General features: G+C 33.3%; 5 protein-coding genes across 5 annotated transcripts in view; 3 read left to right on the top strand and 2 right to left on the bottom strand.

The window, feature by feature from the left end:
• Positions 1–2828, top strand: part of LOC133205357 (signal recognition particle receptor subunit beta-like) — a 9474-nt gene extending 6646 nt beyond the window's left edge. Inside the window, exons 5-7 of the mRNA XM_061341156.1 lie at positions 207–266; positions 1438–1569; positions 2295–2828. Of these exons, the coding sequence (XP_061197140.1) occupies positions 207–266; positions 1438–1569; positions 2295–2511 (409 nt within the window). The 3' untranslated portion in view covers positions 2512–2828. The remainder of the gene's footprint in view (positions 1–206; positions 267–1437; positions 1570–2294) is intronic.
• A 14590-nt stretch (positions 2829–17418) lies between these two features.
• On the top strand, positions 17419–19655 carry LOC133204851 (QRFP-like peptide receptor). The gene is made up of 2 exons (XM_061340597.1): positions 17419–17429; positions 18665–19655. Exons 1-2 carry the CDS (start codon positions 17419–17421, stop codon positions 19653–19655), a joined length of 1002 nt encoding a protein of 333 aa, XP_061196581.1.
• Positions 19656–35781: 16126 nt separating this feature from the next.
• On the bottom strand, positions 35782–46636 carry LOC133172507 (SUZ domain-containing protein 1-like). Its single transcript, XM_061307403.1, has 5 exons — positions 46452–46636; positions 45563–45609; positions 44285–44398; positions 38723–38848; positions 35782–38115 (listed from the first exon to the last, which is right to left on the bottom strand). The coding sequence occupies exons 1-5, from the start codon at positions 46509–46511 to the stop codon at positions 37995–37997; spliced, it is 468 nt and encodes a 155-aa protein (XP_061163387.1). The 5' UTR covers positions 46512–46636; the 3' UTR covers positions 35782–37994.
• Positions 46637–46907: 271 nt separating this feature from the next.
• Positions 46908–58921, top strand: LOC133205279 (tetratricopeptide repeat protein 36-like). Its single transcript, XM_061341052.1, has 4 exons — positions 46908–47037; positions 48637–48819; positions 53007–53108; positions 55188–58921. The coding sequence occupies exons 1-4, from the start codon at positions 46917–46919 to the stop codon at positions 55340–55342; spliced, it is 561 nt and encodes a 186-aa protein (XP_061197036.1). The 5' UTR covers positions 46908–46916; the 3' UTR covers positions 55343–58921.
• Positions 58922–67252: 8331 nt separating this feature from the next.
• The window catches only part of LOC133172427 (beta-1,3-galactosyltransferase 5-like), a 6733-nt gene continuing 1896 nt past the window's right edge, over positions 67253–72089 (bottom strand). The window contains exons 2-3 of the mRNA XM_061307309.1: positions 70237–70302; positions 67253–69676 (exon numbers count right to left, since the gene is read on the bottom strand). Of these exons, the coding sequence (XP_061163293.1) occupies positions 68654–69676; positions 70237–70239 (1026 nt within the window). The 5' untranslated portion in view covers positions 70240–70302 and the 3' untranslated portion in view covers positions 67253–68653. The remainder of the gene's footprint in view (positions 69677–70236; positions 70303–72089) is intronic.

Below are 72089 nucleotides of genomic sequence, written 5' to 3'. Positions count from 1 at the left end.
ATTAATTTCTTGATCAAGGCATATGAGAACCCCCCCACCCCCATTATGCTTCCAATTTCAGAGCTTAAAAACTGAATAAATTGCCATAAAACCTTTGATTTTCAAAAAATAATTATTAATACTGCTAATGTTTTTGTCATGTGACTTTGCATAATTTATCAATGTTGTCTACAGACAGTACTTTCAACCTTTGACTTTTTCTCCAGGGGTGTTGTGTATGTGATTGACAGTACTTCTGTACAGAAAGATATCAAAGAAGTGGCAGAGTAAGTGCAAGCACTGTATATTTCTAATACAGAAAATTTGTATCAAAATAAGGGACATTTATGGATTAAAAGATATACATATTCGAATATTATTGAAAAGTTGTTAAATAATCTTTATGGATTAGGAAGTATTCTACTATTATTGAAAATTGTATGATTTTTTTCATTGGAAAACTCTTTTATTTTAAATGTATTTATTGTATTTACTGGTAATGTGTTCTCCAAGCAAATGGAATATTTTGCCTAAAAAAATTAATACAGTTTTACTAGGTTATAGCAAAGTCCTGGGAACTTGATTTGTTATATCTGTATAACAAATTTGTTGAAGTATATATAGTAAATTTGCAATATTGATGTTTCCTTCAAGTATGACTAACAGATATATTTTGGGAAGTATTATATATAAAACTTACTTTGTAGTACTAAAGTTTTTGGATGAATTGAGTTTCAATTATAAATAAAGTAAATTCAATCATAAATAAGTAAAATTTTACAAGGAATTGTTAAGAATTAAGGATTTAAAAAGAACGCTGTATCCGTAAATTTTTTATATCCAAGTTCGTACTAAACAAGTTTTACTGTAGTTAATGTTATACTGTAAACATTTTTTTTTCCGTGGGTTCATAATTCTGTGGAATCAAAATTGCTGTTCAATTCACGTACATTTCTTAGAATAGATTGCCACTATATGCCTTAAATGTACTTTACGTAAGCTGCGACAAATTTCTGTGGAAAATTTGTGAAAGTGTACATAGTGTAAATAAATACCACGCAGAAATAAGTACTTCTACAGTTTACTCAAAGCATAACTTGGATTAGTGAAAAAATTTTTAGTGATTAATTTAATGTGTGTATACATGTAAATACTCCTGATGCGTAAGCAAAAATAAATCTTAAAGAATGCAATCTTGACTTGATTACATTCAAAAAATTTTAACATTCATAAGATATGCGTGCAAAATAACTTGTAGGTACATGCATGTACATGTGTTTCTTGCATGCAAATAAATTTTGGATTCTTCTAGGTCATATAAATGTACTGTCAGTTAATATTTAATGTGTTTCTGAAAGTATGTTTAACTAAATACATGCAAAAATGCCCAAGAAGAAGAAGAAATTTTTTCTCGGGAAATTTTTTGTTCAATTACTGACTATAACTTTGATATTACAGATTTTTGTACACAGTGCTGAGTGACCCTGTGGTTCTGGGTCATGCTCCTCCCATTCTGATTGCATGTAACAAGCAGGATCAACATCTAGTCAAAGGAGCTGGTTTTATAGAGAAACAATTGCAGAAAGAAATGTAAGTCCTTTATTTTACACAATTGTCAAAATCATTATCGCTGAGTTAAAATTTTGTGTGTGTATTAATGTTTTAATTGGTTTACTAATCATTAATAATTATAATTACACCTTTCCTCCTCCTTCTAAATAGAAAGGGGGGATATCACCAGCAGAAAAATATTTTGCGGTATTTAGTCTAGTGACCAGGCCATTATTTACTTTGTATCATAGAAACATCGAGAGCTTAATTCTCGAACATGTTGAAGTAAATACTGCTTTTGACCCAGGGTTTTTTTTATGTTCAACTTGATTGAAGATCAGTCATGGAAATTCAAGATCATTGGTGGGAATGTTGTCAAATATCTAACAAAGACTTATCTTTGAAATAGCTGAGTCAGACACAAAGTTGATTATATAATCTTAGAATATTCTATGAAAATCAACCAAACTTTTTTAAACATATCAAGGTCAGTTTGGAAGATAAAAAAAATTAAGCATGAAAATAGCAGGGTATCATTTTGTGAGCTTGTTCATTGTTTCTAGTTTTCTTTCTACTATAGAAATAATAACACAACATTATGAATCTACTCTCTTTATTAAAGCAAATATATGAAATGAGAAAATCACACTATATTTTCCCTCATTTCATTTTACTTAATTTACATATATAATTCAACAAACTATATGAAGAGAGGACAATTTTCTGTACATAAGAAAAGGTTTCTTAAGAGAGTATTATTTCAGGAACACTTTGAGAGTAACACGCTCAGCTGCTCTCCAGCAACTAGAGGGGACCACAGGAAACAACAACACCTACCTCGGCAAACGTAACAAGGATTTCGAATTCTCAGATCTGAAACCAATGAAAGTTCAGTTTGTGGAATGTAGTGCAGTAGACACTTCTGACAAAGACTTGCCTGGACTCATGGAGGTGGAGAAATGGCTCTCAACACTAGTATGAAGTCATGATTTGTAAAACTAGATTTGATATTGTGAGTTACATCAAGATAACTGTATGTGTCATCAAAAACACATTTGTAGATTGTACGGAAACTGAATTTGATGTGTAAATGCTGTATGATGTTTATGTCTGAGAACAGTTGAATACAAAGGTGATAGAGGAAGTTCTTTTCTTTTTCATGCTCATTTCCAGTATCTTTCTAATTTTGGTTGTCTTATTTTGTCAATTTCATTTTCCTGTCATGCCATTAATGTACTGGTAAATCTGTAGTATTTTTTCCATGTGAGATTTAAAATAAACAAGGATGAATGTTCTGATTGTATGTTACTTGTGTGTTATATGTGTATTTGACCACATTTAGAGAAATAAAGAGAAAACAGAAAATTAATATTGCAAAAGATGTCGAATAATTGTCAATGATGTGTACATGTACTGGGTATTTATTAGGGCTGGGACGATACAACTTTTTCTATATCGATATGTATCACGATATTTGAACCACGATACGATATGTATCATGATATGTTGAATTTGTTATAAAATGTCTTTTTTGTATTGAAATGAACAAAAAATTTCTTCACAAATAAGAATAATTTATTCAAAGAAGATGTATACCTGTTGTGAAAGAAAATAATTTTACACAAGTAGTGTTAATTATTATGTATTTCATATTTATATTAATATTTAGCATATTTATATTACATATTTAACACAAAATGTTAAGTAAACAAAGAAAAACATAAGTCAGAATTTTTTGGGCGATATTTCGATATTTCTTCATACGTATCGATATGTGTATCATCCTCACATTGAATCGATATTATTGATATCTCGATATACCGTCCCAGCCCTAGTTTTTATAGGGTTGGCCAATATAATGAAGCTTTTAACTACAGATAAAATTATAGCCTACATGTGTTGATATTCAAATCCATATTTTCTTTACAAGAGAGTAGGTCAGGAGAGATTTATTTAAAACTGAGATTTTAAAAATAAAACAACAAATTTCAAATTAAAATTGATAAATTAAAGTTAACAAATTCAAACTTGAATACTTACATCTCTTTAATGGTTAAAATAAAACATTCAATGTGAAGTTGTTTGCAATAATAGAATCAGACAGAAGTTCTTCTAACTAAGGAAATCCTTTTCTTTGTGACAATTGCACAAAATAATGTTCAAAAATTTAAGTAGAAGAAATTAACAAGCAAATTCAAAGAATTGTGGTCCCCCATTTTGGTGTCTTAGTGGATGGGATGCCATTAGTTATGGCATATTGTAACTGTCTTGTTTGTGTGTCTGTCTTGTCTGTGAGACATAAATTATTGAATAACAGTTATGGAAAAGATTATAGCTTCTCAAAACTGCATCAAACTTCATGATCAAGGTCATGAGGTCAAATATCATAATAAAATCCAAAAGGTCTTGTCACAAGTGAAAAACATCAAAAACCAAAGTATTCAAGAGGAAAGGCCTTGAAACAGGTAATGCACATGTCAAATGTAAATGCCATATCTTCTCTCAATCAAAAGTTATTAGCAGTGTTAAAATTTTTGAAAAGTAGGCCAAAGTCAAGGTCATGGGATAAAAAATCAAAGTACATTTGAAAATGCTTGACACAGGTAATGCACGTGTCAAATATGAATGCCTATCTTTGCTCCTTCAAAAGTTAGCAACATGGATAAAATGTTTGAAAAATTGGTCAAACTTGAAGGTCAAGGTCCCTGTGTCAAATATCAAAGCACATACGGAAACATTTTGACACAGGTAATGCACTTGTCAAATATGAAAACCCCATCTTATGTTTTTCAAAAGAAATCACCAAAGTTAAAATTTTTGAAAATTAGGTCAAACCTGAAGGTCAAGGGGTAAAAAATTATAGCATGCTCAGAAACACCTTCTTACTGGCAATGCACATGTCAAATATGAAAACCCTATCTGTTGTCAATCAAAAGTTAAAAGTAAAGATATAAATTTCGAAAAGCAGGTCAAACTTCAAGGTCACAGGTCAAAGGGGGGGGGGTGTCAAAAACCATAGTATGTTTGGAAAGGTCTTGTCACAGATAATGCACATGTCAAATAACAAAGCCCTATCTCTTCTCAATCAAAGTTATAAGTAATTAAGTAATTATAAAATTTTTGACAAATAGGTCAAAGGGCAAGGTCAGGGGGGGGGGGTCAAAAATCATAGTATATTTGGGAAATTCTTGTCACAGGTAATATACATATATAATATGAAAGCCCCATCTTTTCAAATTCAAAAATTATGACCAATTTAATATAATGTTAAAATTTTTGAAAAGTAGGTCAAAGGTCAGGGTCACGGGGTCAAAATTCATAGTATATTTGGAAAGATCCTGTCACGGGTAATGTACATGTGAAATATGAAAGCCCTATCTCTTCTCATTCTAAAGTTATGACCAAGGTTAAAGTTTTTGTGACAAACAGACTGATAGACGGACAGAAAGACTGACGAACAGCTAGACAGACAGACAGACGAATGAGATTTAATGTCGCCTCGCTTTCGCAAAATCGGGGGGACAAAAAGACGATCTGCTTACTTAAAGCAGGTAACATTGTATCAGTAAATATGCATGTACAAAAAATATGATTTGATGTAGTATGTATAAATAAATTGAGCGACCAGATCTCTTTATGAACTATTGCACAATAGAATATACAGTAAACTCAATTTTGGTAATACTGATTGCATCATCTCCCTTAACAATATGGGGGTGTTATTTATTCCATAAAAAAAAAAATAAATAGATAATTTTAAAATTCACACGATAAAAAGTTTTATAGCTTTATTTTTCCACTAGAGCGCAACAAAGCAGGCCCGTAGAACGCGGGGGGGGGGGGGGCTTTTTTTTCTGTGTAGTATTTTGCTATAGAAAATTATCCTTTAGATGCTGGTCCTCCCCCCACCCCCACACTTTTTGTTGCTATAAGTCGAGCACTGGCAAACAAGTAATTTTCTTCTTCTTCTTCTTCTTCTTTTTTTTTTTTGCTTGGCGGATTTTTTTTTGGGAGGGGGGGGGGGTTGTCAGATTTTTCTGAGAGGTTGCCCCCTCCACTTTTGAAACCGTTGCTACGGGCCTGCAAATGACTGTCAATTAAGTTACATCTTCAGAACAAAGATATGAATTTCATTCCAGTATACATTTGTTTTCCTAGCAGTGATTACATGTATTTGTCAGTAATTTTTAAAATATTGTTGAAAAACATAGTGATGGGTTTGAAAATTTCTTGCTTGGTAAATGCAATAAAAGGATGGATATTCTAGCACTTTGTAGTGCCTTTGTAACATTTGCATCATTATTTTCCACAGTATTTACAATTTGAAACTACTATGATTTGAACACGCGCAAGTGCAAGTCATAAATCAAAGTACTGAAAGTACTACTAAGAGTTGATGGTATTGATTATATAATGTTTAAATGAGTTGAGGTCTCTAGTCCATATATGGATTATGTTATATTAATCCATATGCAATGATGAAAGCTATCACTTTAAAATTCGTTCTTTTTGTTTTCTTTGAGAAATAAAATTATATCATTTTATTTACACCTTTCCCATCCTGTATTTTTAACATGTATATTTACTTTTTTAATATTTACTGGAATGTATAATAATTCCAGTAATCATTAAAACTACAGAGAACAAATTTTTGGGCACTCGATATCATTTGACAGAAATATTATATATCAAGAGACTAGTTTCAAATAGAGAAAAATGGCACAACTGTTCTAAAGTCATATTACAGTATTAAAACAACTCCTAAATAGACCAAAAACAAACAAACAAACAAACAAAACAAAACAACAACAACAACAAAAAACAAAACAAAAAAAAAAAAAAAAAAAAAAAACAACAAAAAACAAAAAAAACAAACAAACAAACAAAAAAAAAACAACAAAAAAACAAGAAAAAGCTTTAAACATACATATCTCAAACCAATTGGCCAAACCTATAATAGTATTACAAGTAAGGAATTATTATTTACAAATAGCGCAAATTCCATTAACATGCTCATTGAATATTTTCACTGCTTTCTTAAATCGACAAACAATTTGACATTTTCAATGCACATCAATATGTTCCCATTCTCCTGATTAAGCCAGTCTTAAAATTCATATCTTTTACTTTCATTCAAATGTATATTTCATAATTCAATTTTCTTGATTTAGTTACTATTGAAATCCAACTCCTTGTCTTTCAAAATTTACATGCACAAATGATGTCAAATCAAATAATTTAGCCACTCTTGAAATTCAACCCCCTGTCTTTTATGATCATTGATATGCGCAATAACATTTTAATTCTCTTGATTACGCTACTCTTGAAATTCAACTTGTTGATATTTAACTGAAATAAGCAAATTTTATATATCATTTCTCTCAGTTTAGCCTTTCTTGAAATTCAACTACTTGACTTTCATTGATACATGTATGCACGTTTAAAAATTTCAATTCTTTCGGCTTTTCGACTGAAGACTTTAAATTCATCACAATGGCATGATATTGACTTTTTACATGATCTCTCTACCCTTGAATTAATTTACTTTCTTGATCATTTCACATTTATAAATATGCATTTCACATTTAATTTATCAATACACCCCACTTAATTTTTTTTTTTTTTTTTTTTTTTTTGTTTTTTGTTTTTATTTATTGCCTTCAGTACTATTAATTCATCTTATAACATGGCCAGCATCTGATAGCAAAACACAGATGGACATATTAAAGGAAACCACTTTCCAGTGTAGTGCCGACAATCAATGAGATAAGAATCACAGGCCATTGCTGTATTTAAAGCTTGCTTTAAAACAGATCTAGATTGTGGAAGGCAGGAATTCTCAACAGTGTTTTTAACAGGGAAAAAGAAATTGGAGCACAAAGTTGTCCGCTGCTGAAAAAATCTAACCCTTGAAGAAATCGAAATCTTTTATTGCTTGCACAAGAAATAAGAACTTTAACTTCAAAATTGTTTTTTCAACCAGTATAGCTCATTTCTTTCATTTGAGATTAGTAGTTGATTTACTTCTACCTTCTTTACTGCAAACTTCTCGCTTTGTTTACAAACATAAGAAGTGTGTTCTCTTTGTTCAATGATTCATCACTAACGCGGGAAAAGTGCTCTGTTCATTAGCATAACAGCGCAAGAATTAATTTATTCATATACCACCAGCACGTCAATCTTAAAAATAACCTGGTTTGTACAATGTTCAATTTTGTGAATTTTCTTTAAAAATCTGTTTTCAAAATACTTCTTATTATATAAAACATTTATTGCTTTATAAATCAAAACTTTGTTTGCACGACATGTCACTTTTATTGACCGCATGTCCCTAACACTAATTTCTTTCGCGGATAGACACAAATTCCAATAAAATTAATAATAAACATTTATGTTTATAAACACTTCAAAGTATATCAAGAAACATATTCTTGTTCTGTAGATTATAAAACTATAAATAAACCAATATTGTACAAGAACCTGTAAGCAAAATACTCAAACGAAAATGTGATTAGTTTCGATACATTGGGGAATCCCTTACAAGTCACATAACATGAGTTGATACCATCAACTCGTAAAAAAGAAATTGTATAAACAAATGCGTAAATTAATCAACATTCTCAGGTTGTTGTCGATCCAGATTGAGTATTTTATCAATATTTTGGATAAATATAACAAGTTAAATAGTTAAATTAAACAATAATTAACTTTTAAATGAAAATATAACACACAAACTAACCACGTTCTGTTTTCTAGTTTCGGTTCATAAATTTTTAAAGTTCGAAAAAATATCGTTCTACGAGATGCAAAAAATTGGAAGAATTGACAAACAAAGATATTCCATGAAAATTGTGTATCAGAGATGGTTGATTTAATTTCAATAAAGAATATCATGAAAAGTTCATCATAAAATGGACAATTTTTCATACTGTTCAGTTTTAGAAAAGAAAAAAAAATCGACAAATAATGTTTACATGCTTTGTGTAGAATTTTCCTAAAGGCAAATTAATTTCAACAATAATTTCGATCTGCCAATTTCATTTATTGGGTCAGCAACAGTAAAGGGGGATAAAATGAGTTCGAAATTATAGGAAAATATGGGGGTGTTGTAATTTCACATCTCTGTGTCTGTATCGTTCATATTTTCGAAAGTTTGGTACCACTAATTTAAAGAGCATAGAAATATAAATTAAACAACAATCAAGAACATTTGGAAATTTCATCGATTCGTCATTTATTATTTTGTAATCTTTTGCTAAATCGGGTTCCAGTGATATTAAAAATTGAAGCATTTCCCCAATATTGTGTTTTAATTTGTTACAATATGCTTTGAAATATGGCTAGATTAGTTACTTTTGGTACAAAATTTTTTTTTAAAGATATAATTTGCTATCCACGATTTTAAAACCTTAACGCAAAGAAACGAGCAAGCTAGCATTTGCAAAATATAAAGAGAAAAACCAGAGACCTTAAAAATAAACTATTTCCAACAAAATCACATTGTGTAAATAGACTAAATACACTGCTTAATTCATTGTCGTTTTTAAAATTCAGATTTCATTTGTTGCGACGAATCAGAATAGTGGTTATATCCTGATGCATTATTTAAGGATGCGACAGCGTAATTAATCGGAAACACGATTCCTTGGCCCTGGACACGCCTTTCTCTTAAATCATTAAACTACATATATTGTATTATATTTGTGATATTCTTTGGACAGTCAGAACAAGGCAGAACCTTCCAACTAAACAGGGAGTAAGATGGGCGTGTTGAAAGTGACATTACTGCTATAATAATACGTGAACTGCGTGTATGTAACGACTATATGCATTGGAACAGAAAGGTGTTGATAAACATCAACACAGATATACTTACAGAAAATCCATTTTTTTCTCTCTTATAGATGGAAACCATGCAGAGAATTATACCTTAATCTTGTAGTGAGACGGAAACAGGCAAGTATAAAAAAGTCTGACAAAAATTATGTTGAAATATTATTTCTCTTTGGTTTCTTAAAATTAATTTTAGTATTTGAAAGAAAAAGAAGTATTTTAAAAAGTGGTTTTAGAAACTAGATTGTTAAATCTGTGGTTTCAACTACTGGATTCCAATCTCAAAGCTTAAAATACGCCGTCGATTTTGGAAATGCGAAATTAGGGAAATGCAGGCCAAAAAAAAAAAAAAAAAAATCAGATACGTGAACTACACATTTCAATTCAGATTCGACTAAAAGTGATATGTTTAAATGTCAAAATATTAACTGATGTTTTTGTATTTAAAATTCATAACTTATATAAATGAAGTAATCCATGAGTTTGGAAATGATCGGTGACTTATATAAATTGATGATATTGATTAATAGGAAGATGATGAAATACATGATTTATTGTTATATCTATATATTTGAAAATACATCAATTACTGAATGCTCGTGAAGTCTCTCTATCTCTCTCTTTGCATAGGCGATCGGATCCCCACCTAATTCAACAGGCCTACTGTTGTAAGAAAAAAATTGTATACCACTATAAAATCAAGCTGAATTTATAGTATAGGGATACCTTTTTTAGAGTATTAAAGGGGGGGGGGGGGAGGTGCTATGCAAATTTGCAGTAAAGGTATTTTGTTTCATCTTCTTGTGTGAAATTTTATTTGATATTGTTAAGCCTTTTTTATCCACCCAGCTGAAATTGTTTCTTACGGGGAAACAAAACGTTTAATGGAAATTAAATCAAGTTTATGAAAATATTAATCCGTCAATAACTCTCATCATTTTTTTCGAAACAGTGTGCTTTCAAGCATATTCTCTCCATAATTCTGATTACGTATGACTTAAACTTCCAAGCTCATTCTATCAGGTCTCAATTTAAGTTTCTTTATTTTGATCATTTTACATCATCTGCGATGTACTGTCCTTAGACTGTGAGTCTTAGTACAGTCCTTTTAATTAATGTTCTTTAACCTTTTTTTTTTGGTATTATTTTTTTTTTAGTATAAGCGTCAAAGGATGAAGTTGGCGTTTTATATTCATTTAATTAGTATTGTATATTAATTAAATCGTTTTTTTTTTTCTCTGTCGATCAGGACACTCATCTAGGTTTACCATTTCTGTGCTGTTAATGTGCTTGTATCGTCATAACCGCCAAGCTGCCAGTATTCAGTTCTAATAGACATTGAAAATTATTATCGTGTCGTGATAGATAATGAATACATAAAACATGTTCATTTGAACTGAATACAGATCAACACATAAATGTATTCATAAAAAGATATAATAAAAAGCAGTGTCAAATATATAATATATATACTCAATGATTATTATCAGACCATTAATACTTTATTAGATGTTATATTTGTGACGAATTGTGCGTTCGTCAATTACATATACTTGCTCATTATACCTGCACTTTCTAAAGAAAGTTCGGGTATATTGTTGTTACTCATGTCTGTCTGTCCGTCCGTCTGTCACACTCTTCTTTCTCAAACTCCTCTTACATTTTACACAGCAGCCTAATCATCTTTTGGGAGGTGTTTGATGGTGTCATGTAGATGTGCAGTAAAGTTTCGGAATTTTTATTTTCACCTTAGGAGTCAAATGGGGGTCGAAAAATGACGTTTTTTATGCAAAAAGCCCCCGGTTCCCTGAACTCCTCTTACATTTTACACAGCAGCCTAATCATCTTTTGGGAGATGTTTGGTGGTGTCATGTAGATGTGCAGTAAGGTTTCGGAATTTTCATTTTCACCCTGGGGGTCAAATGGGGGTTGAAAAATGACGTTTTTTATGCAAAAAGCCCCTGGTTCCCTGAACTCCTCTTACATTTTACACAGTAGCCTAATCATCTTTTGGGAGATGTTTGGTGGTGTCATGTAGATGTGCAGTAAGGTTTCGGAATTTTCATTTTCACCCTGGGGGTCAAATGGGGGTTGAAAAATGACGTTTTTTATGCAAAAAGCCCCTGGTTCCCTGAACTCCTCTTACATTTTACACAGTAGCCTAATCATCTTTTGGGAGATGTTTGGTGGTGTCATGTAGATGTGCAGTAAGGTTTCGGAATTTTTATTTTCACCCTGGGAGTCAAATGGGGGTCGAAAAATGACATTTTTTATGCAAAAAGCCCCTGGTTCCCTGAACTCCTCTTACATTTTACACAGTATCCTAATCATCTTTTGGGAGATGGTTGGTGGTGTCATGTAGATGTGCAGTAAGGTTTCCGAATTTTCATTTTCACCCTGGGGGTCAAATTGGGTTCAATTCTTTTTCTAAATATTTAACATGTTTAAACACCCTGGTTCCCAGAACTTCCCTTATATTTTATGCATTAGCCTTAAATCATGATCATTAGGAAGATGATTGGTTTTGTCCTGTGGATGTGTAAAATGGTTTCAAAATTTGCATTTCCATGTGGATGGCAAATAGGGGCAGGAAAAAAATGGCCCCTCCCTAACCCATAGGGTCATGATGTGTACAAACTTGAATCTACACTTCTTGAGAATGTTTCCATATTAATCATGCTCTTGTTGTTCTTGAAAAGAAGAATTTTGAAGATTTTTTCCCCTTTTATTCCTATATAAAACTTCTTGTGGCCTGACCCTACCCTTGGAGGTCATGAATTGAAAACTAGAAATATGTCCATAAGACATGAATGCCCAGCCGAATGTATATTACTAATGCAACATGAAAATTTGTATGAGTGTATGAAGTTTGATGAGAATAAAATCTAAAAACAATTGGATATAGATGATAAATTCTCACCAAATTATGTACATGTATAAGTGCATGCTTACATAAAAATATCTTAAATTGTTTCTTTAATACTAATAAAAACACAAATTAAAGAGAAGGGAGGTCAAGGTCACAGGAAAGTCCAAGGTGAAAAGTTTTTGATGCAGTTGAATAGCCCTCACTAATACATATCAGCATATTAGGTTTGATAAAAATATCTTGAATGATTTATTTAAAACTGAGCTTAACACTTATTTAAGAAAAGAGAGGTCAAGGTCAAAGGAAAGGTTGAGGTCAAAATGTTGAAGCAGTTGAAAAGCTAACATCAGTATGTATTTACTATTAGCATATGAAGTTTGATAAAAATATCATAAATGGTTTATTTAAAACGTAGATAAACACTAATTTAAAAAAGTGAAGTCAAGGTCAAAGGAAAAGTCAAGGTCAAAAAAGTAGATGATAATCATAGCTCTCAGCAGTATGTATCAGCATATGAAGTTTGATAAATATATCTTGAATTGTTTATTCAAAACTGATCTAGACACTAATTTAAGAAAAGTGAGGTCAAGGTCAAAGGAAAGGTCAAGGTCAAAAAGGTTGATGCAGTTGAAAAGCTTACATCAGTATATATCAGCTTATGAAGTTTTATTACAGTAATTTGAATGATTTCATTAAAAATAAGCTAAACACTAATTTAAAGAAAAGTGAAGTCAAGGTCAAAGGAAAAGTCAAGGTCAAAAATGTTGATGCAGTTGAATAGCTTACATCAGTATGCATCAACATATGAAGTTTGATTACACTATCTTTAATGTTATCTTTAAAACACTAGTTTAAGAAAAGTGAAGTCAAGGTCAAAGGATAGGTCAAGGTTAAAAAATGTTGATGTAGTTGCATAGCTCTTATCAATATCTATCAGCATATGAAGTTTGCTAAAAATAACTTGGATGGTGTCTTTGAAACTGAGCTTTGAACTGAGCTAAAAGCAAAGCATGACAGAAGGACAGACGGAAGGACAGACAGAAGGATGGAAGGATGTAAGATGGATATGACAAACACTATATGCCTCGGCCATTATAATTCATGGAGGGGCATAAAAAAACTTTAATCTACACTATATGAGGATGTTTCCCTATCAAAATGACTAACAAGCAAATTCAAAGAATTGGGTCCCCTACTTTCCGTGTCTTAGTGGATGGGATGCCATTATTTATGGCATATTGTTTCAAATATGCACGCCCTATCATTTGTCATTCAAAAGTAATCTGCAAAGTTAAAATTTTTGAAAATTAGGTAAAACATCAAGGTCAAGGGGTAAAAAATCATAGCATGCTCAGAAACATCTTGTTACAGGTAATGTACATGTCAAATATGAAAGTCCTATCTCTTCTCAATCAAAAGTTATAAGGAAATATAACATTTTTGAAAAGTAGGTTAAACTTCAAGGTCAATGTCACAGGGTCAAAAGTCATGATATATTTAGAAAGGTCTTGTCACAGGTAATATACATGTATAATATGAATGCCCTATCTTTTCTCTTTTAAAATGATCAATTTAAAATAATGTTAATTTTTTTGAAAAGTAGGTCAAACTTCAAGGTCATGGTCATGGGTTCAAAGATCATTGTATATTTAAAAAGTTCTTGTAGGTTATGTACATTTGAAATATGAAAGCCCTATCTCTTATTATTCAAAAATTATGACCAAGGTTAAATCTATTGTGACAGACGGACAGACTGACAAACAGAAAGACTGACAGACAAATGAGATTTAATGTCCCCTAGGTCCCTTTCACGAAAATGGGGGACAATAGTGCCCTTGCTGTTCTTGAGAAGATTTATGATGGAAAAAATCCCCTGCATTTTTCTATGTAAATCTTTGGATCCCCATATGTGGCCCCACCCTACCCCAGTGGGTTATAATTTGAACAAATTTGAATCTACACTAAGTCTATGTAAAAGAAAGTTTCAACTTTTTGGGCCCAGTCAGTGGTTCTTGATAAGACTTTTTTAAATGATACCATCAAATTTTCACTAATTCTTGATTATCTCCCCTTGAAAGAGGGTGTGCCCCTTCATTTGAACAATCTTGAATCCTCTTTACCTGAAGATGCTTTGTGGCAAGGTTGGTTAATATTGGTGGTTCTAGTGAAGAAGACAGAAATGTGAAAAGTTTACAGACGGACAGATGGATGACAGACAAAATGTGATCAGAAAACCAGAAAAACTCAAGTGAGCTAAAAACTTATGATCACAAGGACTTGGAAAGAGTTACGGTATTTGAAAAGCAGCTTTTTTTCATGCATTGTTTTAAGAAGCTGAAAATGTATGACTTGTATCCATGTTGAAAAAAAACTGCACATTTTAGGAAACAGTATGATTAAAAATAATTAATCTTTAAGCATGTTAAGGTGCTTTGAGTAGCAAAATAAGCTTAAGTGGTATAGCTAATTTAACCACAGAGCTTAGGTTAAGTCAATTTTAATATGCACAACCTTTTCAACTCTTAATCATTCTTTAAATATTTATATCATCATTTCTGATTCAAGGGAGAACTAGAGATATGACCAGAAGTATATCTGTTGACTAATAAACATGTACATGTATATTGTGTTTTTTAAGCCATTTTGTTTGTTTGTTGTTAAATGCCCCTCTCGGGAATTTTTCACTCATATGGAGACACCACCACTTAAAAATAATGAAGACGTACAAGTCGGATTAGAGGTTAACATTCATTTTAGGAGTTTTCAACAATTAAGACGTAAAGAGATAACTGACCTTCCCCTCACCCCTTCCCCTTAAATCCCAGACCCCTGTTTGTTCATGTATGCAAACTAATACTTTGTTTTGACATAAAAAATGTGAATATATACAAATAGTTTAATGGTCCATCTCTTTGAATGATTTTCATTCCTAATTCTAGGAGGGTACATGGGTTGACCCAAATTCAAGAATGAAATGTCAAGCAATCTTATCATTGATGCACTTTTATTTAATTTGATGTAGACATATTGTGAACATTTCCAGTTCATTAAGAGAGTGGGGATGACCTCCAGGGGTTCATAACCTTAAACCATTAGATATACATAACATATTAATAACACAAGAAACAAAATTATGCATAGTCAAATGGAAAAGTTTTCTACTTTTTTGGAGTCACATGACCATGTATTCTGGTCTAAAATAAGAAATACCGAGAATGCGCTTAATACATTACCAAACCAGCTCAAAGTTACTCAAAGTGCTAATGCACTTATTACCTACTGTTAGAGACCACCATTTGTCATTTCAGGGACAGGGAGCGGCTAGAGAGATTGCCCCTCCCCCCCTCTGGAATTTGCATAGTTGTTTAAATAGGACTATGATTATACTGATTTACAGAAGCAAATTAAAAAATGACTGGACGCCCTTCCCCTATAAAAAACGGACCCCACCATCATTGTTTTTATTTGTTTGTTGGTTTTTGTTTTTTGTTTGTTTGTTTGTTTGTTTTTTGCTTTACAGGAAATTCTGGGCTGGGCTGGAAATTTTTCTGACTGAGGTGTGCCCCCCCCCCCCCCCCCGAAAAAATTCCTGGATCTGTGCATGTAATTGAATGTAATGTCGACAACGGGAGATAACTCTTCATAATGTGAAATTCGTCTACTGTGGCATCCGATGATCTTTGATCCTTTTTAAACTTTAACCTAACCATTTGCATTTCGGTTTATTTTACCCCAATCTATACTTAAATTTGTACCTACCGACTGTCATAGGTCCTTTTAACTTCATGAAATATAATCCAATTAAAACACAAAATGAATTAATAATTCCTACTGATATACACGTAATGATGTTTTCACCACACTGCACCATGTGCAATCACTCGGCACACCTCGGCCGATTCGTACCTTATCTTACGTTCTTACGTTTGATGAAGGTGACGGAATCAGCCAAGGTTTGTCGAATGCATGTGCAATCTAAAAATGATAATGGTAAAACTAGTACTAGTAGGGTGACGCAAGCCCAATGTGATGAAGAAATTTTTCAAAAAGGTGTTCACATACATGTACAGTACAAGAACAAATTTTAAATTATCATAGCGATGTTTTTAACATAACTTTGCCATCTAGACCTATTTCCAAAAACAGGCAAATTGTGTGTGAGGGGGGTGTGTGACAAAATTGATTGGGTAACATGGCTTTTCAAGAGGGTTTTTACCTAATTAAATATTAAAAAAAGTTTGCACACTTTGATAAATTCATTAAAAACGCTTTGTACTAAAATAACATTATTTTTTGTTGAGAAAATGAATTTAAAAAGTTCAATTATGGGCCAAAACTTTATATCCCCCCTTTTATCAAAACCTAATTTACATCATTAATTAAATTCTGTTATTTCAGACTGGTAATGAATTAAGTAAAGGAAATACCTATAAGAGGCTCATAAGTCACATGGTCACCTGAGCATTTTATGCTCGATTTGACGAATACATGTACTGTTTAAATTATAGAATTATTTTGGTTTTTTCCTTGGTAGGCCCAATATGAAGGAGTGTGCATTTAGAGGCAAACACCTTAGTGCGGGTATTACTGTCTCATGACAGCATCTAGTTTAATTTGTACATATACATGTACTTCCTCATTTAATAAGACAAGATATTACTCTGGAAGAAATCCTTTAGGTCGGTAGGACTCAATGAATACTATGCAATCACTGATGTTTTTCTTTTTAGGTCAATACGATGATTTATCCACCTGAGGAGTACAATATTCAGCGAGACCAAAGGGTGAGGTGAATATTGTACTTTAAGACTGGCGAAATCTTTGTACATGTATTGGGAAAAAATATAATTGTTTTATTACATTATTCAATGAATAAATGATACAAACTCATTAAGCAAACCCTTGCCATCTTTTTCGATTGTTTACATTTATTGAAGTCCTAGCCAAACGCTATAAGAGAGAAACATTATACATTTATTGCATGATAGTGAGGGAGATATGAAGATTTCTTCGCCCGTGAAAATCATATTCCCCGAGGGCAACGCCCTCGGGGAATATGATTTTTCATCGGCGAAGAAATCTTCATGTCTCCCGAACATTCATGCAATAAATTGTTTATTATACCGAATCAAGCAGGAAATATAAAGAAACTCCAATGAATAAAGTAAACATCTGATAAGAACAATATGAAGCAACTGTAAGTTACACCACTAGTCGCGCTTCATAAAAATACTCTGAATTTCCTTCGTGACAAGTCAGTGTGATTTACACACTATAACATTCACACCCAAGCAATGAAACCACTTTTCTAAATGTTTATCTTTTACAAAATTTGAATCGACACTATCAATCAAAGACATAAACATTATAACTCAGTAGTAACCATCTCAGTCGCCGCATTGTGACGTCACAATCGTGAAACACGAAGTTTTGTTGCAGGGCAAACACGATGGTCACGTGACTGTCTCGGCCAATCAGATTCTATTAAACAAGTGATTATTTTTATGAGGTATAATAAAACCTGTTGTACTAATTTGGAATTTCTTCATCTAGCTATTTTTGGACGATGCAGAAAAAAATGTCATGTTCACCTGGATGTCGGGTGCAGGTGATGTAACTTTTCATACATGTAACCAATTGTATCAATTTAGAAGTTCTTGATTAATTTTGATCCAATGTAGAAAAAACATACATGCATTATTGTTATGTTCACCTGGAGGGTCGGTTGTAGGTGAACATAACTTATAATAATTTCTACAATGTTGGATCGATCTTAACCAATCCAAAACTAAGAATTATAAACTCACATACGTGTTATAATGTTAATTATTTAATATAGAGACGCATAATTGGATCTACAAGAGGGCAAGAGTTATAATTTCGGGTTGGATTTTACAATTCTACTTGATAAAATTCATATTCTGAAATCGTCGTTTTGATTAAATGACCGAATCGATTTTATTATCCCTAAACCCCCGGACATGTTTCAGATCAAAGCTACAAGTCTCTTGTGACAAGATCGTTTCCGAGTCAAAAGCTGTATTTCTCTTAATGAACTATTTTCATATAAATTCCTCTAACAAGGCCATAAATATGTCTTTAATATTACACGCTTCTTTTTAATTACAGGATGTGCTAATGTGGACCCAGCATTTCCGCATTAAGAATACCATGTGAAGACAATTAATAGTCGTTAAAAGGTCTGCATTGGGGATATGAAAAGCGTACATTAAAAAAAGTCAAACAACGAATGAAAATTAACACAAGCGACTTCAACATTCTGGAAAACTGTGCAATTAACCTCACATAAACTTTTCCATATTTTGCTTTAGCAAGATAAAGTATGCACGTAAATTGAACTCTCTGTGCTTTGGAAATTGTTAGCTATAATTGACATTTATCACTATTGAAGTCCAAGTTACATCCTTAAAGAGTGAAAATGAACCCCATATCAGCAAGTCTAATAGCAGTGGATTTCCTTCTTATTTTTACCATTACTTTCACTAACACCTTTGCAATCGTCCTTATCTTGAAGAAATCAAAAAGAAATTCTAAAAATTTACTTCTAGTCTCTCTGTCACTTTCAGATATTGCCGTTGCAGTTTTTGTTATCCCTAACGTTATTTTCTTGAAATTGCACAACTCTTCTATAAGCCCAGTCATATGTCAAATTTGCTTGTATGCAGAATACATGGCAAGTGCTGCAAATGTCTTTTCTATTTCCGTTCTGGCTATGGACAGATTCAGAGCGTTGGTGTATCCTCTAAAAAACAGGGGCACCAGGCGCGAAGCGGTATACGGAAGTATTGTACTGATCTGGATTGCATGTCTTTTCTATGCTATACGGGCACCTGTTGTTTTCAGGGGTAAGATGTTCAAAGTTGGAAGTGGGAACTCGACGGATGTGAAGTATGGCTGTGCTATACCAGACCCTATCCTAAGTCTGCACGCTGGATTTATTGTACTCGATTTCATCATCCTCTTTGTCATCCCAGCGTTAATTTTGATTAGCTGTAATGTTAAGGTTTCTTTAGAACTGTGTAATAAAACGCCTGTTACCTCCACCATGCCAGAGACAGTAGGAAAGAGACGCAGAAGGGCGGTGCGAATTTTGCTAATCTTGATTTTATTATTCATTGTCCTTAATTTTCCGTTACATTGTTTCCGAATGGCCAGACATGTCTTTAAGCAGACTGTTTCGGAAGCGTCAACAATCGGACATGTACTTCTGATTCTCACCTTCACCAATAATTCATTGAATGTTTTCTTCTACGCATTGCTAAACGAAGACATAAAGACTGTCTTCTTGACCTGTTGCAAAGGGAGACGAAATCAGGTTGCACCTTCAACCAGTTCAACAAATAGGGCAATCCAACAATCAACTAGGAATACCAATGTGTCTAAGTGTATTAATCAGTCATGAATTACAATTTTGTTATCAATTTATTCAAGAGGAGTCATTTAAGAAATTCGATGTTGTTTTATTTTGTTACATAAATGAACATTTTTTCTTGCCAATGTATTGTTTGAACTGCCAGAATAATCTATATCTCTCCTTTGACCTAAGTCTTGTTGTTCTGATTTTTTTAAATGAATTAATAAACTGATTTCTTTTTATTTTGAGTAACAATATAACGTAACCTTACATGTACTCCTGTATGTAGCATTGCAAGAACACTTGATTGAATCGTTCCATCGACCGAGGTCCCATTGTTTTAGACTCGAAATAAAGTGCCATATTTCGGAATAGTTATCTCAAATATTTTCAAAATACAAAATCAAAATAATGTAGATGACACAGGTACTTGTTTCGTATACGGGACACTCCCTACTTATTTTTACCACAAGGTACCTAATTCAATTTCAAGCACCCCCGCTTCAAGCTCATATTTTGTTAATATATCAATCATTAACCTACTTTAAAATGACATCGTTCGCTTCGAAAGACTTTTTTCTTGTCAAATTAATCATTTCAGATTTCTCTGGTCGAGCTTCTTTATTGTAAACCACTCATTTATTCCTCGAAAATTACCTCGATTCATAATGGGATACAAAAGCTTCCGCTTGGGGTTATAAATGTAGGATAAAACCAAAGACTTCCCAGTATTCCATTCCGAGGTCTCTGGTTTTATCCTTCATTTATAACCCCAACCGGAATCTTTGTATCCCATCTAAAGTCTTATTTTGTATCGAGGTAGTTTTCGAGGAATTATTAATGAGTAATAAATGAGAAACGTCTGAAACGAGCAGTAGGACACAGAATTATGAACAAGGGAGTTTTTAAAAAGCAGTTCTTTCCACAGGTGCTTGGGGACGGGCCCCCCTCTCGTATTCCATACCCCAAGGGTTCTTGGATTTTTTAAAAAATATTTGTTCATTTCAATGTTTCCACTATCTGCTTCCTTAACTATTTGCAATTTCCCTCTAGTTACCCATACAATGCGTCGAAATATATTTTTTAGTCACTACGGTATTACCTTCAGGCATCCCCCTTAACTATAACTCTTCAGTGTTCTCTCGACGCCATATTGGACATGCGGTTTTCCTCATACAGTGCAAACAAAAGTTTAAATTGGCGTCTTTGGAAGTGTTTATCGCGTTGTAAAAATGGAGAATGAGTTGAACATACCAGACAATCACGTTTTGTCACAAGCATCGTCTCTGCAACGAGGCCTTTCCATGTGACACATGTAAAACATTGTCAAAGGAACGGCGGGATAAAGTAACTAAAATAACTGAGAAAAGCGTATAGAAGACTATAAAAATGTACAGTAAGGTGTCTCAATCCGTCTATGGAGACGGTTTGACAGGACGCAAGTCCGTCTGTGGAGGCGGCAGTCCATGAGTCGAACAACAATGGCGACCGTATTAACAAATGTTGATCAGGGGTCGGTGGATTAGAGGTCGTTGATTTATCAGCAATTATTCAAGACCAAGTAAGACAGCAGGTTGAATTACTACTTAAGCAAAAGGATGTTGATATAAATTTTAATGATCAACATAACGTATCAGTAGGCGAGGTAAGGTTGACCAGAGGAAATGAGAGCGTCAATTCCAAAACGGCAACCATAGGCAGACCTCAAATGCATCTATTGCAGGTTTGTATACTAATTCAGATGCGCCAGCAGAGGTACCTTTTGGTTTACCAGATTCCTCTGATCCTCTGCAGTGTAACTGTTTTCAATATTGTTCTCAATATTGATCTTGAAGCTGAGGATCCATTGGAAAATGAGAGAAAATCATTTATTTCTTCTCGATTGAAAGGAGACAAGAGTGACAAGAAAAAGTTTCTCCTCAAAATGCCTATTGGAGGAACACTCATTGATATGATCAAAACAGTTGAAGTTACCTCGGGGCATTTGAAAAATATGTCAGTACGTGGCAGAGATGATAAAGCATTTATGGTGAAAAAAGATGACTTTGACGCCTTTTGTAATCCTCCAAAATTAGAGGACAATATTGAGGAGGGGATAGTAGTAGGCCAGAAACTTAAGGTAGTTGTGGAAAATCAAAAGTTAATCTCTCTCCTTTTCATAAGGAGTTAGACAATGACTTTAGGCGAATTGACAATTCAGCCAGGGCCATTTCTTATGGTACTATTATAGCAGCATTTTTAGATGAGGCTGAATGTGAGGATGATATAGTGGAAGGACATAAAGCTCTCATCAACTGTTTCAGAAGTTTTGATTTGACAGCAATTAAGAGGAATGGCAAATTCAGTCTTGAGTAGAAGAAAAGTTTTTCTTAAAAATGTAGACTTTATTAGTAAGGCAACGGAGAAAAAATTGCTGAAACTCCCTATTTTTGGCATCCAGTTGTTTAATGGAGAGTACTTTGAATCTCTCTATACTTCTGCAGAGAATCTACGAGATGAAAGAGAAACCCAAAATGTTTACAACACATCAAAGGGGTATAATAAGAACTACAAGAGTAGAGATAGTAGGAACTCCACCGAGTTGAGTAGGAAGAGGAAAGCAGATGTAGCTGAGACCTCTGTTCTTTCTGCTAAAGTGGCTAAATCAAATGAGTCAAGTAATACCTTGAGTTCTGATCAGGGCAAGGACAATTTTCGTGCAGGACAGGGAACAGGAAGAATTATTTTCCAGGAGAACCTCTGGCGGGCCAAAAATGGTTTCCAACTCAAAGGAAGTGAATTTTGTAAACAGTCGGTCTTGTAAATATGCTTCCCCAGTAGGGGCACGTTTGTTAACATTCCACAAAAAGTGAACTTCAATTACTCAGGATCAATGAGTATTAGAAACCCTAAGGGAAGGGTTAAAATTGGAGTTTATGATTCAACCCTATGTAAAGATCAAGGAAACGTGTGTACCAAGATATGGTATTCACGAGTCAGTTATTTTAACAGAAATAGGCATGTTGTTAGAAAAAGATGTTATAGAACCTGTCAAAACGAAGGGTTTTACAGCACCAATTTTGTGGTGCCAAAGAAACAAGAAGGGCTTCGGACAATTCTAAATCTGAAACCTCTAAATCAGTTAATAGTGCCTCGACATTTCAAAATGGAGACGCTATTTTCTATAATGAAAGCAATGAAAAAGGGGACTTTGCAGTCTCATTCGGTTTGACCTATGCCTATTTTCACATTCCAATTCACACAGAATTCTAGAAATTTCTACGATATTTCTAGACCAGAGTTACCAGTTTCGAGCGATGCCTTTTGGACTTCGTTCAGCTCCAAGGGTCTTCACAAAAGTAATGGCAGTTCTTGCAACACACTTAAGAAAAATGGTAATGCAAATATTCATGTACCTAGACGATTGGTTGATGATCAATTCAGACAAGACAACTCTTCTTCAGCGGAGAGATCTAAATATGTCTTACATCTAGTTCAGGAACTGGGATTGTTAGTGAATTGGGAAAAGTCGTCTCTAGTGCCATCCCAACATAGAGAGTATCTGGGAGCAAATTTCAATCTGGTAGAGGACATTGCAACACCTACAGAATCCAGGCCCCAAGACCATGAACTGAGAACAGACTTAAGTCAAAATTTCAAATCCACATAACTTTTGAAATAATTTTGACAACAGAACAAAATTTTCATCATATGTTTAAACTGGAATATTATACAAACCTGCAAAAATTTAAGTATTTATGTTAATAAAGCTCAATATATTCAAAATCAAAATTTTGACTTAAGTCTGTTCTTAGTTTATGGTCTGGAGGCCAGGTTTCAGAGTATTCTAGACATTGTGCAGACTTTATCAATAAGTCAGCACACTCAAGCTGTAGTGATTCTCAAATTGTTAGGACTGATGGCTTCATGCATTCATCTTGTTCCTATGGCAAGGTTACACTGCGTCCTATACAGTTATACCTGTTAGCAATGTGGAGACCAAAGATTCACCCTCTTACTCATGTGATAGTGATTCGTCCAGTCTTAATTCAGCACCTTCAATGGTGGATGAATCGGGAAAACTTTTTCAAAGGATTGCCTTTGCAAGATCCGCCAAGTCAACTGACATTGATAACAGATGCGTCAGAACAGGGTTGGGGAGCACATCTGGAGAACTTGGGACGTCAGGGATCTGGCCCAAGCAATATCAACAGAAACAAGAAGCTCTATTTTTAATAAAAGGAAAAGTGATCTTTATACGGTCAGACAACACAACAGTGATAAGTTATATCAATAAGCAAGGGGGACAAATTCACCAGAACTGTGTTATCTAACTTGTGAGTTGTTCCAGTGGCGCATTCAGTACAGAATTACAATACGAGCTGTTCACATTCCAGGGAAGAAGAATTTTCTTGCAGATGCACTTTCCCGGGGAAAAATAGTACGAATGACGGAATGGTCGCTCAACAACACTGTCGTAAATTTGTTGTTTCAACAAATGGGAACCCCATGTATAGATTTGTTTGCAACTGCGCAAAACAAGAAGTTGACAGCCTTATTGCCCTCCGTTTCCAGACATCAATGCTCTTCAAGTAGATGCACTATCAACCAGTTGGAAAGGGATGTATGCTTATGCATTTCCAACACCAATTCTTGTACCCAAAGTCTTACAGAAGATATGGGAAAAGACAAGTGTTGTACTACTCATTGCTCCAATGTGGAACAGGCAGTCTTGGTACCCTCAGATAATAGATCTTTTGATCGATGTACCAGTCAAGTTACCACTGTGGCCAGATCTTCTGTCTCAAAATCACAATCAGATTTTTCATCAAAACCTAGAAACTCTCAATCTGTTAGCATGGAAACTTCATATTGCAACACAAGTCAAGAGGATTTTCTGAAGAAATTGCAGAGATTATGGCGAATGCCAGAAAGACATCTACACAAACAGTTTATGATGCAAGACTCAGAATACATGTATATAACAGTTGGTATAAAGAACATGGTGTCAATCCTGTTACAACATCTGTACCAGAGTTAGCAGATTTTTTATGTACCTTTTCAAGGTGAGAAGAGGTAAACCACGGACTATAGCTGGATATAAGTCAGCAATAGCAATAGTTCATCAGAATGGAAGCAGTATTGGAACAAGTTCAGAACTTTCATCATTGTTGAAAGGCTTATTAAATAAACACCCATTTGTATGTCAGTTAACACCAAACTGGAACTAGCGGTTTTGTTAACTCTCACAAAACAACTATTCGAACCACTAGAGTCAGCAGATTTAAAGTTCTTGGCTCTTAAGACTGTTTTTCTGGTAGCCATTGCTTCAGCGTCTAGAGTGAGTGAGATTCATAGCCTCACGTTAGATGATTGTCACTTTAGAATAGAGAGGAAAGGGATAAAAATGTTACCAAATATGGAATTCCTGGCAAAGACACAAACGATAAATAGACCTTGGGACCCTATTTATATTCCTGCATTTGATTCATATGCCACAGATTCAGAAGATTTAAAACTATGTCCTTGTCGTGCATTGAAGATTTATATCAAGAGAACTAAATTGATTCGGAAATCAAATAGATTGTTTGTGACCTACCAACAGAATAATCACAAAGAAGCATCAAAAGACTCGATTGCGAGATGGATAGTTAGCATGGTTCGTTTTGCATATGATAATGCAGAATCGTCAGCGTTAAATCTAGTAAGAGCACATGACACTAGGCGATTGTCAACTTCCTGGGCATTGTTTTGTGGTGTATCTTCAGAGGAGATTTTACGTACAGCACATTGGACATCTGAATCTACATTTACGTCATTATATCTGAAGGATGTTCTAGATCATCAGTCCATTTTTGCCAAAGCAGCAATCTTGGACTCATCAAGGAGAGGGAAGCAAAAGTAGGCAATTATGTACTTTTTCATGTACTTTTATCATTTACTCTTTCCTCTCCCATCTCCAGATTGGGCTGCAAATTTCTTTGCAAATATAGTTAAGGCAGATAAGTGGAAATATTGAAATGAACTTGGATTTTTGGGGGTAAAATCCGTGTTTATGAGATATTTACACTTACCTACCTCACCCGCCCACCTCCCCTCTCGAGGAAGTTGTGAGGTTAGGATATTTCAAGTTCGTCGAGAGAAACTGAAGAGTTATAAGTTAAGGGGGATAACTTGAAGTTATACCGTAGTGACTCTAAAAAATATATCGACGTATTGTATGGGCAACTAGAGGGAAATTGCAAATAGTTAAGGAGGCAGGTGTAAATATCTCATGAACAAGGATTTTACCCCCAAAATCCAATACTATGACACTAGCCTTTTGTAAAAATTCACACTCTCTGATACTAAATGAGAACAAGGTTGGCAACTTCGACAGACGACTTTCGACACCTCGATGGGAAATCCTCTAAAACTGAAGATGAAAGCTACTATTTCAGGTTTCCATATCTTCAGAGATTATCAATTAATTGATACATTGCTAATTTGTGACCCACTGTGGGTCCAGTCCTGGGCATTTTTATGTTTAACACCCGCAACTCGACATTTCAATCGTCAACGAACGGAAGTAATTTTTACTGTCATGGTACAGTACCAACCAGACCCAACCTGACACAAAGCAGTCCCAGAGCAGTCCCGGGGACTGCTTTCTGGGACTGCTCTGGGACTGCTAAAGCAGTCCCAGAACAGTCCCAGAGCGGTCCCACAGCAGTCCCAGCGGTCCCAGAAAGCAGTCCCAGCAGTCCCAGTGGGCGGGGTTAATTAATTTAATGGGTGGCGCTTACTCAGAAATGAGATTACCAATAAACAATGTAACTATAAAAGGCAGTTGAAATTGATGATCCATTTCTTTCTGAGCAGTATCAATTCTCATGCGACAGTCATTTTTGAACTGTTAAGAAAATCACACTACGCGTATAGAAACAAATAATAAATATTGAACAAAAAAGACATTCACACCTACTAATAACATGAATATTTAAACACAGTTTTGTGGTATATTAATTTTTCACCAAAATAAATCAATTTCTAAATTACTGTGATTGATATTGGTTTCCATATTTATTTTATTAGGCCATCATTAAAAATATCTTTGTTTCCCCCAACCCGACCCAAAAATCTCAAGTTGGGTAGGTAGGTAGGTAAATTATTTTTTTTTTCTGACAGCAGTTTTGAAAATACATTCTGAAAAATTGAATAATATCTTTATAAATAAGAAAGAACAGAAACCGATTTTTAAACCGAATATCATACAAATGAAGCAACAATTCACAAATAATTTTCATTTCAACTTGTGAAATATTTCAGGCCAGCGTAATTTTATAGAAATCGAATATTTACAAAAAACACAAGATTCGCAAATATTCAACCCTCGGACATCCGAGTGTATTTTTCAAACCTACTATCATCGTCGAGTACTTACACAGACAAAATGTCAAGGGTCTCGCATGGTGCAGTGATTCCAGTGTTTCGTTTTGGAGTGATGACGTAATTCAGGAGCTTATTCTAAGTCATCTCGAAGAGGGACGCGTAAAAAACGCAGGTTCAGTGTCGCAGTATACATGTAGATTTTGGCGCGAAAAAGATCCCTTACTGATGCTTAATGATCAATGGCCATAAGTGCCGAGTAATAGTCTAAAATAGTAGCCTTCCACCGGCCCACCAATTTTAAAGGTATTTTGAAGCAAAGAAACAACCTAGCTGTTTTCAAGGGCCAGGCTAAAGAAAAATGCACTGGACCTATCAGGTAGCCGGAACATAAGCAAATTTTAAAGATTTCAACACTAATTGGAAAGAGTGTATAAACAATATTTAAATCAACTAAACCATATCTAAAATGAATAAAGTTTCATATATCTAATGTTAAAGTCACGAAGTTAATACCCATAGATGAAAGGAATGAAGAAACGACATCAGAATTATATTTATCAAGATGAAATAATCGTACAAAGACATATGAACTATGAACTGTTTATTAGATCGAAACGAATGAATTGCAGTGAAATTTATTGATATGCATACACAAGGTGGGTCTCTCATCTGCTCATGAGGCAGAACTAACCCTATGTGGCCACATGTTGTGGGCGCCAAATGAGAGTAAAACAAAAGCAACCGTTCTGATAAAAACGAATTTTGATGAAATATTATTTCACAAAGTTGATAAACAATAAAAAAAAAATATTTGAACAATCTTATTAAAAAAACTTTTCAGTCGGCACGATTTAAGTGGGTCGGTCGCGTTAGGGAAAACAAAGGTATATTTTATTTTGGCCTTATTATTATTTTTTTTTTTTAATAGAAAATTAAGTAGCTGTCATCTTCATTTTTTGAGGATTTCCCATCGAGGTGTCGAAAGTCGTCTGTCGAAGTTGCCAACCTTGTTCTCTTTTAGAGTTTAAATTTTTATAAAAGGCTAGTTTTAGGTTATATTTTGGATTTTTCAGTTGTAATACTTTGTGAATGTGTCATAGAAAAGTATTTTATTTTTAAAAAGTCAAAGAACCCATGGGGTACGGAACACGGGGGGGGGGGTCTTACTTTTTTATGATTATACAGTCAACTATTAAAATAATAGCCTACAATACCAATTCGATATATTTAAGAAACAATGCCCACGTCGGAGGAATTGTTGGAGAATATACCCCGATAGTCGAGAGATTTTGATGGCAAATAAAAACCGAACCTGAAGACTGAGGGGAATATTTTCCAGCAATTCCGACGACGAAGGAATTATTTTTATTCTGCTACGGCGAATATTTAAAGTTCTCTATGATAAATGCCTAAGCTAGATTTGCTTTAGAAAAAGCACGATGTATTCCGAACCCAGAATAATTTTTCCAACCAACATTTGCATCACAATGAAAAGATACCTCTACCCTTTTCCTGGTAACACAGTCAAAATTAGAAGAACCGTTTTAAATTTATTGATAATTTGTTGATGACGTCTGTGATTTATTGGAGAATATTATAGCGAGCGCAGCGAGCTCAATTGACTATAATGTGTAAGAACAGAGAAAATTCGGAAGGACATATACGTCTAGCAAATTTTTGTGTCGAAACCTTCCCAGAATTCCTTTGCTACCAGGATTCCATGCGATAATGACGAATAAATAAATCATAAAATATAAAAGCCTTGCAGTTTGTTTTGTTTGTTTGTTTGTTGTTTAACGTCCCTCTCGAGAATTTTTCACTCATATGGAGACGCCACCACTTGCCGGTGGAGGGCTACAAATTTTGACCTATACTCGGCACTTATAGGGCCATTGAGCAGTGAGGGATCTTTTTCGTGCCAGCACCTACTGCGACACGGGACCTCGGTTTATACGGTCTCATCCGAAGGACCGGTCTCCACGTCCCGCAGTGGGATTCGAACCTGCGACGTAAGGATCAACTCCTTGCTCCGCGACTCTAGAGCAGACGCTCTAACCACTGCGCCACGCGAGCGACCTTGCAGTTTGTAGAAAGCTTAAAAGAAACAAAAAAAAAATTATTCTACAATGTCTTTCGTTAAATTTGCACTAGGCCTATAGCCTCGTTCAACCAGACTCTCGACTGTCTCCGTAAACTCTGACGAGCTCCCTTACGTTGTGTGACGTCACAGTCAACTTGAAGTTTGAAGTGGCGGATCAACGGTACGTTACAGGTGTATTTTTGATGGTACAACTGCGCTCGACCCAACGGTCACACCGTAAAAGATATTGTAAGAAGATTATTTTCGTAGTTTTCATTGGCTGAAAGGACGTCACGTGATATTCATCCTTTTGTGATACTGACGCGAAAGCTCCTCCGCGGAATATGATATAACACTACTCACCATACGTAGAACGCGACGTCATAATATAAGGAGCATGTTTTTACCATTGTGACGTAATGACAGCGAAGATTTTTCAGGACTGTGTCAGATTATTCACTTTGATATACCTATTATATATATGGACTTCAGTGAACGGTCAATTGTGGTAATAAGGACCCATGACAAGTGATATTGATCTCAGACACAGAAAATGATGGCGACCTTTACAAGCTCGGTCGCTAGATCACTTTCTATGTCTTCTGTCAATATCAATTAACATGCATTGGTCCTTATAACCATAATTTATACATCTGTAGCGACCTACACTGAAGTCCATAATTGTATAACGATGTCCCCGATATCTCTTTGATCTTTGCGATAACCGTAGTAGAATTACTGTTGCGTTTAAAAATTTCTCAATGTCTCTATATTAATATTGGTGGAAATAAATTATTGACAAGAGAGAGTGCAGCATATTCCCTGAAAGACCCGCACGCTTACAAGATTACATTCACACCAACAATCAGTGGTACAGTAAATAAAAAGTCGTCATAATTCAATTGTATCTTTTCCAGCAGATAAATTGTATGCCAAATTTGTGTGTCCATGGTTACCACTTTTTGACATACACTTCCAAGAATTTTTGTAGGCGAAAACATAATTTAAAGGGCAACAAATTGTTATATTTTATGTAAGTGATCAATTTGGGGGGGGGGGGGGGGGTAGTCTTTTTAAAGCTGCAAATGAAAATGACTGATTCATCACATATTACATTCTTTTTTGTTTGGATTATTATTTAGTCAAGACTTCGATTCAATCTCATTGAACGAAACATCTACTATGGACAAAATCACTTATTAGTTGACAATGGGATATTTTAGGACAAGCCGAGGAAATAAATTGTAACGCTTCGGATGTCAAACACTCCCGCAAATGCTAGGAATAAAAACCAAGTCGCTAAATAAAGTTTATAATTTATTGAGGTAGTTCAACAGCAAAAATGAGTAACAGTGTGTAAAATTGACAAGTCTCAACCCTTGGGACAACAGACAAAAATCAGTACAACTACTGATACTGACGGATATAAACTGGCACTATTTCCAGTATAACATTTATGTATAAATTCCCCCGACCAAACTAAAACTTAAAGGCTCTCTATAAATGACTAAATTTACAATTAAATATTCCCACTACTAGTTCAACTACTAGCACGCAGCAGAAATATTTCCTAACTCTTACAGAAAATAGAAATAACTAGTTCTTAACTAGTAATAATAAATAAAACTAGCACAATGACTAGTAATATTAATTTAGCCTAGCACTACATATGTACTTCAGTCACATATATATACTGAAATAGTACACACCTTAATCTGGATAAAAACTGGCGACCTTTCTTTAGGACACAAAGGAAACGAGAGAGCACCCGATACTCAGCGTCTGTGTATTTATAGAACTTCCAAAACCCGCAATAATTAATAACCAATCATAATTAATAATTCCATCCCGTAATAAATAATTAACCAATCATACATAATTATCATCCCGTAATGAAATCTCACTCTCGTACATCGTATGTAAAATTATTACAATACGTAAATAAATTAATAAAATATAATTTACACTTTAAAAGCACATTTAACATTTAATTAAACAGAATCTACAATCAAATCTTCCGCCAAAATAACTACGGTAAAAATAGATCAATACACCGTGAAGCATCATGGGAAAATACACAAGTAAACAAAGTATGGCGGCGGCAGAAGTTACGGAAAACACGTGTGCTGAAAGATGCTAAAATACATCGTTCACACGACAATTAAGGTAATCACGAGGTAATCATAAATTACTGTACAACTTTACAACTATGTATGTACAAGTAAACGATCAACAAACGTGTAATTAAATAGCATAACGATGCTTGACATTCAACACACATTATAACACATGAAAAAGGGGGGAGCGATCGTTACAAAATGTTTACATACATAAGAGGTTGCTCTTTCTTCCTCGGAAAGACTCGAGAAGTTGCAATACTGAGAGGCAAAATGTGTTTACTTAATACGTACTGTACTTAATAATCTAAATGGATGTTTGGATTATTTTAAATTCTTTATATATTAATTCTAATTTAAGATGGTATCAATGGCAACGTCTTTAGATTAATTACTATCGTGGGCATTATCCGTAATTCATTAGATGATCACAATGTTCTCTTCAATATTAATATTTTTTACATCTTGCAATAAACTAATCAGATATTTGGGGAATAGAAAATGATGATATACTACTTAGAATAAAGCGTTTAAAAGTTTTATAAGAATTTTGAAAATTATTTCATATTATTCATCGTTTATATATCAAAAAGCTTTTTTTTTAATTTTATAGTTGGGGGGGGGGGGGGCTAATTGTTTCAAATGTTCAAATGGGATACGATGTCAAAATTCGACGTCAGGGAGAGACCGCTGTGGAAGCAAAAGCCAACTGGAATTTAATATCAAAAATTGATCTGACGTATATGGAAAAGATGGGGGAGGGGGGTAACATACTATGAGAATTTACATTGTAAGACTAAAATCAAAATTTTATCCTACGTCAGGGAGAGAGCGCTGTGGAAGCAAAAACCAACTTGCATCTTAATATCAGTACATGTATATTATATCAGAAATTGATCTGACATGTATGGAAAAGATTGGGGGTAGGGTGGTAACATCATATGAGAATTTAAGACTAAAATCGAGTTTTTATGTTCTAGGTGTATATATACTCTTCAAAAAAAAAAAAAAAAAGAAAAAAAAAAAAGCAAAGTAGAATTTTAGTAACACATTGAACATAAAGATTATTTAGTAGAATGAAGTATTGATAATAAAGAAATGTAAACAATAGGTCTACAATTTACCTGTCATAATTACTCAAGAATTTTACAATCATAGAAAGTTCAAGGTCATTAAAGATCAATATCTTGTATGCCCCTACAGACACCAATGATAACTTAAAACATAATCCCACTGGGTGCAAATGAGTGTATTAAAAATAGTATGGGAATGCTATCCCATTCTATAAATGCAGAGCTTTTGGTCAGCTGTTGCAGAGTCTGGAGATGCGATTGTCTTTGGCGGGTATGCCTAACCATTTTGTCCAAGTGTTTAAATCTGGCGATTTAGATGACCAATGCAGAACAGAATGCTGTGGCTTTGCAAGAATGTGCTTGTTAAACGAGCCATTGTCGGATTGAAATACGGCTCCAGGATGCTGCATTATTGGAAAACCATGTGTTGGTTAGGACATCGTTAGAGTACCCTTTGAATATAAGAACCAAATCAGTCTTACTTGTATATACACCGTTTTCCACATCATAACACTACCACCGCCAAATCTGCAAACAACTGAAGCGATCCTGTGCTGCTGATGTCAAGGTGTTCTGCCATATTTGTTTTACCATGCTGTTAGTATCTATTTTACAGGTTAGATGTGGTGCTTTGTGCAACATTCAAACCTCTTGCAATTGTAGACTGTGGTACACTTGCTTCCGGTCGCCCAATATCTTTTTTTCCGATAAGCAAAAGTCTGATGCAGAATTTTTTAAAAAATTTCAAGGGGGGGGGGATCAAAATGTCGAGAACCCCTGCTTTTGATAGCCCTTTCGTACCAGAAGGATGTGGATCAGAAACCAGCAAATGAAAAGTGAAAAAAAAAAACAAAAACAAAAACACCCCCCCCCCTAAATTTTAGCATTTTTCAAAATCGGACTTTTTAGTCTTTCAGTTTTGTAGAATGGTGTCAAGTTAACAATGGATTTAAATTAAAAATGATGCATTTTACTTGAATGAATCATATATATCCATCTAAAAAGAATTGTATGACAAAACTATTTTATATTATGATATCTAGGGTATTATTCCTAGTATGCGTTTTTAGTTTCTGTTTTTGTTTTGTTTTGTTTTATTTTGTTGTACAATGTACTATTTTGTTTTTTCTTTCGTGAAGCTTTTACATCAAATAATTTGTAAAGGCAAATCCAGTCGCGTTGTTCCCAAAGGCCTTTATTTAAAAATATAGCTTGCATATTTGACGATATCTGGAAAATACTTGCCCAATGCTCATTGAAAACGCGATGCATACGAATTATGTTTCATGTAATTTTTTCATCATTTGAACTTTTATTTTGAGTATACCCGGTACATACCGATTAAAATGTGTTTATAACCTTGAGCAACTGATGTGCACTGAAACCTATTTGGAAAAAAATAATTAATTAATTAAAGAGTGCATTTTTCTCAATACAAGATTAATAAGTAAATAAATAAATATTTAGTAATTTACAATGACAGTTAAAAATTATTCTTTACAAGAAAAACATTACATTAAAAGGAATAGCTGGAAATTCCGCTTTTCAGACAAGTGCAAAATAAATCAACATTACGCAGTTTTACTTCCGATCTACATATATGATCTTGCAATTCATTTTCATGTACTCATGCAATTCAAAAAGGGTATCCATACAATCTAATAGGTGTCCATCTCATCTAAATCCACCCATGATATTATATATATATATATATATATATCCATGTAAGTATCTGGCGTGTTCTTCAGTCCATTAGTAAGTCGATTCAGTCATGCGGCAAAGCTTTTTCAACAGATCAAGGTATTATATAACCTGATAATTGATAAATGAAAAGGTTCAATCCTGGGTCTGGGTTTATCCCCGGGGAGTCACAAGCCATTTAATGTAAATAAAAGTACAATGTAAGTACCAGGGGTCTTTTGTGTCGCCTTAGTTTAATTGATGACAAACGACATATTCGATAATTGCATGTTTTTAATTTCGGCTAACGGGAAACGGAGTGTTACACGTACATTTATGTAAGGGGCACATATTATATGCAAACCGAGTGGGGAAGACAAGTACGTATGTAATCCCACATAAAGGCAACAGAAAGAATTTGCAGAATTGAATGTAAAATAAACATGGAGTCGCGGCGGTCTCGTTTCGCAGTGTGTTGGAAGTCAAGTCTCGAAAACGTTATCCTGGGACAAGGATGAAGTGCTAGTTGGATACATAACGATAACATGAACTCGCAACAGAAAACTGTCTTTTTAACGCTGGATGTAATATTTATGTGCCTGATTATCGTTTTCAATATTTCATCAATTGCTGTCATTATAAGGAAATCAAAATTAAGGAATCCTAAAAATTACCTTTTGATTTGCCTTGCTTTTTCGGACCTGTGTATTGGTGTATTTGTGATACCAAATGTAGTATTTTTATCGCTACACAATTCTCCAGTGTCTGCCTTGATTTGCCAGATTTGTATGTATTCCGAATTCATGGCTGGAGTAGCCCATGCGTGTTCGATCATAGCTCTAGCAATAGACCGATTTATAGCAATACAGTTTCCGATGAAGTCAAAGAGACTTAGGACTCAGAAAAACTATACGTTTGTTGTTAGTGCTATAATTGTTTTCTCTCTTTTGTACGGCATTCGTGGACCTACCCTTTACAGGCAGACAGAAAAAGTCACCCCGAGCCATGGCAACAGAAACGACACAGTGGTCAAATACCTATGTAAAGTGTCGGATGATGCAGTTCCTATTCATTTGGGATTTGTGATTGTGGACTTTACAGTGCTTTTTATTCTTCCCACTATCGTATTAATCATCTCAAATATTACTGTCTCCCGGACGTTAAACAAGAAAGCAATGACGAGGACCGGCAAAATCCCTACCCCATTACTCGCCAAAAGGAAGAAAGCTATGCGTCTTCTGCTTGTTATGGTTGCCATCTTTATAACCCTGAACTTTCCGTTATGGTATTGTCGATTAGCAGTCGATGTTTTTAAGCAGAATATCCCTAATACCGCGCTAGTGAAGCATAGTTTTATGCTTTTAGTTTTCTTTTATAACTGTTCTAATGTGTTCTTTTACGGGATGCTGAACAGCGAGTTGCGGATGATGCTGTTTAAGATATTCAGTGCGTGTGGTCTCTGTCAAGACATGGACATGTTAAGAAGATCTAGCTTTATGAGCCATTACTCATCCAGTAACACAAGTTTATACAACATTTCAAGAAGAAATACGAACACTTCACTGCGAGATATGCCAGTAATTGTTGAGAATACTTAACGAATACATGCTTTGAATTTCACCCACATTTCATCATTCAAGTTTTGGACATCTAGAATGGTGGTGTTGTTTAATATCTTACATTTTATTGAAGAATGAAAGCTGCATCCTACATGTAATTGATCTGTGAGAGTCAAACCCTTTATGCTGCAAGGTGAACCATTGGATTTTAACACAATAATGAGACCAAAAAAAAATTGAATACATTTACATGTATATTACAGATATGTACATGTATTACACAATAATCAAGTATAAATATAAGCTTTAACATCATTGATTGTTTAATTGTCATTTTATTTCATGAATATAGCATTTAAGAATTCATAACAAAAACAAAGTTAAGTAAATTAGTCATTGTAATACATCATAATCAGACATTTTATATTTGAATGAAATTTTAAAGTGAATGGATGTCATTTAAACAAAGAAAAATGTATCTAAAATCAATAAAAAGTTTAGATAAGAATTGTACTTGTACAACATTTGTGCATAGAGATCACATAATTTAATTAATCTGAGAAATTGACGTCAATTTATTCTTATAAATCACCATAGACAGTATCACATAACTGCACCATTTACATCTAATAAAACCTTGTCATGGTGTTTTTCTTCAGAAGAAAATAAAATGGTACATGTACATGACTGTGTGAAAATGCATTTAAAATGCTGGAAACTCTAGGCTTTCTAATAAATACATATACTGCTTATTTTTTACAAGAAGTCAAGCCAAATAAAACTGTATATAATTATATAATTTTTGGATGCAATATCACCACTTCATGTTATTTTTATAACCCAGACATAGTCTGCCAACAAAAAAGAATTCTATTGTAAATTGTTATTTACAATGAATTGACATTATGTGGTGACAAAGATAAAATAAAAAATACAGGCATAAAGGTTGAATAATTAAGTACAACATTTTCAAGTAAAGAACACATCAACATTCAAAAAATGGATTTAAAAAATTTGGGAAAAAAGTATGTAAGGACTGCAGTGTACATATATGTACACAATCATTATTCAGTTGGTACATGTAGGTATTATTGAATATCAGAAAAAATTCAAGAAGGAAAATAAAGAAAAGCACATTTTCATTTTTATGTGTGTATGTGTCCACATTATAAAATACTGAGCAGGTATATGTATGAATTATTCTTGTAGTATATTCAAGAACTGATGGTTAAGTACAAATAAAATTGAATTAATTATTAAAATTTGGCATAAGTTTTAGCTTAATAGCAAACCAAAGACTACAAAAACTGAGAATTTAATAAGGAAAATTTTAATAATTTTTCATATTCATTAAAACTGGACTCAGTGCTAGCAAGCTTTTTCAATATTTTCCAATACTACATCTAGTATGTTCATTCAGGTAGCTAAATTTGAACAGTTTTAAAAAGAAAAACAAATGGAGTTCACTTCCCTTTGCTCTGCTCTTGATCAAAATGATTTAATTAAGGAATTAATTTAATAGCTGCCCAATTTATATGGTATAAACAAAGTTCTGGCAGTTTACGCTTTATAAACCAAGTAGTGGTTTATAAAAAAGCGTAAATTGTTCCAACCCAGTTTATACTGCAAAAATTGGGTAGCTATTAAATTCATTCTTTATTTAATTTTCATTCATTTAGTGTAAGTAAATAAGATGAATGTCCTTTAAAGATGACTTCATACTGTACAAAATTCAAATCTAATGTCAGGTGAATTAAATACATTTTTGACACAAGTCAACATGAGTAGGCAACACAGTTTATACAATATAAAGTAAACTTTTCATCTAATCAAATGGTGTGTTACAACCTGAAATAAAATATATTCGTAAAACCAAATTAAGCTCTAAGTTCAAGGTAATTCTTTTGAGTTTTAAAACATTACGGAACAGAGATAAGGGCAGATCATATTAATGGTGCAAAATTATTATTCAGCCATTTTGATAAAGTTGATGTGTTCTTCCTTATTCAGTATATTTACCAGTGCTTAAAGCAGTAATGATACCATTTTAAAAAATATATTTACAAAAAGCTGCCCTCAACATTTGAGCCAACATTAGATGTCCCATTTTGACAAATTGATGGTACATGCATTGTAATAAAATCATATGCTAAGCACTTAATCAGTCAAAAGCTTTCTCAAATTCTTATGCTCAGTATATGTTTTATCTATGGACACTTCTGCTTTCTGAGAGCACCAAATTCTGCACATGTCATGAAGTGGTTTCCATGGATCCAACCATTAAATATTCCAGCTGCTTAAAGGTTATGGGAATTAAGCTGCTAAGCTATTCACACTCTTTTGCAGTCTGTTTGCAGGAGCATGCTATGCCTTGAATGGGACAGTGACCACAGCCTTGATTTTTCTTGGTCTGCGGTCGGTACAAGCACGGCGCTGTTTGCGGGGACAGCCAGCGAGGGACTGGGATGCTGGACTGAGTATTTAACAGTTTTATTTAAATCAAGAGAGTTTTATGATAATGTTTAATGTTAGCCTTTTTGATCAAACCCATCAGTTCCATCAGGACCACGTGGTTGTCTTAAAATAGCCATTGTACAGTTATTATTTAGGTTTGGTCTTCCATCTTCAAGCTGCATCAGCCTAGGTGGTCTGAAATAAAAAAAAGTAAAATAATAAGGTAAATAATGAGTCCTATTGAATGTGCTGACTATATAACAAATAAAAATGATGAAGTAATTTCATAGCTAAAGGTCTTTTTTGTTCCTTGTTGCATTTCGACTTTCATTTTTGCATTTCCAGGTGATAGCCACCAACTAGACCTAATTATAAACAAGTGGTTCATAGATTATTCTAAACAAAATGTATCATATTACCCTGATTTTCTGATGTCAGATGGACAATTAAAGCAGCAGTTAAGAAATATAGTTTGGTGATCAATAGAGAATTTTGCAAGGAAAATGTTGTTTTTTCCCCCCAAAAATTCATGTGTATTTATATATACCAGTACTGAACAATTCATTGATCATTTATTCGAAATAAAGATCACAGCCTCAGATTTGCAAAACAGAGACTACCATTAAATCTTCCATTAAAGCTTAGTGCTTTCCTTTGATTCCACAAGTCACTGCATTATGGCATCATGAACTGCATCAATGTCCCTCTTCATGAAAACTCCTCCAAAATAGCCAAGGACTCTTTTATTTCATCCTTTCCAATATGAAACAAAATTAACATTGTTGACTTACACACTACCAACCTGTTATTAGTCACTGCCACTTCCTCTTTCACTTCTGTTGATGAAGTTGAACCTAAGATTCTCTTTCTTGCTTCAGCATATTCTGCTTCTCTTTGTTCCAAAGTTTTGGTAGGTTTGTTGCTTGCTCTGTAAATTCAATGTACACAATACTGAAAATCACTTCAATAAACAGAGAATGTACACACTTGACACTTATGTACAGCTATATGCACCTAAAATGAACAAAGGTGACTTTTCCATGTATACATATATAAATATTTACATTTCCAATGTCTTTGTCTGAGATAAAATTACAAATTGTAAAAACACTTTATTTCTACATAAATCTACTGGTTCATCGATAGGCGCGGTTAAAAAAAATCACGTGCGGGGCGGGACAAATAGAGGGAGAAGCGGGGCTATTAGCACGGGAATTTGCAGAATCAGGAGCATGTAAATATAAGGAATAACTGTCAGATTTTTTGGATTCATGACGATGATCAATCGATTGGCTTGCGTGATAATTTTATGCATAAACGCCTTCGGCGTTTATGCAAATTATCACGCAAGCCACTCGATTGATCACATCATGAATCCAAAAAATAAGACAGTTATTCCTTAAATATATATGAAAATATTATTCAACAAGATGTGTTTGGGAAACACTGATCCCCCCGATGGCAGCTTACGGTAAAGGTTAAAGTTTCTCAAATGCAAGTCAAAATCCAGGCCAAAAGATAAAAAAATGTTGGTACCCAAAGAAAGGTCTTGTCTCAAGGAATATACCTGTGAAATTTGAAAGCCCTAGCTGCAACTGTTCAAAAGTTATGGCGAAGGTTAAAGTTTTTTAAAAGTAAGTAAAACTTCAAGGTCAAGGTCAAAGTTGTAAGTATTTAAAGGAAGGTCTTGTCACAAGGATTACATATGTGAAGTATGAAAGCCTTAGCACCAACCATTCAAAAGTTACGGCCAAGGTTAAAGTTTTTCAAAAGTAGGTCAAACTTCTATGACAAGGTCAAAGGGTCAAAGTGGTTAGTATCAAAGGAAGGTGATGTCACAAGAATTACATATGTGAAGTATGAAAACCCTAGCATCAACCACTCAATAGTTATGGCCAAGATTAAAGTTTTTCAAAAGTAGGTCAAACTCCTAGGTCAAGGTCAAAAGGTCAAAGTGGTTGGTATCCAAAGAAAGGCCTTGTCACAAGGATTACATATGTGAAGAATGAAAGCCCTAGCTCCAACTGTTCAAAAGTTATGGCCAAGTTTAAAGTTTTTCAAAAGTAGGTCAAACTCCAAGGTCAAGGTCAAAGGGTCAAAGATGTTGATATCCAGAAAAAGGTCTTGTCACAAGGAATACACATGTGAAGTTTGAAACCCCAAGCTCCAATTGTTCAAAAGTTATGGCCAAGTTTAAAGTTTTTCAAAAGTAGGTCAAACTCAAAGGTCAAAGTTGTTGGTATCCAAAGGAAGGCCTTGTCACAAAGAATACACTTGTGAAGTTTGAAACCCCAAGCACCAACTGTTCAGAAGTTATGGCCAAGGTTTAAAGTCTCAATAAAGTTAAATTCGTTGCATTCCATACTTATCACGTGATCACATACTATATATATCCTCACTCATTCATGTTCGATTATTGAGTCTCGCTATAACCTACGGGTATACAAGTATATTTAAAAATGAGGTAAACATTATGTATTTGATATTTTATGTATGTTTACGGGTCTGAATGTATTGATTAATGAAAAAATTATTTATAATAGACTGAATCAATATCATAATTATATAAGGCAATGCAAAATAAAAGGTTATAGCGAGTACCATTCCTAACATATGAGTTCTTTTCATTACTCTCATACTTAAGATATAATTGTTTTATATTCGGACGAACATAGTGAGGGAGAATATAATAAACTTTTGCAAAAGTGGGTCAAACTCCAAGGTCAAGGTCAAAAGATCAAATATGATGGTACCCAAAGAAAGGTCTTGTCACAAGGAATGCACATGTGAAATATGAAAGCCATAGCTCTAACCAATCAAAAGTTATGGGCAAGGTTAAAGTTGACAACAGACAGACAAACAGACAGACAGGACAAAAACAATATACCGCCAGGATCTTTCGATCCAGGGGCATAAAAATGCATAGCATATAAATTCTGTCATATCATCATCTAAATTTTGATTTCAAGTTTCAAATTGTGTTTGACAAACTGTCAAAATAATCCTCACATATTTTTACTCCTGATGTTATCCTTCTGTTTGCAATGTCATAAATAGAAAAGTTTTCATGACCATAGATTAACCATATTATGTGTAAAATATGCAACAAATTTTTTTCTAGCAATTACAAGAATTTTTAAGCCATTTCTCAGGGTGTTAAACTAATTTGTAATCCTTGATAGCCATGTGGGCTACTGAACCTTGCAATTCTGGGGCCCACATCAAAATTTATTTGCCCACAGATTATCAGACCTTCTACTGAATATAAAAACAACCCCATTTTCGTTTTTTTATCATGTGCTTCCTTTTCTATCCGTTGTAACGTTATGCATGATTTATCTAAATTTGAAGTGGAACTCTTCTGTTTATGAAGATTGATATGATCATTCAATATCATATAAAGAGCACATGGCACGTTTTCATTCACAAATAACATCAGTACTTTTTGGTTTCTTGGGCTGATTGACGGGGAGACCCGTGGATGCCACATTGTGCCCGACACAATCACTTAGACGCTTTATGTATAAGTACTTCTTACGGGACAATCACTTAGACGCTTTATGTATAAGTACTTCTTACAGGTAATTATAAAGCATTTTACTGATTACGAAATTTTTCAAGAGAAAAATACAAAACATTCAAACAAAATTGAAAAACAAATATTTATTATCGTAAATATCTAATCGCCATGTGGGCAACTTGAACGTAATTTTAAGTCGCCCACATGGAACATTAGTCGCAAATTGCGAGTGGGCGACTGTTAATTTCAAACCCTGTTTCTAAATCATTAGTATTAGGCCAAATAAAAAAATATGTGTGGTTCCGGTTACCCGACCGTCCCTATTTTATACCCCCGACCCTAAACTTTTTTTGGCAATTTTCATATTTTTTCTGGATTTTTCCCCAATTTCCATCAATGGCTCCAGTTTTAGTTTCAGCAATGACGGCCCCCTTGCACAACATAGTGCAAGTGTTTATTAGTGTTAAATCCAAAGCAAGCTAGCATGTAGGTGTCCCCTACCAATATTGACTAGTATATTATCACACCACATCTAAATGTCATTTGCAAAGTAGTGATAAGTATTATTTAGAAAAATTAAGAAAGTCATTTTGTTTAAAAAAAAAAAAAAGAAATCTCTACCTACCTACCCTAATTTTTTTTACCCTGAATATCTTAAATCCTCGGTTATCTCAAAGTATTTTCTTTGTCCCTTTGAGTTCGAGATAACGAGGTTTGACTGTACTTGAAAAGAAATCTGCTCCAAAAACTTTAACCTGGGATGCGGATGCCTGCACTGATGGTATTACATAAACTCCCCAACTTCGTTGAGGTGAGCTAAAAATTCAAAATCCATATTCTTGACGTTATCATGAAACTAACTTAATGTCATACTGGGCTGTGCAGCTTGTATATACAATCTATTCACACCTATAATTTTTGTAAAATAGTGTATATTGTTTAAGTTTTATATATTTACTAAATCATGGTCTATATCAAAATTATGTTGTATACACTTGGCAGTGTGGTCAATATCAAGAAAATTTTGGCATTTGTCTAAGGCTAAATAAAAAAATATGCGTGGTTCCGGTTACCCGACCTTCCCTATTTTATACCCCCGACCCTAAACTTTTTTTTGGCAATTTTCATATTTTTTCCGGAATTTCCCCCGATTTCCATCAATGGCTCCAGTTGAAGTTTTAGCTTCAGCAATGACGGCCTCCTTGCAAAACATATTGCAAGTGTTTAATAGTGTTAAATCCAAAGCAAGCTAGCATGTAGCTGTCCCCTACCAATATTGACTAGTATATTATCACACCACATCTAAATGCCATTTGCAAAGCAGTGATAGGTATTATTTAGAAAAAATTAAGAAAATCATTTTGTTTAAAAAAAAAAAATCCCTACCTACCTACCCTAATTTTCTTGGAAGTGTAACCGGAACCACACATATTTTTTTGTTTGGCCTTACCAAATTTCCAGACCTTTCCACTAAATTTTCTCTTTTTCTTCACTTTATGACATTTTTTAATGACAACACAAAAATTCATGATACTTTAAGGTGTTTTGTCAATCAAGTGAAATTTCTTATAAAGAACTATTTGGTAATGACCAATATTTGCCCCCAAAATCAAACTTTTTTTAAACCAGAAGGATATCCACAGACTTCAAAGCATTATATATTTTCATTAGCCATGAAGCTATATGTTAAATATGACATCAGGAAAATGAGGTAAATTCAAAATGTCCATGATTTATAGAGAACTAGATGTGTCGTAACGCCACGATTGCCCCAGCAGGCAGCCAAAATTTCAAATGCCACATTTAGTTTTAAATTTGTCTTCCATCATGACCAGTATTTTCTGGTAAAATACCTGCATATGCAATTTCAAGCTTATACATACATCTCTACAAAAGTTAGAGAGCAGAAACTAAAAAATTCCTATTTTTTTCTACGTTCAAGAGAAATAATTCTGTCAGATCATCAGACCACAACCAAATTTAAACTTGAATGTATTTTCTGGTAAAATGCCTACACTTGCAATTTCAATCTTATACTACTCCAGAATGCTAGCGGTTCACGGTGAGATACTTTTGACTTGGCTCCGCGTATAAGGAGCGTAGGGACGTTGATCGAGGCTCTTATTTGTAGGAGTAAATCTTAAACATACTTCCTCACAAAAAGTTAGAGAGTAGAAACTGAAAATTTCTTATTTTTTTCTAAGTTCAAGAGGGATAACTCTGTCAAAAATCATCAGACCATGACCAAATTTGAACTTGACCTGTATTTTCTGGTAAAAATCTGCATATGCAATTTAAACCTTATACATAAATCCCTACAAAAGTTAGAGAGCAGAAACTGAAAATTTCTTATTTTTTTCAAGTTCAAGTGGGATACTCTGTCAAAAATCATCGGACCATGACCAAATTTGAACTTGACCTGCGTATTCCTATGACGTATCCATATGTCAAATTTTTAGTTGAATGTATGCAACTGTTGCAGAGATAATGAATGGAAAATGAATGATGACAGAATGATGGAACACAGTAACACTATATGCCCCCGGCCATTTTATGGCAGGGCATAAAAAGGTTACATGTATATGTCAATATTTTGAGTAAAAGTCACAGGCTGCAGGTCTGCTCCAAAATCCAGAAAGTTAGTGACGTCATAGAAACAAAAATTGCTGGTAATCCACTCCAAAAGACCAAAACTATAATATTTTTGGTTAATTTAGATTTTTCACACAATGTAATATACAATTCAGCTCATTTCAAGACATTTTCAAAATTTGACTTTTCTGGGGGCAAAAATAAGCATATCCAGCATATAGCTCTTTCATTAAATTAAACAATTGATCTTGCCTTGTCCCTTGGTTTGCTGTAGAATTTGCATCTGATTTCCTTTTTAGTATGCGAACCTGCGGAGCATACTGGGTTCTATTTCCATCTTCAACCACAACCGCATCTGATGCAAGTCTATAGAAAATGAAAGGTATACATTTACTACAATTCTATTATATAAAGACTGTCCTACATGAGTGCTTCCACCACATTTTAAACAATATCAAATAAATTTGACTTGTTAAAAATTGTTTTCAAAGAAAATACTTAAACAGTAAAGTTTATTCATTTGAAATGATTTCCAATCCGGTTTTAGCTGTTTATATCACATTTGCAGTCTATACGAAAGACATCGGACCATCGGACCTGACCGATGTGCAGTGCCTCTGGTCCGATGCGTCTTTTTTTTACACTGGACAAGAATGTCCGATGTGTCAGTGTCCAGTTTTGAGCATTATTTTTTGGATGCTGTATCATTTAAATGTTTGTTACAGTAAAAAAATATTGCAGAAATCAAAATACCTAAATGAATGTGATTAAAACCGCATGGTCCATCTACAGTATTATACAGGAGTGATCCCTTGTTAAAGAAAAGCTGTTAAGCTAGTAGTCTACTACTCTGTATTTTCACCTATTTCACTTTTTTACATTAGGCTTTTCGGTCTGACAAAACTTGGTTTGGTCCTGTGTGTTCATTGATTACACAGGACCAAATGTCCTGTGTGGTCCAAAAAACTTTCGCATAGACTGCATTTGATACATATACCCAGTAACTTGACACATATGACATTCAAATTGAATGTGTTTCAAAGTCTACGAAAATTTTGATGCTAATTTTGGCCACTGCTGTGAAGCGTGCATGGAGTTGTTTTATATGTTTTTCTCCAGAAATTATTCAAGTGTAATGTATTTATAATATGATTTTGAACTTATCTTCCATCATTACGCTACAGATATGAATATAAAATACATTCTATAAGGGTTGTGAAATGATATATATATATATTCCTGTATTCTTCTCTGCAGTATTGAAATTTTTTATGCTGGAAAATTAATAAAATGAAAAAAGTAACCTGTTTCTTTTTTCATAGCAAGAAAAACCTCTCCATGGGTTAGTAAAATTTGGCACTTAATGATTTAAACAGCTTTTAAATATTTCTATCAAATTTTAAACTTTAATCATCAATTAAATATATATTCATCCCTGTTAATTGCAATCATACACAAGAATATACAAGTATGGTACAAAAAATATTAAAATATCTTCCTAGCCCTAGTGCACATTGCCCATATACTTACTTTTTAGATTCCTTTAATTTCATTTCTTCTAGTTTCTTGTCAAGATCCTTTAAAAAAAAAAGTTAAATTGATAATTAGGCAATCATAATGAAACATGGGTAGATGATTCTAATCTTTGCATAATGATATATAGCTATTACAATGAAAAATCCACAGTGTTGCAAATGTCAACATTGTGTATCAAAATTTTGAAGCAAGAAAAAAGAAGTTGAGAAAATGTGTTGACTTTTTCTTTATATGGATTATTTTTGGGGGAAAAGGCATATACAAGCTCAAAAACTTTATTTTTTGGGGGAAAAGACTTACACAAGCTCTAAAACTATGTTAAGTTTATAATTTAGTGGGTATTTTCAGTGCAACTTTTTTTTATTCCAAAAATCTTGATAGAGCAGATCTTCTCCAAGTTGCTACATTACAATTACATGGGACAAATTCTATCTGTTATAAAGGCTTGTTCTAAGACACAGTTAAATTATTCTGACAGGTTTTGTTCCCAGACACTGTTAATTCAAAAGCAATTTGTATGTAACCACCAATTGTAGGTAAAATAATATGAAAATATTGATAATCGCTGGATGATACGATCTATCAAGAATTTAAACTTGATTATTCTTAAATATTTCAATCAATACAAAATGTTACAGATCATCTTAAATACTCATTATCTCATAATGTTCCTTGGGTACAATTTAAATGAACACCCTGTGTCACAACAAAAGCCAACTCGCAAATTTTATCATTGCTCTTTATAAAAAACATCTTATTTTTTGTTTTTAATGAGTATTTTTCAGTCAATTGAAAACATGAAAAGGGTATGAGTGAAAATAATTTAAAAGATTTATCATTATAACTAACCATGCTATCACAAAAAGAAAATATACTACTTTACCCCAGTATCTTCAAACTCCTCCCAGCTATCAAGCACATCTCCATTTGCTTCTTCTGCCATACTGAATATGTGTAAATATGGAATTTCTCTCAATATCAAGATTACTGTACCATCTGATTTGAAAGAGGGGTGGTGTTCCTCAAACTATTTTCATTTCAAACGATTTTTACGACCTGCCAAAAGTGAAGACAGTCAACATAAAAGTTAGCCGTTGCAGTGAAAAATATCCGGAAAGAAATTAACATGATAAATAAAAATATCTTATTAGAGAAAAAAATTCAGCTGTAAGGTATATATTAAATTAACTCGATACTATATTTTTAAAATTCTTTATTAAAAAAAAAAAATGTGTACAGGTGTACCGGTAGTTTAATAACAAGATCTACTGAGCGTTTAAAATCAAGCTGATTCCAAGCGTGCATGTGAAAAAGTTTGTTGTCATTTCAGAAGGACAAATGTGAAACGATGTCGGGTGGTGATCATAATCATGTTTCTGCTCATGACAATGCCGTATTGAACAGAATATTCAATCCCAATTTACCATACGGCGATGTTGTAGACGAAGAAGAAGTGGAGAATGAAACTGGTAGTTGCAAATTAACTTTGACCAGGACATAAATAAATATGCCATCATGGACCTACATAGTTTAAATAATCATTTTCAATTTAGTGGCAAGTCTCCACTTTTGATGAATGTCTTAACATGTCCATTTTAATGTGCTTATGTGTCTGGCTTCATATTTTTATTTGGAGGCAGGGTTCGACACTAACATTTTTACCTTGGTGGACCGCAGGTCCACTAGTCAAAAAATATTGGTGGACCTTCTCAAATTCTGGTGGACCTTTATAAATGTTTGAATTAATGAATGAGTTCATTACACAAGGCTTGAAACCAACTTATGTACCCAGTTTCATCAGACTAATAAAGTATAAGTTTAACCAGTCAACAGAAACAAATCAATTAGTCAGGAGTTTTCAGCAATATTGTAAAACATATTTTCAATATTTAAAAAAAAGAACACAATCTACATCTTCAAACAATTTGTCATTTTAATATCATTTATTTACAATGGTAAAAACCTGCATTTATTTAGCTTCCAACGGTAGATACAATTTATAATCCCAATAATTGAGTTGTTCATATAAACAAATGAATTTTTCATGTATCTATGGCTAAAATACTTTTTACTACGATGCAAAACTGACAAAAGTATATTTATTTATTTATTTATTTTTATTAATTATTATTTATTCAAATAAACTGCGATCATATGATTCTTTTATGTGATATAATGTATAGCAGAAAAAAAAACAGGAACTGCAGATAACATATTCATAAAATATAAATCACACCTGTTTGAGGACACTGCATAAATGCAGCTGTCAATCAATTCTCATTATCTCCAAACCTGGCCATCAGAGTGCGTTCAGGCGTGAAGTGATTTCCTGTTACCCAGTGTATATTTTCACACCTTTCTGTGCATTAAACAAACAAAGTACAGACTGACCAATTTGGCTGGAATTTTACATGCTTCTTTTTCAGGGTCCGTGTTGAATGTTCTTGCAGTCAATGTTATTGATATTGTAGTCATCAATATTACATGTAAAATATATATTTAGTCACTAGGTTCCCCTGATTACCCAAAATAAATTATACCCTATTTATTTCTTGTAAAATATAAGTATGGATGAATTAATCGTTGATTTACGGATGTCGATTTATAGAAAAAGTGGAATTACCATTTCTTTTTAATATGGTGTTTAATTTCAAAGTGGTCCGACGGTCCAACTAGTCCAGAACATTTGGTGGACCTTCCAATTTTTTGGTGGACTCGGGCCGCCGGTCCACCGTTAGTGTCGAACCCTGGGAGGTTAGGCAGGTGCAATCAACTGATACATGTCAGATATAGCTCAGTTGGTAGATCAACAGCTTACCATTCGTCTAGAATTCACTGGGCCAGAGTTCAAGTCCTGGCCTGGTCTGTCCAATTTTCTAACTTTCTGTTACATTTGTTGCCATGTCATGAAAGTGACACGAGAAGGAATTGTAAAGTATTGCTGGATGTGAGAAAATGTAGCTTTAGTGTGAATAATTCCAAACTCATTTTCTTATATGTCTGTAATAAAATTTAATTTTAGATTTCTAATAGAAACTAATATCATATAAGTGTTTGTTTCATTTCAGAGGAAGAAACTGATGAAATTAAAGTCTCAAAGCAGCTAGAAATTGAGGGGGTCCAAGCAGCTGAGAGTGGGGACATAGAGACAGCATTAAATTCATTCTCGAAGGCCATTCAGAACACCCCCCAAAGGGCATCAGGTTATAATAATCGTGCTCAGGCTCTTCGTCTTAAGGGGGATGTCCAGGGTAAACATATAAAATAAATATGTAAACTATTTATTTCATATAAGTATTTTGTCATATAGTCTCAGGCAGAGTAAAATATTTGAACAGTGAGCACTAAAAATTTGAATGATTATGCCTCCATCTATCCAACATACATGTTAACTTACTGTGATGAAAAGATGGAGATTCAGACCTCAAAAGTGGTAACATTGAATTGGGTGATTTTTGCTTCAATTTTGAGATATAAGTTTGGCCTCTAATGACCACTGCAATAATTAAAATTAAAAAACAACAGCTTACTGCATTTAAGAAGACAAAACAACACTTACATAAATAATGCATGTTTTTTTTTATCTTTATCACAATGACTGTTAGTAGCTGCTTTGCCTTTTGAAGAATGATTTTTGTTGATATAGCCCAGTGATGTACCGATTTATCAATTAAATAAATCATCTATTCAAAATGCCCCCCTCCCCAATTATGGATGATAATTATAATTTTGATAATTGATTAATCACAATATTATTTAAGCAAATTATTCCTATGATTCATTCTTCATTGAATGTAACTAAATCTTAAGTATAAGTTTAATAAATGAATCCAATGATACAAATACGTACATCAAAAATGCATTTTAGAAATCATTTCAGAATTTTTTACCAATTATTCTCCATTCAAAATTGAACAAATTTTATACTTGAAATCAATCGTTTATGAATTGATTATTGTGCATCCAATTATTCTGATAATCAATTATGAAAAAAAAAAAATATGATTGCTCATCAGTAGTATATGTAGCCTGCAAACAACAATTGTCATTGTCCATTTAGTTACCAAATAGAGCAAATAATGTCATTAGACAATTCAGATCTAGAACTATAAGTTTGTATTTCTTTAAACAAGATTTGTATTTTCTGCTATCATGGCAATGGGGAAATCGAAAGTAGAGTTGCAAAAGAGTATAAAATAAATATTAATTCAATTTTTAACCTTTTATGAACCATTTTTTTTAAGAACAAAGTTTTCAACCAGATTCTAGAATACCATCCCTCTCTTTTTTGTGGTGAGGATGTAAATGAAAATTATCATACCCAAATGTAATCATGAAGATGTAAATCCCTGTTACTGTTCAATGCATTCTTGAAGTCCATCTAAAGATGGGCACCAAAACAGTGTTTGTATCCTCCCAGTTCAAATCATGCTATTCTTTGAAAACCAACAAGATTTTATGACCAGGTGGCTTCAAAAATGGCTACCCTAGCGAATTTAAAATGGAATTTATAGAAAAGTGGTAGATTTTTTAATAAAAGTGGTAGGTACATGTAGGAGATGGAGTAAAAAAGAGACTTCCCTGTAAAGTGGTAGAGTTTAACATGTATGCATCCACTTTCATCCCATAAAGATTTACTTAGTTGTCCTCTTTGAGCCTTGAGCACATAAGGCCTGCACTGAAGACTGCCATTTATGTCTTTCAGCTGCCATTTTATGCACCATGCTTAAAGTACGTCCCTGATCTTTCATCTCTTGTTCTACTTATCACCGCCATGTCTCGTTTGGTTGCCCTCTGTTTCACTTTCCTGGTGGAGACTGTACATCTTAAGGCTACTTCTGGTATATCTTATGTTTCATTCTTAGAACATGGTCAATCCATTTTCATCACTTTTTAATCTGGTCAAATATGGCAGGTATTTGTATTCTTTCATACAGCTTCTCATTACTGATCTTGCTTAGCCAGAATATCTTGAGTATTCTGTGGAAGCATCTTTTTAGAAGGTGTCTGATTTTAGTGTGTTGTTGTTTGACATCTTTCAGGATTCAGAGCCATAAAGGAGGACTCCAATATTATTTGTTTTTAAATCCTTATGTTGGTTTTAGTTCTGATGATTGAGGACTTCCAGATATTCCATAGGATTGAAAAAATGACACAGGCTTTTGCTATTCTACTTTCAACATCCATGGTGGAATCTACATTGGCTGTGATCTTGCTGTCAAGATATTTAAACAATAAAATGCTTTCTTTGGTTGTTGGTATGGGAATTAATGTTGCAGCTGTTGCAGAAAAAATGCATAACCCGCTCACGCAGGTTATGTATTTTTTTCTGCAATAGCTGCAACGTTAATTCCCATATCAACAAACAGAAAGATGTTTTATTGTTTATATTTATATATGTACAAAAAATCATCTAAAGTAGGATTAAGTTGATTAAATATTGTATTATTGATATGTACATTATTGTACGTTTAATTGATAGAAGAGCCACTGCTCAAGAAATCTTTACAGGTGATATGCTTATTGCTGTTTACTGACTGATAAACAGCAATGGTTTTCTTAAGAAATAAAGGAGAAGATATTCAGTGGATGTCAATATATACAGTTGAATTTTGGTATCTGGAACACGGATATCCTGAATATCATGGATATGTCGAAGTGATTTTGAAGTTCCAACTGCTTATTCCTTAAGTCTTTTACCCTAGATATCTTGAATCCTCGGTATTTTCTCGGTCCATTTGAGTTCTAGATAACGAGGTTTGACTGTATTTAATTCTAATCTATTGTTGTTTGCTGTGACTTCCTTGTCTATCTTTGTATTTATCTTTATTAATTTTGTTTTGTTAACATTTATATTTAGTCCTATTTGTCTGCCATACTGGACTAGGTCATCAGTTTTGCGTTGTATATCCTTATGTCCCTGTGCTAGTAAAGCGATTTCATCTGCAAATTTAAGTCAAGATCTTTAAGTGACTGTTAAAATGTCCAGGACATTCCTCTACTGGCCTGAATGATAGTGACTTTCATAACCAGTCTATGCCTATGCAGATGTGGCAATCAGACAGGTTTGATCACTGGTGGCCAGATAGCTTACTTGGTAGAGCACCTGACTGGAGATTTTCGTGGTCTGAGTTTGAATCCCGGTTTAGTCTGTCACATTTTCCCACCTTACATGCACTTCCCTAGTTTTTAGTGAGTACATGTATTAAGGACAGATGATACCAAAAAAAAAATGGATGCTTGGATTGATGTATATTTTTGTATCTATTTTGGTGGTAAATGATGCAAATATCAAATTTCTAAAAAATTAAGAAATTGTAAACTTTCTATGCTGTTCAAAATTCTACCTTTCTGCAATCATCCTTAAGAATTTATACAAGTTTTAATCACTTTATAGGACGTTCAAATTTGAATAAAGAATTTTAAAAATCTATTTGGTTTAACTTGTCCATTTTAATTATATAAATACGACTTCTTCTTTTTTTATATTCTTGAGTTTTGGAAAAAAAAGTTTGTACATGGTTGTGCTGGTCATTGTTTCTATGTGAGTAAAATATTTGATGACCAGTGGCAAGTTTTCGAGCCCCATTTCCTGTCCTTCTCATTTCACATGTACCTAGCATTTCGACGATGTACCTTTCCATTTCCTTTAAGACTTGAGTTAATTTTCCTGTCTGGTGGAGGTTGTGGATGTTTCAGCAACCAACTGTACATATGGTACTTCTTTAGGGTGGAGGATGTCCACCCACTAACTGGATGTCAGTTTCCTGCTGGGTTTGACTGCCATCCTTCATGTGTTCAGTTTCCTGAGTAGTTTTCATACTTCCCTTGTTACTATTATCCTCGGCTTTGGTTCCTGTAGCAGTTAGATTAAAAATTTTTACATGTTAGGGTTGCTACATGTAATTATAAGCAAAACCCCCTGGACTCGGAGGACCATTGGTTTTCTGTCAAGGTTTTCCTTCCCTTAGTCACAGGTTCTGGTTATTTAAAGGCACTGGAGACTCACCTTTCACCGCTATAGCATTTCGAGGGTCACTGAAACAAGGAGGTGTGACAAGTGGCTTGCTGGCAGAACATATTTGAGATGGTGGGCATTAACTCAAAGTTTTGTTGACGAATCTCAGTCACCAAAGGAACACACCTCAAGACCCTCATCAACATTTGAAGACTTAGCAATTAAAAGAAGAAAAGAAAAAAAATGTGAATTTTGCTAAAAATGAATTTGTGATCACTGTTAAGATAAAAAACATATTTATAAGCTGCAGCATGCATTGTACATGTAGGATGTTATCCAATAAGTCAGCTTAAAGGTTAAATTATGTGTAGTGATTAGATCTTTATAAATGACAATAGCATTACTAATATAATTATGTAGATATCATTTAAGGTACATATATATTATATAAAAATATTAAGCAACAAATGTCCTTAACAGGTGCTTTAGAGGATTTGAACATGGCTATAACACTAAGCAGTGGGTGTGGTTCAGTGGCTTGCCAGGCATACACTCAGCGAGGCCTTATCTACAAACTGGAAGGTAGGAAGCTCATTGATTATTCTTTGATTCTTTATGGGAGTGAATTCAGTGTGCTTTAGGAATCGGAAAACAAATTTAAAAAAAATGAGGCAATCAATGTCTTTTCTTCCTTTTTAGCTCACCTGAGCCGAAGGCTCAAGTGAACTTTTCTGATAGAAATTTGTCCGTTGTCTGTCGTCGTTGTCGTAAACTTTTCACAATTTCATCTTCTTCTCCAGAACTACTGGGCCAATTTCAACCAAACTTCCCACAAAGTATCCTTGGGTAAAGGGAATTCAAGTTTGTTCAAATGAAGGGCCACGCCCTCTTCCAAGGGGAGATAATCACAAATTAGTGAAAAATTAGTGGCATCATTTAAAAATCTTCTTCTCAAGAACCACTGGGCCAATTTCAACCAAACTTGCCACAAAGTATCCTTGGGTAAAGGGGATTCAAGTTTGTTCAAAAGAAGGGCCACACCTTCTTCCAAGGGGAGATAATTATGAATTTGTGAAAAATTATTGGCATCATTTAAAAATCTTCTCAAGAACCACTGGGATTGAAAATATGAAACTTATACGGAAGCATCATCAGGTAGTGTAGATTCAAGTTAGTTCAAATCATGACCCCCAGGGGTAGGGTGGGGCCACAATGGGCAATCAAAGTTTTACATAGGAATATACAGGAAAAATCTTTAAAAATCTTCTTCTTAAGGTATTCAATGTATAATGAAGGGATATTGAACAATTTTGAATCATATTCAACTAATTAAATATGTATTGCTAGATAACGATAAAAGTGAAATGAACCAAATTCACATCACTGATAACATAAGAAGTTGGCTATTTAGCACATTAAACGTTTTTGAAGAGTATCTGCCCTTGATGCAAAAAAAGAAATTTTAATTTTGTCAAAATATCTGTGGCAAATGATTCATTTTATTTTACATTTTAATAAAGAGAGAGTTTATGCATATTTTCACCAAGAGATTTATATGGAGTTCAAATTACTTTTTACAATATCCTAATAATACATGTGCTGTCCATAGACTTTAATGTAAAATTCAAGGTGCAACTAATTGGTCAATATCAAAATTTTGTAAATTCCTTTGGTGGAATATTTTTATGTGATAAAACCTTCAAAATACTACCTTGATTAAAAATATCGGACCATTCATTTATTAGGTACAAAATATGGTCGTTATACATTGAATACCTTAAGAACAGTAAAGCCATGATTGGTCGTATTTATATGGAAACATCCTCAGTTAGTGTAGATTCAAGTTTGTTCAAATCATGACCCCCGGGGGTAGGGTGGGGCCACAATGGGTGATCAAAGTTTTACATAGGAATATACAGGAAAAATCTTTTAAAAATCTTCTTCTTAAGAACAGCAAAGCCATGATTGGTTATATTTATATGGAAGCATCCTCAGTAAGTGTAGATTCAATTTTGTTCAAATCATAACCTCCGGGGGTAGGGTGGGGCCACAATGGGCGATCAAAGTTTTACATAGGAATACAGAGGAAAAATCTGTAAAAATTTTCCTTTTCTAGAACAGCAAAGCCATAATTAGTCATATTTAAATGGAAGCATCCTCAGGTAATGTAGATTCAAATTTTGTTCAAATCATGAACCCCCAGGAGAATAGAGGGGCCATAACAGGGGATCATAGTCAAACAAAGGAATACAAATGATATATATCAATTAAAATTGTCTTCTTTAGAACAACAAAGCCATTATTTGTCTTATTAATTCAAAAGTATCCCTATGAAGTATAGATTCAAATTAATTCAAATCAACACCCCCCATCCCCTCGAACCACTTTTAAAACTTTTCAAGACTGAATTGCTTTCTGCTTTTTCCTAGCCAGAGTGCTCAGGTGAGCGATGTGGCCCCTGGGCCTCTTGTTTGAAATAATAGTGGCTAATGCATGACCATGGGTTTGCTGGTAAATTTTTCACTTATCCAAAGAAGATACAGTGTATGGGCACTTTTTCTAGCTACTTTTTGTAATTAAAGTATTTTTTGCAAAGCAGAAGGCTATACAAAAATTAAAAATTCCATGAAGGCATTTAATGAAGAGATTTTTTATTCCCAGGTGAAGATGAAAAGTCTTTAGAGGACTTTAAACATGCAAGCAGATTGGGTGGTCAGTTTGCGAAACAGCAAGTTGTGGCCATGAATCCGTATGCAGCAATGTGTAATCAAATGCTCTGTGAAGTTATGCAAAAAGTTCGTAATGGAGAGGTTTAGTGTGGAATACTTTCCATATCAAGATTTTTTAGGTGTCCTGAGTTACTCAGGTGACCTATTGCTGTCTGCTTTCAACAGTTGTTCTCTGTCATCTGTCACACAAAACTTTCTAAAGAGAGATAATTAATTTATCATGGTTGTAAAATCCTGTTAAGAACCACTATATAATTTCCTGATCAAAGTGAAGATTCAAATTTGTTCTTACACTACTTTTCCCCCTTTCCAATGCCTACAAAGGGGGTTGATAAAGTGTTACACAGAAATTAATAGCACCAAGGCCAGAGACAAAGAAATTCAAATTTTCATGTAAAAATAATGGGGGGGGGGGGGATCTTCTTTCCAGAGCCTCAAATCATTACATTTATTTCCAAGCATGTTCATGTTATGTAGATAAAGATTGTTCCATTTTCTAAGTAAACACCCCCTCCCCCTTCCTGAAAGTATGGCATAAAAAAGAAGTTTAAGTTTTGGGAATGATATCTATAGGGAAAATCTTTGAATTTTTTTTCTTCTCAAGGACCTAAGGCTGTAAATTGTCTTTATAATTTTATATGCAGTCATCATATTGCAGTGTAGAATTAATTTTGGGGGCAAACAGTTCTTTATATTTAAAAAGAAAATTCATAGAAATTCTCCCAAACAAGGCTTAAAATTGCCAAATTATTACAAAATTATACCCCCCCCCCAAATGAAGTTTATTATACCCCCCACAAATGGAGTTAGTCAAATTAAAATACATAATTACTTGATGGCCAGCTTTTTATTTTCAAATTTTATTTGGTATATAAAGTTGTCTAGACTAATTTAATATAAATGTATTTTTATTTTATTTTTTTATATCTCGGCAAACAAATTGCAGAGTGTCATGTCTCACAAATATGACAGATGGTTGCATTTAAGTTTTACAATCTAGTAAAAAACTATATAATGATTAGTATTTTAATGTTTTATGAGGCTGTGGCTCAATAGTTCATCATTCATTAAAAAAATACGATGATCAACTTTGACTGTCAATGATAACAAATTTTGAACACCTAGATCCACAAACATACTTTTGGTGACTTGGTACCTTTTCTGAAATCCCATTGGGGGTATTTGTCCATTTTGAATAGTTCTAGTTTTCATGTAGTGTATATTCAAATTTGTCCAAAATTTTGCCCATAGGCACAGGTGCAGATGCATTTAGACTCCAGTACATTTTAATTAGTAGGAAAAAGAACACATGTTAAAGACAAACACCACTTTATATTTGACTGTATAGCAAGTTATGATTTAGTAAAGAAAAAAATTAAGTCCATTAATAGTATAAGTAATAAATATAGCCTCTGACATATACATGTATTAATGATAATACATGGCATCACAAAATATTTATTATGTAAATAGAGGATATTCAATGTTTTGTAGTTGGATATGGAATTTATTTCACGAGTGGGACAGGATTTTTGATATTTTCACGAGTGCAAAGCACGAGTGAAAATATAAAAAATCCTGTCTCACGAGTGAAATTAATTCCATATCCAACTACAAAACATTGAATTTTCTGTTTATTACATTTTGTTTGATTTTCCCTTTGCCTCTGTCTTTTCGTAAGACATTGTCATAGGCTGTGACGTCATAGTTGAGCGGTTGAGATGTCATAGCGAAAACATTGTAATATGGATTTTAGCAACATATTTGGGAAGAAATAGGCAGTTTTAGTCTCTATCAAAATGGTTTAGTTACTATATCTTATTACCGGCCAATAATCATTTTTAGCTCACCTCAACGAAGTTGGGGGAGCTTATGTAATACCCTTGGCGTCGGCGTCAGTGTCGGTGTTGGCGTCGGCGTCCCAGGTTAAGGTTTTTGGAGCAGTTTTCTTTTCAAGTACTTCTATGGCCTATATTAGTCAGAGATGCATGGAGGATGCTTCTAGTGTGTTTCATTGTACCAGTCAAGGTTTCAGATGCTGCAATTTCAGCTGAAGAATGACCAGGTTAATGTTTTTGGAGCAGGTTAAAGTTTTTGGAGCAGGTCTCATTTTCAAGTAACTATAAGCCCTATATTGACCAAACTTGCATGGATGATATATCTAAGGATGCACACTACTGAACTTGCTTCGGATGCTGGATCTGACCTACATTTTCCGGATGAGTGACCAGGTTAAGGTTTTTGGAGCAGATCTCATTTTCAAGTAACTATAAGCCCTATATTGACCAAACTTGCATGGATGATACATCTAAGGATGCACACTACTGGACTTGCTTCAGATGCTGGATCTGACCTATATTTTCCGGATGAGTGACCAGGTTAAGGTTTTTGGAGCAGATCTCATTTCCAAGTAACTATAAACCCTATATTGACCAAACTTGCATGGATGATACATCTAAGGATGCACACTACTGGACTTACTTCAGATGCTGGATCTGACCTATATTTTCCGGATGAGTGACCAGGTTAAGATTTTTGGAGCAGATCTCATTTCCAAGTAAATAAAAGGCCTATATTGACCAAACTTGCATGGATGATACATTTAAGGATGCACACTACTGGACTTGCTTCGGATGCTGGATCTGACCTATATTTTCTGGATGAGTGACCAGGTTAAGGTTTTTGGAGCAGATCTCATTTCCAAGTATCTATAAACCCTATATTGACCAAACTTGCATGGATGATACATCTAAGGATGTACACTACTGGACTTGCTTCGGATGCTGGATCTGACCTACATTTTCCGGATGAGTAACCAGATTAAAATTTTTGGAGCAGATCTCATTTCCAAGTAACTATAAGGCCTATCTGATCAAAACTTGCATGGATGATGCATCAAGGGACGAACAATCTCAAAACTTGCTTCGGATGCTGGATTTGACTTACATTTTCTGGAGGAGTGACTAGTTTTAAGTTTTCAGATAAGTCTATTACCAAGTAACTCAAGCCCTATCAGACCAAAATCGCATAAATGTTGCATCTAGGGATGCACACTCCTAGATTATTAGTTTAGTGTGGGACTTTGCCTTACTTAAAGGCAACATTCGTTGAGGTGAGCTCTGTAATCTCTGATTACCTATGTTTTTTACTTGTTATCCTTTCACACTGTGAGAGAATATCACTTTGCAGTATCCTTTCACACTGTGAGAGAACATCACTTTTATTCAATAAATAAATCACAGTATTTCACTGTTGAAAATGTAATAAACCCTTTTTTACAAGTCTAATTTGCAGAATATCCAAGTTTCAAGAGCATTCATTTGTTACATTCATTATCATGGGTCTTATAATCTTGTCCTTCTTAGATGGACTTAAAACATTCTTACATTTCATTTATCTCTCCCTCTCTATATGTTAATGTTGTACCTTTGAATGCCCAAAAATTGGAAATAAGTTATTTACTTAATTACAGTAACTAATACTTGTAGTGGGTAAAGAAAAAAAACACGATGAGACATCCAGGTGACCATAAAGGCTCATGGGCCTCTTGTTATTATTCATTTTTTCCCTTAAATACTGAATATAAAGAATCTCATGTTGACATTATTGTCAATTTTACAGACATTTCATTTTAATCAGTGGCGGATCCTGGAATCTTGAAAAGGGGGGGGGGGCAATTTGGGGTCGGGGTAGGGGCCCACGGCCAAACCAAATAAAATTGATTTATTAAATCTTAGGTATATTTTGGATGCAAAAAAGGGGAGGGGGGCTAGGTCCCCCTCTAAATCCGCCAGTGTTAATTCAATGCATTCAAATATCATTACTAATTTTTAATACATGAAGTGTGCGTAATTGTAGATCTACGTCTGTATTTAACTGAACTGAATAAATTTTTTGAAACACATACATTATTATTATTAGCATATATCAGTAGTTGTAAAAATGTGAATATGTTTTACAAAATATTTATTTATACTAATATGACGTTTATGATGGATTTTCTTCAAATTACAAACACCACATGGCCATGGGGTAAGGGTGGTGCTAAAATCGGGAATCAAAGACGTATGTACACACTAGTCTAAAAATCTCCAAATCACATTCTAAACAATTCATTCTTAACATTCTTTACCAAATTGTGTTAAGAATGGGTTTTTTTTTTAAATTGTCATACATTCATAAGAAAATCGAGTTAGAAATTAAATTTTTTTTTGTAAGAACTAGTTTATATCAGTATTTTATTATTCCTCCATTCATGGATATGAAATAGATAATTGAGGCAGATAAGATAAGAAAGTAGATAAGAAATTCACAAAAAATATGTAACAAGTAATGTATTCATTATTTATATCTAAACACGTTTTACAGAACATTTTACGACATATTTGAATGAAACATTGCAAATTATATTCAATTTATAAACTGATCATAGTTTAGAATTGTAAAGAAATAAGATTTATGGGGGACTATTTCTTGTGGTAGAAGGATATTTAGAAGAAAATTCTTCAAATCTACACATTTGTTTGATTTTTTATCATGGATCTTTTTTGTTATATCAGGCCTCTAAGTGGCCTCTAAAATTAATGCGCCAGCTGGCGACTTATCACAAAAAAATTTAGTCGCCAATGGAAATTTTTAGTCGCCAGGCAATTTTTTTAAGGCACGTACCAAAAGTTAATATCAATCAATATAGGGAACAGTGTTATTTACTTAATTACATTAACTAATACTTGTAGTGGGTAAAGAAAAAAACACGATGAGACATCCAGGTGACCATAAAGGCTCATGGGCCTCTTGTTATCATTCATTTTTTCCCTTAAATACTGAATATAAAGAATCTCATGTTGACATTATTGTCAATTTTACAGACATTTCATTTTAATCAGTGGCGGATCCTGGAATCTTGAAAAGGGGGGGGGGCAATTTGGGGTCGGGGTAGGGGCCCACGGCCAAACCAAATAAAATTGATTTATTAAATCTTAGGTATATTTTGGATGCAAAAAAGGGGAGGGGGGCTAGGTCCCCCTCTAAATCCGCCAGTGTTAATTCAATGCATTCAAATATCATTACTAATTTTTAATACATGAAGTGTGCGTAATTGTAGATCTACGTCTGTATTTAACTGAACTGAATAAATTTTTTTGAAACACATACATTATTATTATTATCATATATCAGTAGTTGTAAAAATGTGAATATGTTTTACAAAATATTTATTTAAACTAATATGACGTTTATGATGGATTTTCTTCAAATTACAAACACCACATGGCCATGGGGTAAGGGTGGTGCTAAAATCGGGAATCAAAGACGTATGTACACACTAGTCTAAAAATCTCCAAATCACATTCTAAACAATTCATTCTTAACATTCTTTACCAAATTGTGTTTAGAATGGGTTTTTTTTTTTTAAATTGTCATACATTCATAAGAAAATCGAGTTAAAAATTAAATTTTTTTTGTAAGAACTAGTTTATATCAGTATTTTATTATTCCTCCATTCATGGATATGAAATAGATAAGTGAGGCAGATAAGATAAGAAAGTAGATAAGAAATTCACAAAAAATATGTAACAAGTAATGTATTCATTATTTATATCTAAACACGTTTTACAGAACATTTTACGACATATTTGAATGAAACATTGCAAATTATATTCAATTTAAAAACTGATCATAGTTTAGAATTGTAAAGAAATAAGATTTATGGGGGACTATTTCTTGTGGTAGAAGGATATTTAGAAGAAAATTCTTCAAATCTACACATTTGTTTGATTTTTTATCATGGATCTTTTTTGTTATATCAGGCCTCTAAGTGGCCTCTAAAATTAATGCGCCAGCTGGCGACTTATCACAAAAAAATTTAGTCGCCAATGGAAATTTTTAGTCGCCAGGCAATTTTTTTAAGGCACGTACCAAAAGTTAATATCAATCAATATAGGGAACAGTGACGTGACTAAGAAAACATGATATGTCCATTGCTTCAAATGATTTCCTTTTCTTATAAATTTCTTTTCGCTTTTTCAAAAAATCGTTAAAAATGTTAAAATTTCAGGAATCCGACGATTGCCAAGTCAATGTAAAATGGTCGCCATTTTGGCGACTTATGGAAAATTTTTAGGCGCCAATCAAAAATTTTAGGCGCTATGGCGACTAAATTGGTCGCCAGTTAGAGCCCTGAATATGCTAGGAATATTAAGTATAGGTTTCATTTAATATTTTTAAAACAAGTTTTACACATTCACTCAATATACTTTGCAAAAAAAAAAAAAAAAATATATTTAAGAGGTCAAGATAAAATTTACATCGTTTTTCGCCTGAAATTCACATATTTGACCAATATATCATCAGGTCTCATTGACCCTCTGATATATTTTTAGAATAAATAAGATTTTATAATAAAAAAAGTATAATTTTTTTATGTGATATTATGTGCACATGTGAATCATGGGTATTATGTAATGTGGTCAGTAAACATCTTTACTTTAAGACAATGTTGCATAGTGTTTTTCAAGTGCAAAGACTCATTGTTTATTACTTATGTTTTTATATTCATATTATATCTTGTCTTTTTGCTGGAAATTCAACAATAAACAACATAAAATTTATCAAGAGCCTTGTTCATCTTTTTCAGAAATATCACCCATGACAACACAAAAATCTCGGTGATAAATATCTCAAAATTTACGTCACCCCAACTTGTTCTTTCATTAAATAACACGATACTTTTAACCGATCAGCATTTAAGTCGGAGAAAGCTTGATACAGGGAAATATTTTATTGCATGCCTATGTAAATTTTCAATATCCAAAATATTTTTTTTAGTGGTAAAAGGTCACACAATAGTTTACGTGCATTAATTTGCAGGATTTTTCAATAGTAAATATTATTCGAACTATTTTACAACTATTAAGATTATATTAAATTAATTTTATTATCATGATTACATTTGGTAAGATACGGTAAAGGTTAAAGTGATTGACCTTAAAGTTACAATTTAAGTGCAAAAAGGTCAAGTTAATTGTACCGTAGCTCAGTAAGATGCACTCTGACACCAATTTTTTTTGCAATTTTGAGTCATGTTCTATGAGTAGTTATCTAATATATACTTCTCAATAATCCTTGATATAACTCATGTCACGAGTGACATATACTAGTACCTTAAATGTTTGATTCCAAATGTTGGAGTAATAGCCCCTGAAATATAAATTTGCTACTTGTAGTTTTTGATATGGTAGAGGGAAATTGTACAAACAAAAATGGCTAAACAGACAAAATCAGTACAGCCGGTTCTAAAGCTATGCGGTCATTCATTTTGGAATTTATTATCCCTGGACTGTCAAAGTTTTGGGAATTTCGGTCGACCGGTCACACCTACCGTGAGCCATATGTATTGATCAGATAGACGGGGCATTCTGTAGTTTAATTTACAATAAAAACAAAGGCTTAACAATTGGTATTAAACACGTCAGCCAAAATACGATGCATAATAGATTATATTTGCTAACAAGGTCATTATGACGACCAAAGAATCTACGAAATGCTGACTTTACACGAGGTAGTTGAAATCCCTATAACTTCAACTTATTTGTCAGTAGCCTGCCTCGAATTTAAAATTGAATGTACTCCGAGCATGCTCTTGAGTACCGAATTAGTTGAGAGATGTAAACACCGTATGCAGAATATTACTACATAAATAAGGATAGTTGAAGTCAACTCGTTTGTCATTGATACAATTTAGTTGTTAGGTGGCCCTTATCATTTATAGTCCGTAAAACATCAAAATATGAAACAGATATTTAACTTTCATTATTGAGGCCTAGAAGGTGTTTTATTATGGTACAGAGGTAGCTTAGCAGCAGCAGATTAATTCCAACCCCCAGCGACTGTAGGCCACAGATACTTGTCCCGAGTCTATTTTCGTTGTGGACAAATGTTAACACAAAAGTATCAGTCTGATTAAAACAAACCTTCGCTAGCTCCTTTTTATTTTGATTGCATGTCTCGTGATTTTGATTCACGCGACAATCAAAATAAAAAGGAGCTAGTGAAGGTTTGTTTTAATCAGACTACAAAAGTATGATCTGATAGTTAATGCGAATTCAAGAAGAAAGTTTGATTTGGGAGTAAGAGTAAAACTCATATATTAATAAGTGGTTTTAGGTGAGATCATTTCTTGCATAGTCTGTTTCTGGTTATGCTGAGGTAAAGTCCTAATTTTGAATAGGTTCTATTATAATTCTATGTTCTGGTTTTCATGCAATCACAGAATTTGTTTTTTCTTTTATATTTGTGCTTGCCATTGAAACAATACTTCCCTTTAATTTATTATGCGATTTTACTGGTTCGATAATTATGTCTTTATTACAGATAAAACATATTGATAAAATTATACATGTGCCATAATTCAATTTCTGCTGTCATGTCGCTGTATTTATTCTCTTATCCCCATCACCACCAAAACAGTATGCAACCACTGAACAAACCAAGCGATTGCCTTCTTTTTAGCTTTTGCATTGACTGCATATTGCATAAGGTTTTGCACTGAGTGCATATTACATTAGATTTTCCATTGCCTGCATATTGCATACAGTAGAATACGTTCTACTCTTTGTAATCTTTTAACAAATGGGTATCAACTTCTCTGTTACTAAAACAACGTTTCTCTCGTACTCGATATTTCCAACTGTATAATTTGTAGTGTTTAACAGATTAAAAATCACATATATGTATACTCATGCATGCTGGACGTTTTTGACGAAACCAAATAAGAGAACGGGTCAATTAATTCTATCCCATATTCAAAATGACTTCCTCGAGAAAAGACAGTAGTCATATACATCTAGGGTTTCACCTTCAGTCCGATGGTAGTTAGAATAGTTCGAATAACCATTGTTACAATGCGAAATGTAATAACAACGCAAAATGTAATAAACTGGGATTATTGCATTTTTGTTATTAAGTTTTGCGTCGAAATCAACATAGAATGTGATAACGAAAAACACACTTTTTAGGATTATTACATTTTGCGTCGAGATTAACACAGAATGTACGAATAATGTATTTTTTGATTATTACATTTTGCGTTATTTATTTAACACAAAATGTGATAAATAAAAATGTAACAACACAAAAGATAATTTTTTCGCTTGTGTTCAACGCAAAACATCATAACATAAAATTGATTTAAACATATCTTTAATATTTATAAATATAATCTTTAATATTATAAAATATGAATAGGAAATGTGCCGAATTGAATAAGTCGGCTAGGAGTATGAAATGCTTTTAAGGTCCTTCATATAATTTTTCTTTGTTTATGCATAAATAAAACTTTGTTTCATAGAATTTTGAGGTTTTGTTTCCTAGTAATTTTTTACATTGCACGCTCCTAGCATAAAAATTGTATATCCACTGAATATTAGTGGTACTGATGGCAAAGATGATTTAAAATCGGTGGAATTTAATCAATGATATAATTGGCGAATCAAATACTAGTTACTCGAATATACGTAAACACAAGACATGGACATGTCCTTTCGCATATCAGAAAATAAATAAATAAAAATTGTCATGCCTGAAAGTCATGAAATCGGCACATTATATTTGATCCCTTGAAATGGAACTCGCATTATTTCGTAGATCAGGAATCGCGGCTAATAATGAAGCAATATATATATATATATATATATATATATATATATATATATATATATATATATATATATATATATATATATATATATATATATATAATTATGTATATAATCATTGGTGTGAAAATTATTCTCAACTTAACTGACCAAAAAGTGTGTTGGGCATTTTGCATTTTTCCGTTTTGCTTATTATCGACGTAAAATATAAATATAACAAAAAATATAACAATTGAAAAATATCTTATTACATTTTGCGTTTTTAGATTTTGCATTGACATCAACGCAAAAAGTAAGATCGCAAAATGTAACATTCCTTAAAGTTTCTTATTACATTTTGCGTTATTACATTCTGCGTTAATTTCGACGCAAAATGTAATAACACAAAATGTAATAATCGCGGTTTATTACATTTTGCGTTTTTATTACATTTCGCGTATAGTAACATAACCATATATTTACTTTTTACGAAAAAGCTTGTAACAGATTAAATATTTTGAATCTATTAAAGCACTTACTTGATAGAAATTCTTTAATAAAGATATTTTTTATCTGGATCTGTGCGTGTCTGTGTGTGTATGTTTACCCGTATTGTAATATATATATTCACTCAGTTCATTGTATTTGTAACCTTGACTTCTTGTATAGAGAGGGTATTTATAGGCATTGTATGCCTGTTGCTTAATCTATTCAGTATTCTAAATAAATATTGTTTAAACATACCCCTAGTTGCCCACCATATCACTTCAACAGGATGCCCAAGGATCCAAGGTCACCTGAGTATAACACAACTCTGTAAACGATCCATAGAAGTATAAAATACAACAAAATAAACAGATACATGTAGATTGAACGCAAGAGAAATATGAGGATCAGGGATCAACAAAATAATTATTCTAGTATTGAAGTAACAAATCTTAGAGTAGATCTTTGAATTTGTCTCTTCTTGCTCCTATTTGTCACTATCACTATGTAAACAGAACAAAATAATACTGCTTGAACACTGTTAACAAACACATCTCATTCCCTCTCACATTGGCCTTTCTTGGTCTTTGAAGAACATTAATGTACAAAGATAAGGTATTTTTGTCACATTATCATTTTATACAAAACTACCTGACCATTAAACACTATGAAAGTACTTTTAGTGTTATATATTATAAAATTCTTGTACACTTGACAAAGTGGTCTAGATCAAATCTGAAAAAAACGCCCTTGCTTATTACATCTTTGTACTCTGTTTGCCTCCTAAATGTAGATGCCCAGGAGCAAAGAAGATTATGTTCCAAGAAATAATGCATTTTCACGATACTTTCACACAGCCCCATCCCAACACCAGAATCCTTGACCCAGGGGCCATGGATTTCACAATTTAGGTAGAAGCAATATTAAACTTGCTCATCATGACTATGCACTTTATTTGTTTGCTTAATATCCAAAAGTAGAGAAGATCTTCAAAGAAATAATGCATTTTTACTCGTGCACTTAGTTTATCTGCTCAATTTACAAGGGGGGGAGGGGGGGTGTTACTATACGCATTTTCACTATATGATCATTAGAGCCCCTCCCTTTATCTCCATGGGGCCATGGATTTCACAATTTTGGTAGAGGACTCAATGCTTTTTACAGTCATGACAACAGTTCAAGAGCAAAGAAGATTTTAAAAGATTGCATGAATTTTGATGATTTAAGCCCACCTCTCAGGCCCTATGGAGGCAGGGATCGTGAAATTGACAATTTTTGTTCTCCTTCACTCATAGATGATATCTGCCAAAATTAGTTAAAAACGGATTCAGTGTTGCTAGAGAAGAAGCTAAAAATGTTCAAATGTTACCGGACGACGACGGACAAAAACAAGTAGAAATAGGTCACCTAGGCCTGAGTGACTCAGGTGACTTTAAAATAATAAATCTTGTATATAACTGTGGATAAGCAATATTTTTTCAATTCTGAAAAGCAAAATTTTGACACTTTTGATCATTCTTCAATTTTCTAAAGAAGCTTAAATCTTTCCTTTTTCTTTGACTTAAACGTAATTACATTTAAATAGCTAGACGCCATTACGTGTAATAAATAAATCTTACATGATTTATTCATGAGTAACATTACATAAACGTTAATCAGAGAAACTTAGTTTCGTGTCGATGGTAAGAATTCTCTTCAAAGTTACCAGTCGTATCACTTTAAAAGGTTTTAATATTGTATGAACAACCATTGTGCAATCCTCAAAAACAGTCTTGCGTACTAACTTGATCAAAAGAATTGAGGTTAAATTATTTCTTCTTTTCTTCGATCTAACAATGAAAGTGTAGAAATCATAAGGTTTATTGAAAATGTTCCCGTTTTTATTCAATATAATGAATACAATTGCATGTTCACCTCGAGACGCTGTAATTGTCGTATATGTTGTAAGGGAAATCATTTTCTTCATTAATACAACACACCCCTAGAGAGAGAGAGAGAGAGAGAGAGAGAGAGAGAGAGAACGTCCTATTTTGCACAATTGCTAATATTTTACCATCAATTTCGATAAATTAGATTTAATTCACACTTCTGTATAGTGTTAGTCATGATCAGATGTTCCATTTCGAATAAGATTTTAGACTATATTTCATCAATGAATAGCTGTCATTATAATGTAGCAGCAATCAATTTATGAAATATTTGTGTTAAAATGTCCTCAAAAATGGTGAAAGGGAAAGGGCATCCCAAAACAATTGAAACAGATTCGATCTTGAAAATGTCTCCATTATCAAAAGTTTTGTATGACGTCCTTAAGGTATTTCCACCCTCCTGTGATGTTATAGGTTTTTGTAAAAACTGTTATTTATTAAAATTCATAACACAAGAAACATATCTTTTAGAAAAATGCATTTCAATGCGTGTAATGACAAATATTGTTTAGTAAAAGAATCAAAAAAATGAATATTTTCTTTATTTAATCAATTATTCAATCTTTAAAAAATGTTGCTAAGCACAATAACTCCTTCTCATGTATCCATATTCAGGCATTTTCCTTATTGTACTTCTGATGTAAAATGTTTTCCCTGATATTCACAATTCAAACATAATTGTAAAGAATCAATTATTTTGGAACTTTCAGCATCACACTTATGTATTTGAACCAGTTTTTACATTATTTTTATAATACTGTTTACTAAAAATGTACGATTTTTTAATGCTAACATATGCTTCTGTTTATTTATGTTTTACATCTTAAAAAATAGTGCAACCTATATATTTTTTGTGATTATTTATTAATTTAAACTACATTTAGTGAAAATAAATGCAGTTTTTCTACTTTGAACCAATAAAATTGCGAGGATGGAAATACCTTAAGAATCGACCAAAGAAGACGTCGGAGTAATTGATGTACTGTATCGATTTGTACCCAAAGTTAAACATGGTGTATCAATTTGGTTTTGTGGTAATATATATACACTATGCCCTCAAAGAAAATGTTATGATGCATTACATTTACAGGTACTAGTAACATGTCTTAAAGAGCTGATAATAGAAGTATATTTAAAAATAAGGCAATAGCTATCAAAATACAAATTAAAAAAAATAATGTATTCAAATCTACGATTTATGAATACGTCCGACTCTGTCTTTTTTTTTTTACAGAGACACTCCTTACCCTGAGGAAACCAACGAAACTAAATAACATCTAAGTTCGGTTTGTATTAGAATAAATATCGAAATAAGGAACTGCATGGTTGTCTCCATTGAAAATCGGAGGTTATCAAATGAAAAAGTTTAATGTGTCCACAATTTTTGAAACCAAAAATGAATGCTTCAGTGGGCACGTGTACCATCTATCATTTAACTCATCCCACATTCTCTCGATTTCTTCAGGGTAGTAATGATGCCCCGTGATTTTGTATCTAAAGTGTGCCCCACAAGGTCCTTGGTCTCTATATCCACAACTAAAGCCTGGGTGTGCGAATGCCTCTGCACTTATGTATTGTCTGCATATTCCATTCACATACACATCCTCCAAGAATATACGTTCCACGACATTTGTAGCAAGATAAAGTTTAGAAATAATATCACCGGTTATGACGTAAGCTGGTCCACTGATGTAATCAGGAAATGTATCGGCGCTATACTGTTTCCGTGAGATATACCATTTTGATAATGGAAATCTAAATGGCGACGTGTTGGTCACTTTACATCCCATAATGGAATTACTAGGTTCCATACGTTTGAGATCATCAATCAGATTCCTAATATTTAAGAATATATCATCGTCCACTTTTAAGTAATACTTAGCTCGATAACAATTAACATGGATCCATTGAAGAATACTTATAGACTTCTTTGCTAAATTTTCGTACGTCTCTTTGACATTCAGTCTTACTACGTCATTATAAATTTCATTTTCTTTGGAAACTATCTGATTAATTTTTAGGTTGTCTGATGCTCCAACGAAAAATACCAGTTTAAGAGAGGGGTCTAATTTAGCCACACTTCCCCATGCTTTTCGAATGGCTATCCTTTCCCTGAAATTATTAATGGCACTAGGTACAGATATGAAAAGGAATAAAGAAGATCCGTTTTTTGAACAGCTAAGTAGTGACGCAGAATTAGAGTGTTCAACCTTTCTATTTAGGATCATATCAACACTGTTATTGCTTGTTGTGAAAATTGCTTTACATAATTTCAATACAACTAGAACAATTGTTAACACCACTGCACTGTAGGTAAGGCACATTGCGTATTTCCGAGTTTTCCTCTTGAAAGACACCGGGAATAGAGCCATGGTCTAAAATGGAAGGGAAAAAGAATGAATATTTTTGTCTTTTAATTTTAAAAAAAACGCGTTTGAATTCACCTTTTCATATACAATGTATATTTTTAACATCTAGAAAATTAAACTCTTTTGGCTGTGAAAAGTACTCACAAACGTGAACATATTATCTGTGGATGAATAAAATCTATATAGTATTGATGTTATTCTATATTCTATAATGTTTTTAAATTGGGTATGCTTTAAATGGGCAAACATTTTGTAGCTCTTTTGATATTTGTGATGTATGTACCTCCATAACTTTTCTGTATTATTAAAAAATGACGCTATTATTGCTTTCACATTGAGATACAGAACATAAAGCTTAGCAAGACAAAAAAAAAAATTAAAAATCGCTTTACTTGAACATTAAATATAGTCTAACGGTTGAAATGCAATCTCCCTGTAATTTTGATTTTAAATAAATACAGAACTGGCTTTTTTTCAGTGCACGCAAACACCAAAATTCCTAACATTTACACATATTAATCGAGGATCTGGGTAAAGGTAGTAGAAATACATTAAGTATTACGTACCATAGATTGGACAAAGCTTATATTGCTTCGCAGACTCTGTAGGTACTAGAGGATGTAATGAACAGTCTGTAATGAAAAAAAAAATTAAAAAAGACATGAAATTGAAGTCAACGCAGAGTTTTATTAATACCCACGTTTCAATATGTGAGGGGTTGAAATATAAAAGTTCCAGTTATTGAGCATGTTTGTAAAAATTTATTATTTTCATATGTAGCAGACGACATAGAACTTCCATTCTTAAAACTGTTAAAGTTCACAAAAAGGAAGTAAAATCAATTAATAACCTACATCGTGACTATTGTTTAAAGCTGTTATATCTTTTTGCCGAAATTAAAAATACACGATTTTAAAATAAAAAATTTTAGTGACCTACTTCAATATACTGAGTTCATCTGCAATAGTTATCCACTTCCACTTTAAAATGACATATTTTTCACGCCACCTTAACGAAACTCAAAAGTTTACAACTAATTGTGTCATGTTTTCCTCATTTATAAGTGAATACGACATACGGGACATTAAACACTTATCTTTTCCCTATAACCAGGAAATAAGCAACTATCAGTATTGAAAAAAAAAATACAGACTGACTTTACACAGCGAGGTGTTCATACTTACATATGGCATTAGTGTACTAACTTAAGAACTATGGCAGGGCTATCGCCAGATTTCTGGAAAGAGGACTGTGAACAAGGGTATGGGAGGTACAATGTACATGTATACAATTGTAAGCCCTCCTCATCCAGAATTATTTTTTAAATAATTGATTACCATTTAGTTCTGTTTTGGTAGATTCTTGAAGTCATTTTTCACATATTAGATAAAGGAAATACAATAGAATTACCTTAATCAGATTAATATTGAATTTATGTTCTTTTTAAATGGGGTCGCCCAACAACCCCCACCCCCTTTCCGACGGCCTTATATGGATCGATATTCAGAAGAACAGACTGTAATATTTTCAAACCAAAAAGGGGGTATTTGATAGTAAATATTAAACATTATAAACAACAAGGCCTTTTTGCAAAACAGTCATTTAGGGCTTCAAGTTAAAATGACAGTATATACGTGTAATGTCATTTCCAAAAAAAAAAAAAAAAAAAAATAAAATAAAATAAAAAAAAAGATGTCAAAATGTATGTATACTTACTGCCACCCGGTAAATTCAAAATTTACAACATGACAGTTTCTCTATGGTGCCTCTAGCCGACCCCTATCCCGGATCAGAAGCTAAACAAGTTTTATTTGTTACGTAACGATGCTAATGTGTATGTATGAACACTATACTTTCATTGCTATTCTTGAAATATTAATTACCCCTCTCCTTACTTTAAGGTCTAATTTGATTCTAAAAAAAAATTAAAAGATAAAAATAAAGATTGCTTGCGGCTGAATTTGATTACTCACATTCTTATTATTCTGAAAAAAATAATACTTAAAATATTTTTGAAAAAAGAGGTAAATTCAATAGTAGAAGTGAGCTGTTTTCTTACCTAAATTTCTTATATATATGTAGCTTTTGATACTAGTTTATTATGTCTAAAACTGGTAATGATTTGCAACACATAAAATACTTTTAAGTTTTTTTGAACTTATGAGTTCAACAGATGTAAGAAAAATAAATTGAAAAAAAAAACCCAATAAATTTACTCATAATAAATTAAAAGTAGTCTCTTAACTGCTCGATCCAATACATGTATATGTATTGATGTTATTAACTTATTATGTACCTCTTGTATACCATGTATACACTGTGGAGAGAAAAAATGGAACTTCAACTTAGCCCAGAACCAGACTAGCCAAAAGATGTACTAGTTTCTGCATGGGGATGTTTGAATATTTATTTGTCAATG

Source organism: Saccostrea echinata, unplaced genomic scaffold, assembly GCF_033153115.1.
Source record: "Saccostrea echinata isolate AGI-Se365-2 ecotype Australia unplaced genomic scaffold, CSIRO_AGI_Sech_v1 ptg000054l, whole genome shotgun sequence".
In the NCBI taxonomy this organism is placed as follows: domain Eukaryota; kingdom Metazoa; phylum Mollusca; class Bivalvia; order Ostreida; family Ostreidae; genus Saccostrea; species Saccostrea echinata.
Note: the sequence above shows the minus strand (reverse complement) of the source record. Positions and strands in the feature narration are given on the sequence as shown.

What these genes read in the sequence shown, in the direction of transcription:
- LOC133172507 (XM_061307403.1), bottom strand. Translation starts at nt 46,511, where the DNA reads ATGGCAGAAGAAGCAAATGGAGATGTGCTTGATAGCTGGGAGGAGTTT. An exon ending in AGGAGTTTGAAGATACTGGG is followed by an intron (nt 45,610 to 46,451) that starts GTAAAGTAGTAT and finishes TTTTTTTTAAAG; the next exon opens with GATCTTGACAAGAAACTAGA. An exon ending in AAATTAAAGGAATCTAAAAA is followed by an intron (nt 44,399 to 45,562) that starts GTAAGTATATGG and finishes CATTTTCTATAG; the next exon opens with ACTTGCATCAGATGCGGTTG.
- LOC133205279 (XM_061341052.1), top strand. Translation starts at nt 46,917, where the DNA reads ATGTCGGGTGGTGATCATAATCATGTTTCTGCTCATGACAATGCCGTA. An exon ending in AGAAGTGGAGAATGAAACTG is followed by an intron (nt 47,038 to 48,636) that starts GTAGTTGCAAAT and finishes GTTTCATTTCAG; the next exon opens with AGGAAGAAACTGATGAAATT. An exon ending in TCTTAAGGGGGATGTCCAGG is followed by an intron (nt 48,820 to 53,006) that starts GTAAACATATAA and finishes TGTCCTTAACAG; the next exon opens with GTGCTTTAGAGGATTTGAAC.